Consider the following 72089-nt stretch of genomic DNA (forward strand, 5'->3'; position numbering starts at 1 on the left):
GGGCTTGAATGTTGGCCTGCCTTGCTAGGTTGGAGAAGTTCTCCTGGATAATATCCTGAAGAGTGTTTTCTATCCTGGATTCATTCTCTCCATCTCATTCAGGTACATCTATGAAACATAGATTAGGTCTTTTCACATAATCCCATATTTCTTGGTGGCTTCGTTCATTTCTTTTCACACTTGTTTATTCTTGCATTCTCGTTTTATTTTACTGAGTTGATCTTCAATCTCCGATATCCTTTCTTCTGCTTGGTCAATTCAGCTATTGAAACTTGCATGTGCTTCACGATGTTCTCGTGCTGTATTTTTCAGCTCCATCAAGTCATTTATATTCTTCTCTAAGCTGCTTATCCTAGTTAGCATCTCATCTAACCTCTTTTCTAGGTTCTTGGTTTCTTTGCATTTTGTTAGAACATGTTCTTTTAGCTCTGACAAGTTTGTTATTACCCACCTTCTGAAGCTGGTTTCTGTCAATTCATCAGATTCATTCTCCATCCATGTTTGATCCCTAGCTGGTGAGTAGTTATGATTCTTTGAAGAAGGAGAGGCATTCTTGTTTTTGGTGTTTTCCTCCTTTTTGCACTGGTTTCTTCCCATCTTACTGGTTTTATCTACCTGTGGTCTTTGTAGTTGGTGACTTTCAGATGGGATCTCTTAGTGGATGTCCTTTTTTGTTGTTGTTGTTGTTGAAGTTATTTCTTTCTGTGTCTTAGTTTTCCTTCTAAAAGTCAGGCTCCTTTGCTTCAGGACCACTGAAGGTCCACTCCAGACCCTGCTTGCCTAGGGATCACCCACAGGGATTGCAGAACAGCAAGGGTTGCTGCAGGTTTCTTCCTCTGTATCTTTGTCCCAGAAGGGTAACTGCCAGATGTCAGCCTGATCTCCCCATTATGAGGTGTCTCTTTGAGCATATGTGGGTTGGGGAGCTGCTTGAGGAGACAATCTGTCCCTTATAGAAGCTTAAGTGCTGTGCTGAGAGCTCTGCTGTTCCATGCAGAGCTGCTGTGCAGGTACCTTTAAGTCTGCTGCAGCTGAACTCATAACCACCTCTTTTCCCAGATGGTCTGTCCTCGGAATGTCGGCTTTATTTACAATTCCCTGTTGTGCTGCTGCCTTTGTTTTTATAGACACCCTGCCCAACATTGAGGAGGCTAGTCACAGTCTGCCAGCAGAGGTGTGGCTGAGCTGCTGTGGGTTCTGCTCTGCTGCTTTGTGAACTGCCTCTGTAGTGGGGGATGCCCTTCCTCGAACTGAGCTGGATAGTCCTGGGTCCAGCTGTGCTTGCTGAGAAACTCTCAGTCCAGAGCTTTTCAGATTGCTTGTTTTGTGGGATTGGTACCTGCCGAGCCAGATCCCCCGGCTTCCTTTCTTAGTCCCCTCCCTTTCAGTTGAATGAGTAGCTCTGCCTCCCAGACGTTCTGGGCACCAGCCAAAAAGGCGGCTCAGACTCATCTGGGTTTCTGAGCACTGATGTAGCACTGGCTGAAACCACCAGGCTGAAAACTCATGGTGCTCTTTGGCCCTGAAATCTCCTCGTCTGTGGGCAGTGAAAATTTGTTTGGAAATGCAGTGAGCACTCACCCTCTGCATTGCACTCACTGGGAACTGCACTCCAGAGCTGTTCCTATTTGGCCATCTTGGATCATTCAGGGTCCTTTCTTATAGGAAGAGGTGGCCAGGGGCAGACCTGTGTTCCATGGATCAAATCCAAACTAAGGTGCAGTAAAATAAAAGCAGAGCTCAAGCGGTAACAGGAGGCCTATACTAATGACCATCTGAGAGCACCCTATAACCACAGAACATTGCAGTGTGGTTGCAGAGAAGGAAAAACTGCTTCGATCCCACACCTCGTCCCCACATAGAGTTTGTGTGAGGGTCTCATAAAGAGGGCTTATGCAAAAGACTCTGGGAAGGAATGCAACCTTTACTCACTAGACTCAGGAGGGTCTTTGCAGAAAGATGCTTGTGAGGCCTGAAGGCCTGAAGGTCTTGCAGGGCAGACATCACTGGAACACCACAGGCTCTGCCTCATCCAGGTCTCTGTTTAGACATTGCATCCTCCTGGAAGCAGTTTTCCCACACTAATTATAGTAGACTGCATTTACCAGTTTTTCAGTCCTGTTGTGGAATATTTGATGTTTCACTTACTGAGGGCTAGGAGAGCCTCATACATAGTAACTGCCTAATACATGTTTGCTAAATAAACGTGGGGTCGACCATGAGATACCATCTTACTCCTGCAAGAACGGACATAATTAAAAAGTCAAAAAATAGTAGTTGTTGACATAGATATGGTGAAAAGAGAACACTTTTACACTGCTAGTGGTAAGAATATAAATTAGTACAACCACTTTGGAAAAAAAGTATGGAGATTCCTTAAAGATCTAAAACTAGATCTACCATTTGATCCAGCAATCCTACTACTGGGTATTTACCCAAAGTAACATAAGTAATTATATGGAAAAGACGCACACACATGCATATTTACAATTCACAGCACAATTCACAATTTCAAGGTTATGAAGCCAAGCTAAGTACCCATTGACCAGTGAGTGTATAAAAAAATGTGGTATAAATACATCATGGAATACTACTCAGCTGTAAAAAGGAATAAAATAATATATTATACAGCAACGTAGTTGGAACTGGAGATTATTATTAAAAGTGAAGTAAGTCAGGGATGGAAAAACCAAATACTGAATTTTCTCACATAAATGAGAGCTAAGCCATGAGGATGCAAAAACATACAAAATGACATAATGGACTGTGGGGACTTGTGGGGAGGTTGGGAAGAAGGTGAGGGATGAAAGACAATTTTGGGTACAGAGTACACTGCTCGGGTGATGGTGCACTAACATTTCAGAATTCACTACTAAAGAACTCACCCACATAACCAAAAACTACCTGTCCCCCAAAAGCTATTGAAATTTTAAAAAATTAATAAATACAGGGCTGATTTGTAATTCAATATTTAGTTTGAATGGCTAATACAAGATTTATTCTCTTCCAGTTCTGCAGGTGTGAAATCTAAAATGGGTCACTAAGGGCTAAAATCAATCTGTCATCAGAGCTACATTTCTTCTGAGGCTCTAAGGGAAAATTGTTTCCTCACCCTTTCTGGCTTCTTGGGGCTGCCTGCATTCTTTGCCTCTTGCTCTCTTCCTCCATCTTCCAAGTCAGCAGTCACATCACTTTGACCTCCAATTCAGTTGTCCCATCTCTAACTCCAATGCTGCTCTCTACTCCTTTCACATATAAGGACTGTTGTGATTGCATTGAAGCTGCCTAGACAATCCAGGATAATCTTCCCATCTCAGGAGCCTCGGCTTAATCACATCTGAAAAGTTCATTTTGCCCTATTAGGAGACATTTCTATAAGTTTCAGGACATAGACATATTTAGGAGACCATTATTCTGCCTGTCACATGATTTCACCAATATTTACTACCCCTGGTTTTCAAACATTAGTGTATGCTCTTATTTCTATATTAAACACTTTATTCCTGAAATACCACAATAAGTCTGTCTGATACAGAAAAACAGCTCACTACACCAAGAAGAGTCCAAGAAATTTCTGTCTATTGTCTCAAAGTCTCCCAATTGTACTGATTCTTCAATGTGCAAGGGCTGTAAATTAGTCAATAATCTTGCTGATGTGTTGGACAAAGAAGAATGGGAATGACTAGACAGCCCTCTGATTGTGTCCCATGTCCCTGATGGGTGGCCATTTGGGTTGTAAGCCAGTTTCCCTCCCACGTAGACCTGGTCATCGCTGACTCCCCAAGAGGTTTTCACAGTATTAAAGTCCACTTCATGCATCAGTCATCTTCTTGTCTTCTATCTCCACGTTTACATTTTTCTTTTCTTCTGCCTTGATTCTTCAGCCATTGCCTTCCTTTTACATGCATGTGCTTCAGCCAATTCTCTAGGAAGACATTCCAGACAGCTCTTTATCATTTGTTATTATGTTTATTTTTTTATTTGATTACAGAGTATCTTGCTTTTTTTTAATTTTAGTGTAAAAATAATTCATGCTCACAATAGGAAATGAAACAATCAAAATATGCATAAATATACTTTCAAATCTCTCCTGTCACTAAGGTAATTACGATTATATCAGCCTGCTCTCTGTATGTCTACTTTCTTCGCTTGCATGCAAACTATATTGGTAGCTTTTTTGAGCAAAAGACTGCACTCTTTACATGTAATTTAATCATTTGAGAACAACTTGAGATACGACTTAAATAGTATAAAATACACACATTGAAAATATACAATTCTGTGGTTTTTAGAATATTTACAGTTGTGCCCCCATTACCACAATCAATTACAGATCACTTTCATCTCCTCCCAGCCCTGCAGAAAAATCCATAACCAAACCCCTAGCCCTAAGAAGTTACCAACCTATGTTTTAGCTCTACAGATTTACCAGTTCTGAACATTTTATGTAATAAAGTTATACAATCTGTGGCCTTTTGTGTCTGTCTTATTTCACTTATCATAACATTTTCAAAGTTTGTGTGGGTTGTAGCTTGTATTAGTACTTTACATCTTTTTTATTGCTTAATCATATTTCACTCTATGAATGTATCACAATTTATTTAATAGTTGGTGACATTTTGGTCCTCATTTTGGATTATTACTGATAATCCTGCTATAAACGTGGTGTATACATTTTTATGTGAATTTGTGTTTTCATTTCTCTTGGGTATACTGTATACATGGGAGAGGATTGCTGGATCATATAATAACTTAATGTTCAAGATTTTGAGCAACTGCTAGCCTGCTTTCTAAAGGGGCTATGTCACTTAAATTCCCACCAGCAAAGTGTGAGCGTTCTAGTATCTTCACATTCTCACCAATACTAATTATTGTCTTTTCAAACATAGCCAAACTAGTGGGTGGAAAATGGTAACTCATTATTGGGTTGATGTATATTTCCCTGATGGTTGATGATGTTGAACATGTTTCTACATGCTTATAGGCCTTTTGTGCATTATTTGTCTTATTATTATTTTATTAATTATTTATTATTATTTCATTATTATTAATATTATATTGAGTTACAATCATTCTTTATATATTCTAGATACAAGTCCTTTCCTTACCAGATGTAAGACTTGCAAAACTTTTCTCCCTTTCAATGAGTTGCTTTTCACTTTCTTGGTGGTGTCCTTAGACACACACAATTTAAATTTTTATGATGTTCAATGCCTTTTATTTCCTTTTATTGCTTGTGCCTTTGCTATCATTTAAGATCAGATATTTTTACCTAATCCAAAGTCATAAAGATTGATGCCTATGATTTCTTCTAAGAGTTCTCTAGTGTTAAGTCTCATCTTTAGGTCTCTGATACACTTTGAGGTAATTTTTATATGTGGTGTGAAGTAGGGATCCAAGTTTATTTTTTTGCATATGGATAGCCTGTTGTCTCAGCGCCATTTGATGGAAAGAAAATTTCTTCCCCCGCTGAGTTATGTTAGCACGGTTTTCAAAAACCAATCAACCATAAAAGTGAAGAATATTGCTGGACTCTCAATTTTATTCCCATTTTATTTTTTTTAATGCTGTTGTAAGTTGGATTTTTTAATAACATTTTTATTTCTGAATTGATACTCTACAGAAACGCTCAATTTTTGTATTTTTATTTTGCATCCTATCAATGTGCTAAACTCATTTATTATTAGTAGTTTAGTAATTGTTAAACTCATTTTTAGTGAATTCTTTTGTATTTCTATATACAGATTTTATCATCTGCAATTGAGGTAGTTTTACCTCTTCCTTTTTAATCTAGATGACTTTTATTTCATCTTATTGTTCATTTTAGCCTTTTAAAAATTACATTATTGTATTCACAGTGCCCTTCCATTTGATATTTTTATTTCTATTTTATCACAAACATTTTTAAATTTCGCAGAAAAAAGGTTTAATCCATCATTTTATTGCTATTCTATAGTAGTATCTTATATGCACCTGCTCCCCTGGGGTAAGTATTTAGGTGGTTTTCTTATTTGTCACCCACTCTACAGACATCCTTATACACGTATCCTCACAGCCATCCCAGAGTTTTCTGATTTCTCACAGCATCAGTGGTTAAAGTAGTTATCTGTCTGACGTGGACACACTGACTAACAATTCCATTGCTGCTGTGTGTAATTTAATATCAACAACTACATTTGGAACTCAGATCGTCTAGGTCCCGCTACACTGAGTCTTTCCTAGTCTCAGAGATTCCTTCTCTGCCTGTTAATTTCTCTATCCCTGAAACTACCCTTCTACTCTAGCCCAAAAGTTTCCCTAGCCCAATAGTCCGGCGTCTACCACTTGCTAACTAGAAGGTGTCATCTCAGAAGGTAAGTCAGGAATTTATCTCCATTCACTTTCTATTTAGTTATCAAATCTCCATGTAGCTCAGGTAGACTGAGCTGAAAGCATTCCTGTGTTTAGTAATGTAGCCACTGAGTGCACCGTCATAGCTCTTTTCATACCTTAGTGCCACTCAAAGAATTGAGTGGCAGCTTCCCAGTTATGATTTTTAAAAATGTAAAACATTCTGAGAAACCTGTAAACTATAAAGCTAAAATACCAGCTTCTACATGCAACTCATATGTTAAATTCTATGTTTAATACTCTTCTCATTTTCAGAATTGGTTCTGAATACTTGAAGATTGAGCTTTTTATGAACTGATTGGTGTCGGTTTTACTTACAAGATTATTACCACTTGACTGAGAGGATGATGAAAGCAAGCACTCCTTCCTTTCAGAGGCTTTTAAAAATACTTATTATGGAGAATGTATTTCATAAGGCATTTGACTAATGAAACCACAGCCGTAACCACTGGCAAAAAAGCAAACAAACATTTCTTTAACTGCCCTGCACTTGGTACATTCTTTCCTTCCTGCTAAGGAAGCACCCTTCACTTCACAGACTGGAATTTTCTAAACTTTTGGTCTCAACAAAACAAACTATATTTTGTGTTGTAACTGAGCGAGCGCAAAATCACCACTGAGACAAACACTAGGCCAAATTACAGGGTCTTCATTGTCGGTGGCCATGGAGGACCCATGTCTATCTAACGCATGGCACCGAAAGGAGGGTGTCAAGACCTTTTATGCCTGTAAACCACCTCCTGAGTAGGGGTGAGGGTGAAGGGCGTTGGACATTCCGAGGGCCAGTGGACTTTGAACATTCCGATTGTTACTTAAGTGGTTCACAGAAGTCAAGATAAGCATTAGTTTACACATTTCTGGTAGGGTGGAAATTACAGACCTTAGTTACTTATTACAAGTCTTAGTTTTTCTTAAAATGGCACATGGGCTAAAATGGCATTGGTTTGGACTGCTTGCCTGTCATATTAGGGTTACAGAGAGCAATTTCAATGGAAAACCGAGGTATGGTCGAGGTATGCAGTTTATGGGGCAATTACCATGTCACATTTTGAAATTATTGTTTCCCAGAATACCCAGAGTATTACCAGGATGCCGGAAGATGTCTTCAACCAAGACTAATAATTTGACATGTAAGAAAGCTTCAGATAAGGTATTGGGAACTTCTGTAAAATTGTTGCTATTCTGCGATTAGAGAATTGTCTCAATATCAACAAATCTTACCAAAGAGATCCAAGATCCTGTATGGGAGGCTATAAAAAGTAAACATCCTGAATGTATTCTGTGGAAAATAATAACAACAATCATAGTAACAGGAATGGCTGCATTTAAAAGGCTCTTGCTGTATTTCAGGCACTGGCTTTAGTACCTACATGGGTTATTTTGTTCAATGTTTATCACATTGCGTATATGTTATTATCTACAATAAATAAATAAAATCTGTACACTGTAACTTATTCAAGAAAATTAGGTACAGAGATGTTAAGTCACTTGCCCAATGTTACATAAGTTTGAAGATGTGAGGCCAGAATTCACTTCCATACCATTTTATGTGGGTCAAGATGGCCAGGGGGAGACCTATGGTTATTCGATCTAAATAATTATAAGCTTGCTTGGCTTAGAGTACACTGAAGTTTGTACACCAAACTAAACTATATTATTAGTGGAGTTAATTAGAAATCAAGCGGCAACAGGAAGCCTAAGGTAAAGACCATCCAAGAGCTTAGTAACGCTGGGGAACACCTCAGGATGTTGCAGAGCAGGGAACACTGCTCTGGTCCCATGAATGCCTTCTCAACATGAAGACTGCATGAGGGCCTCATAAAAACGGCTTATGCCATGATCTCTAAGAATGGAGGTCACCTTTACTCCAGGTGACCACTAGTACTAAAGCCAGTGCCTGAAATACAGCAAGAGCCTTTTAAATGCAGCCCTTACTGTTACTATGATTGTTGTTATTATTTTCCACAGAATACATTCAGGATGTTTACTTTTTGTAGCCTCCCACACAGGATCTCTTTGGTAAGATTTGTTGATATTGTGACAATTCTCTAATCACAAGATCCAAGAGGGTCTTAGCAGATGGGAACTGGCAAGGAAGAGAAAAGCCTTGCAGGGCAGAGATCAAGGAACACCGCAGGCTCTGCTTAGGTTCTTGGAATATGGAGTGATTTTAATTTAGCTCTATGTCCTCAATGCTGGAAATAAAAGCCCCTTGATGCACTGGGTGTGGTCAGACCCCTTGGATCCTCATCTTCTATACTTCTGGTGGAGCTGTGAACTGATAACAACTGGTGATAAACTCAGAGTGCTAGTTGAGCATGTCTTAAAAGGATCTCAAGTGCTCTCCACCGGGCTATATTACCTAGTTCTTTAACCTCCCCTTCCACGCACATAAGATCAATGAGATTAAGCGCCTAATAAAAGTGTTTGGAGCCCAAAGCTCAGGGCCAATGCATTTCCCATGCTTGCATTGGTTCCCTGGATCTATGCTGTAAATTCTACTCTTGTGTCTCTGTTTTCATATCCTTTTCTCAATCCCTTGTCACTGCAGGAACTAAGGGCACCCACGTATGGGATTGGGGCTGGTATCCACCACTTTACACTATATCTACTGCTTTAGCCTACTGTATGATTTCAGCAAGACTCATCTAAAGCTACCTCCCCTGCCCCAACAGGTTCTCTTATGACAGTGATTATAAAATACAGGGCTGATAAAGTATTGAGTAAAGAGAGAGAATGGAAAGAATGCAGTATTTGAGACTATGCTTATAATGCTTAAAATCACAATCCCATGGCTAATTAGAGTTTATCTTAAACTTTCCTCCCTGGTATCCCATTGCATCCAGTTGAGACAGCACTCTACTCCCTACATCCCAGAACATGTAGATCTGTCCGTGGTTCTGAAAGACACACTGGTGGGCCCCACCAACGACATGAATGGCATTCATATTGTGGAAAACTGCCCACTAGTAAAAATATACAATTGAATTTGTACATTTATTACTTAGGGGGCTGGAGAAACTGATGTGCTGAACAATTCAACAATAACTTGGAAAGATGCCATAGAAAGATGATAGAATATTTTTATATTCATGATACCAAAATTCACAAAACCAGAATAGGACGTTATAAGTGAGAACTTTATCTTGAAATTTTAATCAGAATATGAAGAAAATAAATCCAGCATTAGACTTGGAAAAAGAGAAAATAATTTATATTTCAATTAACTATCGTTATAGATTCTCAGCATATACACTATCCTTTTAAACTTCAGTATAAATTTAACCACTCATTTACCTTTAATTTTTTTTTCTTTCACTCATACCTACTACTTGGGATATCTTTTTGTGCCTAAAGTACATTCTTTACAGCTTCTTGTACATTACTAGGTGTGTTTGTGTTAAATTGTCTTTGTCTGCAAAAATCCATTGAGATGTAATTTTTATTATTTTATTTTAATGCTTAAGTTTTATGTGTTGGTCTTTTCATTTTTTTCTGAAGATTATTTATAGTTTCTTATTCACTGAATATATTTAACAGTTTGTTCTGTAATCATAGGGAGTTCAGCAATTTTATATCTTATATGATTATTCTGGTTTCTCAGTTACATGATTGTATGATTCTGCTGTCTGTTGTATTTTCTTGCTCCTTCACAGCTTTTTGTCTCTTAGGAACATAGTTCTCTGTTGCTGTTTTTAACTGTTAAGTGCTCCTTTGCTGGTGTAATAATTTTTTGGAGTTTTCAGAGTGGCAATGGCAGTACAAATTTTCCAGAGAAGTTTTGCTTGATTTTCTCAGGTTCCTTGGAGTCTGCACTACTTTAAACAAAATTCATGTCTTGATGATCTTCAGGCCATCCAGGTAGTGTGAACTTGGGCTGCAAATCCACTTGTCTTTAATCTCAGGAGCAAGGTTTTTGGCTCACTCCACTCAACACCAACGTGACTGTCTGGGTAGACCTTCAAGCATGGGATGCTTTTCTTTCACTGAGGAACCGGCTTTTGGAATTCTAGTTAAATGGAAGAGAACACTATTAAATTTCCCACTTTGATCACCACCTGAACTTTGTCTTCTATTCCAAACACCTTAGGAGGCCATGAAAACTAAAGCTTGATTATCCTACATTAAGCAAATAAGCTCGGCCAGAAAGTAAATGCAGAGTTCCTTGATTTGGGATTCGACAATTTTTCTTAAAGGGTCAGCCTCTCAATGCTTCTACATTGTGTTTTATTTTTCCATCATCCATTTCTGTTAGCATGAGGGTAGGTATGTCTACCTAAGTGTGCCATATGAGAGGTTCACATCTACTGCCCAAAGCTCCTTATCACAAACCTTCCCATCTTATTCCTTTGAAGCCTGAGTATCTAAGGAAACTATTAGTGACTGCCCATGCATTGATTTGAAGTGGAAATTTTGCCCAGGATTTTGTCAGCATGTAGTCAGTGACTGTACCTGTTTTAAAACTGCCCCTATTTTGTTAGTAACTGCCTCTTTCTGCTTCTGTACCTCAGCTTATTGCTTACTAACTGGAAAGCCCTAAGGGAAACTGCCACGTCGTCTAAAACCTGCTGCATTGTCTAAAGTCCTGAGTTACTTCCCCTGCCCCTTTACCTATAAAAACTGTGTACTTTTCATAGCTGGGGTCTAGATTTTGGGTGTGAACCCTTCAGGGCCTGCCGGCATAATAAAGTGTGTTCCTCCCATCCCCTGAGTGCTGCTTGGGTTTCCTGTTGGGTAAGATTTTCCAGAAAAGATTAAATCCCAAAAGTAAGACATTTCTCCTTCTGGTAAACAGGACTTCCAGATGGTCTCATTGAACGTCTTCTCACTGGAAGTATTTTTATTACCATCAGTCTTGATGATGATTCCTGAAAGGGACTCTAATGCCATGAAGTTTGACTCTGGAATATCCAAGCATATTCAAATTTTTTTCTCTACAGCTAATTTTCCTTAGGGAAATCCTCAAGACCTCAGTAATGAGACAATGGAGAGTGGATTCTCCAGTAGTAATAAGGATACCAGGAGTGTCGTACAAATCATTAGGCAACTTACCTGGTCTTGTAGGACCTGCTAAAGTCTGATGCTGCATATACCACTTCCCTTGCGGACTGAGTGCTGGTGAGCATGACTGACCATATAAAACTCAGGTCATAATGGGCATCCCAAATCACTTGGTCATTTTCTGTATCACGGTTATAGCATTTAGAACCTACCAGGGCCCAGTAGTAAGCTAGAAGCTATTACTTAAATTGTGAAAAAGAATGGAACTTTTTCCCCAATCACTAAAACTTGGGCAATGAGTCCTATGACTGCCTCACACAAACATGACACACACACACACATACAAATACACATACATGACACACACACACACATACACATACACACACACACACACACACACACACACACACACACACACTCAACAATATCCAAATAAGCATGTAGGGGTGAATGGCAGATACACTTGACTTTGGCCTGGATCAAAATGACATTTCTATTTATTATGGAATGTTTCTGTGCTTGTACTAGCTAATAGAATGTTGGATCAGAGAAATCACCTTGCAGCATAAGAAGTCATAACATTTTATAGGTGAAATCATCTGTCCTCATTAGAGTTTGGTAATATCAGTGCAGTTCTTTCTCAAAGAGTTTGTATTCTCTAAAGTTGATAGAATTCCTCAAGTTAAAAGGACCAGGGCCTCAGTATGGGAGGACTCTTTGCCAATGGCTACAACCAGCTATAGTGTTTATTAAAAACACGTGTGAGGCCCTGGTTTGGGGAAAGAATCAAGGACAAAAGCAGTGCTTGCTTCGTACTTCACTGAACCCCTTCCATGGCCTCCATTCAACTTTAGCTGCAGTTTTGGTGACTTGATTCACAGACTGACAAAAAATTCTGAGCTATGGAATGTGCTCTCTCCAATACTGAAGAGGCCAGTCATGTGTAGGGTGTCCTTCTTTATCATTGTGAGTTGTATAAAGTCAGTAATTCCCATAGAAGCTTTGGGTCACAGACACCAGGCCTAATATTCTTTCATTATTCATTCAATCTCTGTTTTTTGAACATGGTCTCACTCTCTTGCCCAGGCTGGAGTCTAGTGGTATAAACACAGCTCACTGCATCCTCGACTGCCCCAGGCTCAGCTGATCCTTCCAAGTAGCTGGGACTACAGCTGTTTGCCACCACACCTGAGTAATTTTTGTGTTTTTTGTAGAGATGGGGTTTTGTCATGTTGCCCAGGCTTGTCTTAACCCCTGGGCTAAAGGAATCCATGCACCTTGGCCTCCCAAATTGCTGGGATTACAGATACAAGCCACTACAGCCAGTCCTAATCTAATTTTAATCTTAGAAATCTAATTTGAGAATTTCTGGTGCCTGGATCCATATTTTTCTCAGAAGATTGAACTGTGGCTGTAACCTTCTCTCCCAAAAGTCTATTTCAGGGTAAACTTCTGGTTATGGGAACATAAAGAGATAGACCAGCAAGTTTTTCTCCAATAGCAATATGTGATAAAAGTTTTGATGTTAAAAGACTCCTTCTGTATTAGGTAAGGACTGCAAGTTGGTGGCCTTTCTTTCTTACCTATGAGCACTCTCCAGTCTCCCAGTAGATAACTTCAGCCCTAGTGGCTCAATGCAGGCAGTTTATAGAGTTCAGAGCCCAAATCAAGTAGAAATTTAAATGAGAATTTTGAAGGAGAGCTGCAGAAGAGTTCAGATCAACAGTGTGGATGCAATTTATGCTCACATACATCCCTGGTTGAACACTAAACTCTGCATGGTTGTGGGCCATTTGGGACTCTCATGAAAAATCAGAAAGAAATTAGAGGGAGGTTTACCTTCCAAAGAGATAAATGATCCTGGTGAATCTGCAGGTCCACAGTACCACGGACTGAATGCATCTGCCAACCCGCAGAGACAGGTAGAAGAAAGCAAACATCTTACAGGCTTGAGGGCTGAAAGGGAAGGATGTGAGGCTAACAGAACAACTGGAAACTCAAAGAGAATTCCAGGAACAAAGAATCACAATATCTGAGTATAAATGATTCAAATACTTGGTCAATCTCTAAATTACACAGATGCAGGATGCACAACCAGAAATCGCTGCTGAAACTACTTAAGATACTAAGTGGAAATTCTCAAACAGAAAAAAAGAAAACAAAAGTATTTTGGATGAGGTCCGCAGAAGTTTTGAGATGGCAGAATAAAGGACAAGTTTGTGACTTTGAATAGAAATCTCTAGAACTTGCTGAATTCGAAAATACACACACAAAAAAAAGAAAGAAAAACATTTATTGTTCAAGTGGACCCTCAAAAGAAGATAGAGACACAGGACCAGAAAAAATATTTGCAAAAATAATATTTGAAAAGTTCCCAAATTTAATGGAGAACTTTGGCTCATATCTAAGATGTTCAACAAATGAAAGTAAAATAACCACATAGAAAATTACAAATAGGGTGTCCAAGGTTTTGAAAGATTTATCATAATTTACAAGTGAAATACATAATACATGTCAATCCATTAAAGACTAGTGGAAATGTATCAGACAGAATAGCAAGTAATTTTAAATATAAATCAGAGTATCTGTCATCTTGCAGCATTACCATGCTGTTGTAAGTTAAGTCTAAAATGATATTTTTAAAAAAAACACTTCTGTTAAACAGTGTGTTTGTCTTTGTATGTCTTACTATACACTATACACAGGTAACATCTAAATAAAATTATACTTTTAATCCTTACAAAAAAGGGATAAAAAGAGAAAATCACAGCAGAGAAATGGGAGCCAGCTGGCTGGACTCCTATATAACACTCCAAGCAACACCTGCAATTGGGGATTCCTCCTAGGGAGATGGCAGCCTGTCATCAGGGCTCAAGAGCTTGTGAGCAGCAGAACCCACAAGGGAAGGAGGCTGTGCTCATCAAGCCCACTCTTTCCCACAGAAGGTTTCAAGGTGTTCTCTGTCAATTGCCCTTCAAGCAAGGGTTTCTGGCATTTGTTAAAATGTCAGCTACCAGTAATGCAAGATGTAATATGATTTACAACAGTTCACAGGAACAAGACGATACCTTAGACCTTTATCAGTAAAGATGGCATAGGTGGATGCAGTGATGTAATAAGTATGCAGCAGTGGGGAGCTGTGGACTTGACCAAAGCAGACTGGAGCTCTGCAGTGATTACAGAGCTGGCCCCACGCTGCTGTCCTCCCGTGAGAGCTAAATGCCATCACTAACAATGACAGCGCTACCTGGTTAGTGAGTATGGGACAAAACAGCTTTTCCTTATTTTGGCTCAGGATTCAAGTGTGGGCCAACTTGTTCCTAACCACAGGGCCACTCTTCTGTTGTCTTGACCTTGGACTTCACAGGCTCTAGAATTGTGAGATTCTGTGGTTTATAAGCCACACAGACTATGGTATTCCATTACAACAGCCCAAATGCACTAAGATAGATGATCATAAAAATACCAAGTGTTTGGAAATTAAACATCAACATTCTAAATGAAAACTTTGTGAAACAAAAATCACAAGAGTAATTAGGAAGTCCTCTAAACTGAAGGATATGATAGTACAGGATCTATGGGATGAAAGAACAAGCTCATGTCCTCTGTCACAACATGGATGGAGCTAGAGGCCATCATCCTGAGAACTAACACAGGAACAGAAAACCAAACACCACGTGTTCTCGCTGATAAGTGGGAGCTCAACAGTGAGTACACATGGACTCAAAGAAGGAAACACTAGACTCAAAGGCCAACTTGAGGGTGGAGGATCAGAGAAGAGGGAGGATTTTAAAACTTCCTATCAAGTACCATGCCTGTAACCTGCATGGTGAAATAATCTGTACACCAAACCCCCATGATATGCAGTTTAAGTAGGTAAGAAGCCTTCACATGTACCACTGAACCTAAAGGTTAAAAAATAATAATAATAAATAGAATGCTACACTCATTTATGATTTTAAAAAAATTGTCAGTAAATAGGAATAGTATGCAAATTCTTCAATTTGATAAAACCTACTTCTCACATCACATGTTATGATGAAAATTGATTACTCTCTACTTAAGATCAGGAAAATGGCAAAGATATTGTCCTGGAGGTCCTGGCCAGAGCATTAAGCAAAGAAAAAGAAAGGAAAGACTTTTAAATGAAAAAAAGTAAAGTGTCACAATTTGCAGGTGATATAATGTAAGTGGAAAATCTTAAGGCAAATAAAACTCTAGAAGTAATAAGTAAATTTATCAAAATTGTAGGGTACAATTCACATACAAAATTAAAGTATCTATGAGTAATATAAAATCAGAATAATGAAAATTTTAAAAATACACTCATAAAACAATGATTAAAGTAATACCATGTTCAGGCATCAAATTTTTAATAGTGTGTATGATTTCTACACTAAGATCTACATGGCACACTGACAGGAAGTAAAGAAGATCAAAATAAACAGAGAAATAGAGTATTCAAGAACTTAAATGTCCAGTGTTATTAATTCTCCAAGATTGAGGTATTAAATTAAGTGCAATATCAATTAAAACACTAGCAAGCTTTAAAAGAACTGTTTAAAAAATTGACAAGCTGAATCTACCATTTCTATGGAAATACAAATAACTTAAAATAGTCAAAATAATTTTTAAAAAGAAAAATTTTGGTTGGTTCCAGGTCTTTGCTATTGTAAACAGTGCTGCAATGAACATTCGTATGCATGTGTCCCTATAGTAGAACGATTTCTAATCCTTTGGATATATATCCAGTAATGGGATTGCTGGGTCAAATAGAATTTCTATTTCTAGGTCCTTGAGGAATCTCCACACTGTCTTCCACAATGGTTGAACTAATTTACACTCCCACCAACAGTGTAAAAGTGTTCCTATTTCTCCACATCCTCTCCAGCATCTGTTGTCTCTGAATTTTTTAATGATCATGCCCATCAATGATAGACTGGACAGGGAAAATGTGGCACACATACACCAAGGAATATTATGCAGCCATCAAAAACGATGAGTTCGTGTCCTTTGTAGGGACATGGATGAACCTGGAAGCCATCCTTCTCAGCAAACTGACACAGGAGCAGAAAATCAAACACTGCATGTTCTCACTCATAGGTGGGTGTTGAACAATGAGAACACATGGACACAGGGAGGGGAGCACTACACACTGGGGTCTGTTGGGGGGAAATAGGGGAGGGACAGCAGGGGGCGAGGAGTTGCGGGGGGATGGCATGGGGAGAAATGCCAGATATAGGTGAGGGGGAGGAAGGCAGCAAATCACACTGCCACGTGTGTACCTATGCAACTATCTTGCATGTTCTTCACATGTACCCCAAAACCTAAAATGCAATAAAATAAAATTAAATAAAGAAAAATTTGGAGGATTTTTCTATGGGGTGATTTAAAGATTTAAAGATTTACTATAAACCTCTAGTGACAAAAAAAAAAGTAGTGTGACGTTGGCATTAAATAGTCATAAATCAATAGAGTAGAATAGAACCGCACTTATACGACCGATCCCAACTCTGACATAGAGTAGGCGCGCCCTCTTGTGTTCATATCCCTGTCCTGCTGCCGGGAGCCCAGGGAGACCCGGGGGAGGTCTTCGCTGAGCAGGTGAAATGGGAGCTCAAGGCCACCATTCTTACCCCAGTGGACACACGGGACCGCCACGCTGCTCTCAGATTCTCTGAGCAGAAGAGAGGAGTGGGCTGTAAGTCAGGCAGAGATGGCTGACCGAGGGCTGAGCATCAGTACTGGTGAAGGAACTTCTGAGCAGCAAGGAACCCTATATCGGTGGGATAGGAAAGCTCTGGAGACTTGTTTCTTCCCTGAGGTTTCTGTCTCCTCCCTGCAATTCCTCTCTCCAGCCCTTTATGACAACATTCTGGGAATTGAAAAGAAGAAACATTTTCTTTTACTTCTTTCTTTTCAGTGCTCCTTCTTCATGTAACAATTGCAAGGGCATAACTTCTTTCCAGGAAGAATGCATGAGACTTGACAACGTGCTCTTCTCTGTCAGAGGATCTGGAGTCTGGGGAGGGAGGAGAATTTCCCCTGCAGTACCTTTGGAATATTTTGAAGAATCTTTTCAAAACATGTTATGTGAAAAATCTCTCTCATTGGCAAGGCCCTGTCCAGTGACTGCCTCAATTTACCCAGATGCGGCTATGCAATGGGGCCTGGCTGAGGCCCTCCATGGCGTCGTTCATCCAGCACACCCGGGTGTCCACGTGGTATCTCCCATCCCTCTGACCCCACCCTACCTTTTGTTCACAACCTTTTGCTAACATTTAAGAATTATTTACATATTTATTTGTTTTGAGAGACCTGGTTGTGCTGTCACCCAGGCTGGAGTGCAGGGATGCAATCTTGACTCACTGTAGCTTCAAAATTCTGGGGCTCAAGTGATCCTCCCACCTCAGCCTCCCAAGTAACTGAGGACCACAGGTGTGTGCCTCCACACTCAGCTAATTTTGTATTTCTTTTTGGTACAAATGGAGTCCTGCTGTTTCCCAGGTTGGTCTCAAACTCCTGGCCTGAAGGGGTCCTCCCGCTTCAGCCTCCCAAAATGCTGGAATTACAGGTATGGGCCACGGTGCCCAGCTATGAATGTATTTATTTTAATTGCTTATAGTTTTTCTCTCCTCTAGAATACAAGCTTTATGAGGACAAGGACAGTGATTTTGATTGTTCACAGATGTATTTTCCTTGCTTGAATCTAAGGATAACTCCTCTTTCTGGGAAGAACTGTTCTTTGATTACTTTTGTATTCACAACAGTTCTGAAATTGTAGAATAATGAGACTCAAGGCTGGCTAAAGTTTTTTGTTGTTGTTGTTTTGTTTTTCATTTTTTGTTTTTCCATAAACCATCTCTGACCAGGCACAGTAGTGCAGACCTCTAATCCCAGCACTTTGGGAGGGCAAGAAGGTCAGACCACAAAAGTTCTAGACCATCCTAGCCAATATGGTGAAAGCCCGTCTCTACTAAAAATACAAAAATTAGCTGGGCGTGGTGGCCTACAACACACCTGTAATCTCAGCTACTTAAGAGGCTGAGGCAGGAGAATCACTGTTGCAGTGAGCCAGTAATGCACCACTGCACTCCAGCCTGGCCAACAGAGTGAGACTCCACCTCAAAAACATAAGTAAATAAATAAAACTATCTCCAAGATTTGTCAATCTTTTGAATTTTGTGTGTATCTCAATTTCTTCAGAACTTAACACATTCTTAACACTTCACAGTCTACTTTCGGTTAATATTGTACTAGTGCCCATAAATACATAAATGTTGCAACCATTTATCCTCTATAAAATGTCCATATCTTATGGTATAGATATTACATGTAATGTATCTATGTAGGTTATAAGCCCCACAAGAAAAAAAGACTTTTTCTTATCTTTAAACAGTTCTATGTATACAGAGTGAGAGTAAATGAGGGGAGCAAGATAGCCTCTTGCACGCACTGTGGAATTTTCCCTTCTCATCTCCCGAATCTGGGCGTTGTAGTATAGGAGGTCCTGGTTTTCTTTCTTTTTTTTTTTTTAAGATGGGGTTTCACCATGTTGGTCAGGCTGGTCTTGAACTCCCGACCTCAGGTGATCTGCCCGCCTTGGCCTCCAAAGTGCTCGGATTACAGGCATGAGCCACCGCGCCCGGCCCAAGGTCCTAGTTTTCAAAAGGAAGGCGCTCGGACAAGGGGACAAACAAGAGCTCCTTAAACTACACATTGCAGTTGCCTCCAGGGAAGTCTGCACAGTACGCGCCCAGAGACAAGCAGCGGGGCAGAGCACTCCCCTCCCCTCCAGGCAGGGGTGATGGACCCTGATCCCCAGGAGGAGGATACGGGGCTGCTGCTACACAATAGGGGCAGGAGGAGTTGGTGTGGAACCCACAGATTCACTTGGGGGCCTCCTTGTTTCCCTTGTCCTTTTGTAAATGCGAACAGAATCATCCAGCGACACAGTCTGAGAGAGTTTGATTTCCAAAGGCCCAGACCCCTCCGGAGGAAGGTGTGAGCCACTCCCCAGGTAGTTTCCCAAGGCCTCGCTCTTGTGCTCTGACATCCTCAGCAGCATTGGTGCAGAGGCCCTGCTGCCCATGGGCTGTTCCCAGACACTGCCGGGTATTGCAGGGACTCTAAGGCAGGCCACTCCTGGGCAACAGGGGACTCCTCTGTTGGCCAACTGTGGCTGGAGGACTCCTCCATGGGGTTGCAAATCTCTCCTCAGATGGCCTGTGGTCTAGGATGCGAACAACAAACCTTCTCTCCTTTTCCCAGCACTGGAGTCAGCCTTGTCCCTGGGCCTGCCACCTTTCCCAGGGTTCTCAGGTTCCCTCCCCATATTCTCTGACGGCTGTGTCCCCCAGTAAACCCTGTGGGAGGCCCTGACCCAGAAGCACTCAAGGAAATCTCCCAGATTCCTGCCCACTGGAGACTGCGGGAGATGATGAGTGTTCGTTGTTTTGGGCTGCGAAGCTTTACTTGACTTATTATACAGCAATAGACAACTAATAGAGCTTCAAATGAGAGGAGGAATTATTGCACTTTAATTTTTATTTGCTGGAAATTAACTAAAAGATATTCAATGTCCTCTGGTTTTAAGATTTCAGAATTTCCATGTCTCAATAAGATATAGTTTATTACCACTCACAACAGTCCATTTATTTGAACTTCTGTTTCTTACTGTGACCCAATTAAACACAAAGGAAGATCATGGCTATACTAGGATGAGTCAGTGTTGGCCTCCAGATAACCACCCCCGGGTTATGCACCTTCTCCCAGTGACTCAGTCAACACTACTGTGGGTGCCGCTGTGAAGGGATCCTGCAGAGGTAAGTAAGGTCCCAAATCAGTTGACTTTAAGACCATGACTATCCAGGCTTGGCCTGTCCTAATCAGGTGAGTTCTTGAAACAACTTGGTTCTTCCTCAGCAAAGTGACTTACAGTGTGAGAGGGATTCAATGTGAGGGGTTTCCTCCACCGTGAGCTTTGAAAATGGAAGGGCCATGTGGCAAAGGATGCTGGTGGGCACCAGGAATCGGGAGCAGCTCCACCCCACCTCCACCTGACAGCTGCAAGGAGCAAAGGCTGCAATCCTACAACTGCCTGAAACTGAATTCTGCCACCAAGCTCTGTATAAGCCTGAAGGAGGAGCCCAGCCTCAAGATGAGGATGCAGCTTTGTGAAACCCTCAACAGAAAATCATTCACACCAGCCTGTGTCTCTCACTAGTCATGTACAAGGCTATCTAGATTCCCAGGAGTATGGAAACTTTCCAGAACCCTACTTCCCCAGAAAGCACGTCACTCCCAGCTTTCCCTTCCAGTCCTTTCTGCATGTCTATTACTGTCCACAATTGATATACAAATATTTTTTTTCTTTTTCTTTTTCTTTTTTTTTTTTTTTTTTTTTTTTTGTTGTTGTTGGTTGTTTTCTTTCTTGCCTTGGAGGTAGCTGCTGACTCATTGGCTTTTAAAGTTTTCTGGGTTTTTTTGTTTGTTTGTTTGTTTTTTTAATCAAATGCTCTGGCCAACAGGACAAAAAAAAAATTCTTTGAGAGCCAGATCTGCTCAGCTCCATCTAGCACCAGGAACCCACGCTGGGAGCCCAGGCTGCTGTCTTCAAGACCACTGCTGACCTGGAGGGAGAAATGGGCAAAGGGTAAGTTGTGATCCCACTAAACTCTGTACTGAGTCCAGTTGTTTTTGGTTTTGTTTTCTGCATTCACTTGGTTGCTATAAACTTTTGAATATTTTCAATACACTTGGTTGTTTCAATACACTTGATTGTTTGTCAACCCAATCAGAATATCTGTTGGTGCAGTCTAGGAATCCGTGTTTTAACAACTCTCCTCAAGATTGTGTGTGTGAGTGTGTATGTGCTGGTTTCACAAGCACATTGTATCTTGTGCCATCCTTCCTGTGTTGGGCTGGGCTCCTGGAGTTTCCTATGCCATCATGTTCTCTGATGTCACTCCCCTCAGCTGTTTTTGAACTGTGCTTATGCATCGCAATTCCTGACCTGTTAATTGTCTCCAGGAAATATTTTTACTTGGTAAACACTCATCAGACCCCTGCCTTATCCTGGGTACTGCACTCCATGGACTGGAGTCTCAGAAAAAGAATCAAACTTCCTCAGACCTCATGGATGGCACAGCCTGGGTAGGGATGGGAAGATGAATGAGGAAGTGATAACACACATATTAAGGGCTTTACATTATGTTTTCATTTTAACTCTACATGATTAACATTTTATAATGACACCATTGACTTACAACTACCTATGATTAGCCATTAAACTTTCTTTCCTTCTCTTTCTTCTTCTTTCTCTCTCCTTCCCTCCTTCCTTCATTCTTCCCTCCCTCGCTCCCTCCCTTCCTTTTCTTTCTTCTTTTCTTATATATTTTATGACATGAATATTTTTAGAGTAGGAATTTTGCCAACAGACCAAGGGTCCTATTTATATTGAAAAGTCCTTATTTTGCTCTTACTCTTGAAAGATGGATTTGCCAGTCACACATGTCTGCTTTGACATTGCTTTTCCCTGAGCTCTTCAGTGATGTTCTCCTCTGGTTGCTGTGGGTGATGAGGAGAAGTCAGCTACATTTTAATGCAGTTGCTTTTCAGATGATCTGTGTTTCTTCTGTGGCTACCTTTAAGACCACCATTTGTCTTTAGCATCTGACACTCCAGGGCGGTGTGAGTAGATGTTTTTCTCTTTCATTCACAGGGTTATGCATACATTTGCTTAATCTTTAATCATAATCATTTTATGGAATGCCTCCTTCCATTTACTCTCTGTCCATCTTCTAAAACTTTAACTAATGTTAAACTTTATTCAGCCACCATATTCACTGTGAAACCCAGACGAATAACCTCACAAATCTATCCAAACCCTGAGCCTCGGAACTTTTAAATATGTTACCTTACAGAACAAAAGGGACCTGCACAGATGATTAAGGGTTTGGACTTTGTGATGGGGAGATTATTTTGGATTATCTAGGCAGGCCCAATCTGATCACAACTTCTTTTTTACATTTTAATTTTTATTATAAGTTCTGGGATGCATGTGTAGGATGTGCAGGTTTGTCACATGGACAAATGTGTGCCCCTTTGTGCAGAGACTCCATGAGCAAGCCCTGTGTGGCTGAGTGGCATCGTCCGTGAAGCCATCTCCCCCACCTGATTACAGGGAGCCCCACCCTTTAAAAATCCTCTGGTAGATAAATACACCACTAAAGATATGGTGGCATCCACATACAACCACCATCTTCTCACACTCTGCCTACAGCAGGAGGTCTATGCGTATCTCTCTCCTCCACCTCCCAATTTTCCAACTCTATTTTCCCCATGTTCATGACTGGCCAGCCAAGCCATGAGCTACTGCCCATGACTCATTCATTCATGCACTTCCAGGGCATCATTTCACATCCTCCGCCTCCCATGGGCTTGTTTGGGTTTTGATTCTTAGTTCCTGGCTCGACAGCCGTTTCCAAAGCTGTCCTGGTGTCTGCTCCAGGGCCTACTGCTCTTGTTGTAGATTCTCTATATGTATTTATTTTCTGGAATTAAAAAATCATTGCACTAATTTTTTCAATGCGGCATTTCCAAGGATGTGCAGTAGGAGCGGTTCTTCTTACTGTAGATAGAATTGTTTCAAAACACCAGAAGTGTCTATTCGAGTAAAGGGCAACATGCATGGGGAAAGGAGCACAACCCACAGGCGGGCAGTGGATTTTCACAAAGAGAGAGCTCGGTAACACAACACCCACATCACAGCGCAGCAGTCACAGCCTCCCGGAAACACCTTTGGGTCCTTCTCAGTCATAAACCACCCTCCTCCATCCTAGAGTAGCCACTCTATTTCTAACTCAGATTAGTTCTGCCAGTTCTAGTTGAATGGCATTAGACAGTCGCCATCATGCCCCTGGGTCTCATCATCTCGCTGTGTGTGTTCGTAGCCTATTCACTCCCACAGCTGTCCAATGCTCCACTTTATAAATAGCTCCCACTTCTTGTCCCTTCACTGTCGATAGACAATTGTATTGTATTTAAATTTTACAAATCATGCTGCTATGAATAATATTTTCATATATTTTGGCACACACATACACGCATTTCTATTGGTTTATAAATAAGAGTGCAATTGCTGGGTCATAGGTGAGTGGATGCTTGTCTTAGTCTCTCAAAAAACAAGTTTCTAGTAGTAAACAAACAGAAAAGGAGGGTAAATCTCTAACTTTAGAAATTATTCAGATAATAAATGAGGAAGGAATTAACAGACTTAGCCATCCAACAGCAATGACAACTAACAACACAACAAAAGAAAAAAACTAATGTGAGTTTCTTCCTCTTGGTGGAAGAACACAATCCAGTACCATCAAAAAAGTCCAAGTGAAAAAGAAATCAAGCCTGAAGCTAAGCTAACCTCCATAGCCAATTACCAATTTAAAGGCAATACACGTAATAGAAATACATATTCAACTACGCCTTGGGAGCAATCAGCAAAATGCACACTATGGGAAGCTCTACCACACAATGTACATTTCAAAGAGAATCTAAAGAATAAAAGAGGGCAAAAGCATATTTGTAAAGGTGAAACTAAATTATAATTTTGGATGATAAAATATAAAATAGAACAAAGAAGTGATGATTATAAAAGTCAGGATGAGTTTTTATCTGGGGAGGAAAGAGTTTATTGCTGAGCTGGGACAAATGATGGGGCTTCTGGTTATTCTTGCAAACATCTGTCCCCGGTGGTTAATGGGTGTTTACTTTTCACATTAAAGGACACAAATTTTAGACAGTTTTTTTTTCCTTTTAAAATCCTCTATTTTATTTTATGACACAAAGGCTAATGAAAAATAATTGAGAGAGTATGATTACTGTTTTGCAAAAAGCCTCCTCCCCACCCTCCTCTCTGGACACTGAACACCCAGAACAACCAGCAGCCCCAGGAACCCCAGCAGAGGTGACCCCACTTCTAAGTGTGCATGCAGCTCACATCAATAGAGGCAATACGCAGGTCTACTACTTGACTCCTAGAGAACATTGTGGGAGGAAAGTCTCATATGTGCCGAAGCAGGAGACTGAAGCCTCAGGTATTTCCTGTTTAATACATAAAATATAGAAAGAAGAATCTGGTTGAAATATGTACCATGAGTAATTAGATATTAGTCTTAAAGAATATTAAGTATCATGAGTGGTTAAATATTAGTCTTAATGAATATTAAGCCTTAATTAAAGCCTTCTTGTGCTTTATTGGCATGATTATCTAGGAACTTCAGGTTGCTGTGGTCAGGGATTGATGGGGACATTATGGAATGTGGCCACGAGGCAAGGACATTGATACGTACTGGACATCAACTGGTGGCGACCAGCAGAGATAACCTGTTGAATGCCGAAACCAAGCCCTCTGTCACCCCTCGTAAGGGTTGCTGGAGGGCATCTAGAATCTCTGCAGTAGCACCAGTGCTTGGGGAAGCACCCGCTACTCAGCAGACCTTGGAAGGGAACATTCCGTGTCCTGGGATGAGTATGAGAACACTTCACTCCCCCTTGCTCTTGTGGAAGGACTGATGTCAGTCAGCCCAACCCCCAGCAACCCCGGGTCTTAGTTGTCTCTATGTGGTGCTGTGATATAGTAGCCACAGTATGTGTCTGCCTTCACCCCTACTTCTGCACCTGGTTCCTCTTTTGAAGATAGTGAGAAGTCGCATAATTCTTGAGGCCTTTGTTCTTACTTGAAAGGCATAACATAAAGTGCTGACGCATTTCTTTCCCCTGCTTTGGCTACTTGCAAGCCTTGGGCCCCTTGTTTGGCTACTTGAAAGACCTGGGCCCTTTGCTCCTTAGACACGTGACCCTACCCCCCTATTTTGTACCCAGTAAAGGCCAGAGTGTCCGGGCACTCGAGGCCACCACCAGACTCCATGAACTGGTGGTAGTGGACCCCTCAGTCCAACGTTTTTTTCTTTTTCTCGCTGTCTTGTGTCTTTATTTCTACAGTTTCTTGTCTCCGCACCCGTAGAGAGTACCCTCTAGACCCAGCAGGGCTGGACCCTACAAACCTGATAGGACACAGCTGAGGGGAAGCCTTCCCCGCCGTCTGCAGGCTCTTGGCCATCAGTGTAGAGGGAGCAGGTCCTCAACTCTCCACAGGCACCTTCACGGCCAGAGCTTCCTCTCTGCATGGGAAGTAAGGCCTGGCCCTTCCCCTGGACTCGGTGACAGGCATCTCGCCAAAGGTGGAGATGACACCATTCCTCCCCCAGCAAACTCACCCTTCTTTTGCTCCACAGAAAAGTTGATTCAGCAAGGTGTCCCGAGAAGAAATCCCAGGTGCATAGGAGAGGTGGATCTCAGGGCTGCGCGTGATCTGCAAAACGAAGCGAATGGACCACCAGGTGGCGCTGCTGCGCTGCTCCTGTTAAAGGCTGTGGAGGCTCAGGATGAACTTTAAAGTGGAGAGAGGGATGTCATTGCTCACTCTCCAGGTTCCAAGTACAAAGTTTCCTGCCCACCCCATCTTGTTCTCAATGCAAATAAGGACTGTCTCCTTCTCACCTCCCTGAACTGGGCTTTTGAACACTGGAAAGTGAATGTGATTTTTAGTTTCAGCGTGTCCTGGCTTATTGTGCGGTCAGTAAAGTAAAATCAAAATACACATTGAATAAATAACAAATAAAATAACCCAGAGTGGGCAAAAGTTTACAATGTTTGTTTTTTGTTTTTTTTTTTTAGTCAAGATCTCACTCTGTTGCCTGGGCTGGAGTCCAGTGGTGTGATCAAGGCTCACTGCAACCTTGAATTCATGAGCTCAAGGGATCTCCTCACCTCAGCCTCCCCAGTACCTGGCAATACAAGTGCCCACCACAATGCCCAGCTAAGGTTACTTATTTTTATTTATTTATTTATTTATTTATTTTAGAGACGAGGGTCTCACTGTGTTGTCCAAGCTGGACTCCAATTTCTGATCTCAAGCAATCGTCTTGCCTTAGCGTCCTGAATTGCTGGGATTACAGGCATGAGCTGTCATGCCCGGCTTGTAAGGTACTGACACCATCATGGTTTCCTTCTCCACGTGTGGACACAGCAGCAGACACCCCTTGTCTCTTGGGCCAGGACACTGGGTAGAGTGGAATAGCAAGGCAACAGAGTCACTGCAGAAAGTGCTCACGTGGAAGAGGTCCAGCAGGGAAGGTCAGCTGCCCCTGGGCCACCATATTTAGGAATAACTCCACTTTCTGCACAAAACTGTTCTTTGATTACTTTTGTGTTCACAATAGTTCTGAAATCTTTGGATGAACAGTCTCAAGACTGGCTAGGTTATTATTTTTTTTAAACCTCCAAGATTTGTTGATCTTTTGTATGGTTTTTTGTCTCAATTTCCTTCACAACTTAACTCATTCTTAACATTTCACAGTCCACCTTCAGTTAATAATGTACTAGTACATACAGAAATCTTGCAACCATTTATCCTCTACAAAATGTCCATCTTTTATGGTATAGACATTATATGTAATTTATCTATATAGGCTATAAGTCCCACAAGAAAAATCTTTTTCTTGTCTTTAAACAGTTCTACGTTTACAAAGTGAGAGTAAATGAGGGGAGCAAGATAGCCTTCTGCACTTAGCTCAATATTTACCACGATTGATCATCTTCGTCTTTTCTGATAATCTCAATTTCCACCTGGTAGCATTTGCCTCTACCTTGAAGAACTTTCTTTACCAGTTGATACTGTGAAGATCTGCTGGTGACAAATTCTCTTAATTCTCTTTTACCTGAAGTATCTCCTTATTTTGCCTGTCCTTGAAGAACATCTGGGCTGGATATAGAATTCTTAGTTGACCTTATTTTCTTCCTGTGCTTTAAAGATGTTATTCTACTTTTTGTTTGCTTGTTTGTTTCTATGGTTTTTAATAAGAAGACATTGGCCGGAACAAGAGGAACAGAGACACTAACATTGGGAAAATAATGTGATAGACCTAAAAACCTATCATATTTTTTTTTATTCAGTCCCCTTAGAAACTGCCAAAAATTGCCAACGCTGACTATATTTCAAGTCATCATGGCGAGTATTAGGAAAAGTTTTCAATTAGCAATAATTGTGCCTCGGATGAACCTCACTGGTTATGATACTGCCACTGCAAAAAGCTTCTATCACATCAATAATGACAGAAACCTACATAAATCCACACTCTAATGAAGGGCAGAGATTGTGTGACTTGGTTTTAAAAAAAAAAAAAACACACACACAGAACCAACCATATGATCTTTCCAGACATACACTTTCTTTTTTCTTTCTTTCTTTTTTTTTTCCAATTTAATGTTTATTTTTAGTTAAGGGGTACATGTGCAGGTTTGTTAAATAGGTAAACTTGTGTCATGGGGTTTTGTTGTACAGATTATTTCTGTGCCCATTAGTACCCACCCAAGTATTAAGTCTTAGTACCCATTAGCTCTTTTCCTCATCCTCTCCCTCCTCCCACCCTCCACCCTCAAGCACACCCCAGTGTGTGTTGTTCCCTTCTAAGCGTCCATGTTTTCTCATCATTTAGCTCCCACCTATAAGTGAGAACATGTGGTATTTGGTTTTCTGTTCCTGCATTAGTTTGCTAAGGATAATGGCCTCCAAGTCCATCCATTGACTCAAGTCTTTGTTATTGTGAGTAGTGCTGCAGTGAACATATGGGTACGTGTAAGTCAGGCACTTTCTTTTTTTATTTAATTTATTTTATTTTACTTTAAGTTCCAGGATACATGTGCAGAACGTGCAGGTTTGTTACACACATAGAGTCTGCCATGGCAGTTTCCTGCACCCATTGACCTGTCCTCTGAGTTCCCTCACCTGCCCCCTACTCCCCAGCAGGCCCTGGTGTGTGTCGTTCCCCTGCCTCTGTCCATGTGTTCTCATTGTTCAACTCCCACTTAGGAGTGAGAACGTGCAGCCTTTGGTTTTCTGTTCTCGTGTTAGTTTGCTGAAGATGATGGCTTCCAGCTGCATCCATGTCCCTTCAAAGAACATGAACTCAGTCCTTTTTATGGCTGTGCAGTATTCCATGGTGTATATGTACCATATTTTCTTTGTCCAATCTATCATTGGCAGGAATTTGGATTGGTTCCGTGTCTTTGCTATTGTAAATAGTGCAGCAATAAACATACATGTCCATATGTCTTTATAGCAATATGATTTCTAGCCACTTGGGTATATATCCAGGAATGGGATTGCTAGGACAAATAGTATTTCACGTTCTAGATCTTTGAGGAAGGGCCACACTGTCCTCCACGATGGCTGAACCAGTTTACATTCCCACCAACAGTGTGAAAGTGTTCCCATTTCTCCACGGCCTTGCCAGCATCTATTGTCTACTCACTTTTTAATAATTGCCATCCTGACTGGAGAAAGATGGTATCTCGTTGTGGTTTTGATTTGCATTTCTCTAATGATCAGTGATATTGAGCTTTTTTCATATGTTTCCTGGCCATGTAAATGTCTTCTTCGAAGTGTCTGTTCATATTCTTTGCCCACTTTTTAATGGGGCTGTTTTCTTTTTCTTGTAAATTTTTTTAAGTTCCTTGTAAATGAAGATATGAGCTCTCATCATTCTTGTGAGATGTAACAGGCATCCTAACACGGCAAGAAAATGAAATAAAAGACCAACAGAAGGACCAGGCCTGGTGGCTCCTGCCTGTAATCCCTGCATTTTGGGAGACTGAGCTGGGAGGATCACTTGAGTTCAGGAGTTTGAGAGAAGCCTGGTAATGAGACCTCATTTCCACCAAATAAAAATAATTTTAAAAGAAAGATGATTAATAGATAGGAAATAAAGAAATAAAAGTCTTTCTTTGTCACCTACTTCATTGCACATGTAGGAAACACTCAGACGTTCTGAAAAGCTTCTAAAATTAATCATTCAATTTGCTAAATAGTTCATAAAATATATGTAGTAAGTCAAGACAGTTAGATGAACCTGAGAAGGCAGCAAACCATACCAGTCATCAAAGAAGTACAAGTTAAAACCACAATGAGAAACCACCACACATCCCCTAGAATAGGTAAGTTAAAAAGACATATGATAAATCCAAATACTGGCAAGAAAATGAAAAAAAAAGGAATGTCTGATATTGCTGGTAGAAATGCAAAAAATGTGGCAGCCAATTTGTAAAGCAGTTTGGCAATTTCTTATACAGCTGCCCATCCATTACCACGTGACCCAGCAATCCCACAAATATGCATTTATCCAAAAGAAATAAAAATGTAAGGCCACACTTGTGAACAGTTATTTATAGTGGCTTCATTAGTAACACACCATAACTGGAGTAATCCACATGTTTATCAAATGGAGAATAGAGAAACCAATGAGCAAACTGGGATTCCAGCAATACTCAGCAGCTGCTCAGCAACAAAAATGAATGGATGGCCTCATCTCAAACATTGTTATGCTGAGTGAGAGACCATACAAAGGACTACACAACAGATGATCGCATGTCCATGAAATTCTAGAAATTTCACTACTGCAGTGACAGAAAGCAGAGCAGTGGTTGAGTGAAGGGAAGGGGTGAGGGTAGGAGCCAGGGATTAAATAGAAAGGGACAGAAAGAAAGTTTTTAGGAAAAAGAAACTGTTCTCTACAGTATCACAATTTGAGAGTCACTAGGTGGTGGGAACTGAGGGGAGAGGAGGGTGTGAGGGATGAGGGGCAGAGAGAAGGGCTGGGGAAGCAGGAGGTGAGGAAAAGGAGCAGGGGAAAGGACTCCAAAGCAGTGGAGGAGCCTAGCAGGGGGTTCTTTGCATGTGATGTTTCTCTACTGACCAGTGTGGCAGTTACACGACTACAAAAAATTACCAATATTCACCAAAAAGCGCAGCTAAACCTGGTAAATTTTATTATACATAAATGTCCTAATAAGTAAATAAATAAATAAATAAATAAATAAATAAAAGGGGGGGCTGGTGGGGGCAAGAAGGCAAAAATAAAGACATTTTTAGATCATCAAAACGACATATTTCATTTCCTAGGCATCCTGTACTACATGTAATTTTAAAGGAAGTCCTTCAGGCTGAAGGGAAATTATACTAGACGGTGACCGACATCCACAGAAAGGAACAATTAACAACAGAAATGCTGCACACGCCCATATCACATACACACTCATTTTCTTAATTTCCTGAAGACATATGGCTGCTTGAGTTTCTAATGTATATTGATGTAATATATACAACAACAACAGCATAATGATAGGTTAAATGACACTATACCATTTCAAGTGTCCTTTATTTTGCCGGATGCACCTTAATATTACCTGAACTTCACTGTGAAAAGTCAAGGAATCGAGTTTCCATTCTTACAACGATAAAAAATTAGTGTAAAGAAATATAGCTAAAAGCCACTAGGATAATTAAAACCATAAACTAAAAAATGTTTACACATAAGAAAGTCAAAGGAGGAAAAGAAACAAAAAAGATATGAGACAAATTGAAAACATGTAGCAAAATGGTAGACCACAACCCAACCACTGCAAGTGGAGAAATGACACAACCGAGTCACATTAGCAGGACTGCTGAGCACTGTGGGGAGAACAGACGTGGGCAGGAAGTGAGGGACAGTGTCAGTGCCACAATTGAGGAGTGACAGGGTGGCGGGGACTAAGGGGAGGGGAGGATGTGAGGGTTGACAGGGGCAGAGAGAAAGACTGGAGAAGCAGGAGGTGAGGAAAAGGAGCAGAGGAAAGAGTGTTAAAGCCTTGGAAGAGCCTAGCAGGGGTTTCTTTGCACTTGGTATTTAGTACCTGTTGTGTGGGACTGCCTAAAAACTAATGGCTTCCTCATGATTTAAAAAAAAAAAAAGTTATAGAAATATCAAGTGTCCGAATAAAATACGCACACTGCTTAGATGTGTGCATATATGGAGCCTCGGTGAAGAGCATTGGGACTGCATGGAGCACTTGCGACTATGAGGTGGTGACTACAGGATCCCGGTTCAATACACAGTATCAAACCCTGCTTCTTTGTATTCAGGAGATGTTCTGGACTCACACAGGGAAACTCCAGCAAGGGAATGAAGATAATTTTAAATGCAACAACCAGAGTCACAGATCCATAGTCTGGCAAAGTAAAACTTAGGAGCTTTGAGAGTTTAATTGTAATGCTGTTTTGAAGCAGGTCTTTGACAGATTGGAATCCTAATCATTCAGCGATTACCAATATTGTGCTATCTATTGTATTAATAAACAAAAAGGAAACTGGTCTCTATGAGAATCTCCATCTGGTGCCTTCAGACAAAACTTCACCAGGTTTAAAGAGAAAACCCCTGTCTACACCTCCATTCCCAAGGCGAGCTCACTCTCTGGCATCAAGTTCCCCGCGGTGAGTTTCCTTGTACAAGAGTCCGAGGGGAGAGGCAAGGAGTGGGAGGCGGGGAGTCCAGTTCAGGGTCGGGGATTCCACGACGAGAAGTGAAGGGGAAGGGGCTGGCCGCAGCCTGGGGGTCTCTCCCTGTTTTCCACAGACAGATCCTAGGCCAGGACTCTGGCAGACAGTGTGACAAAGAGGCTTGGTGTAGGAGAAAAGGGATCAGGACAAAGTCCCAGGTCCCTGGCTTGGCTCTCAGGGTCTCTGGCACAGGCACGGAGGGCCTTGTCTGCACTGGGTAAAAAGCAGCGCTGGGGATTCCCCACTCACCCGACTTTCTCTTCCTCTCCCAACCTGTGTCGGGTCCTTACTCCTGGATACTAATGACGCCTCCCCAGTTCCCACTCCCATTGGGTGCCGGGTTTCTAGAGAAGCCAATCAGCGTCGCCGCGGTCCCGGTTCTAAAGTCCCCAGTCACCCGCCCGGACTCAGAGTCTCCCCAGACACTGAGGATGGCGGTCATGGCGCCCCGAACCCTCCTCCTGCTGCTCTCGGGGGCCCTGGCCCTGACCCAGACCCGGGCGGGTGAGTGCGGGGTCGGGAGGGAAACGGCCTCTGCGGGGAGGAGCGAGGGGCCGCCCGGCGGGGGCGAAGGACCCGGGAAGCCGCGCCGGGAAGAGGGTCGGCGGGTCTCAGCCCCTCCTCGCCCCCAGGCTCCCACTCCCTGAGGTATTTCCGCACCGCTGTGTCCCGGCCCGGCCGCGGGGAGCCCCGTTTCATCACCGTGGGCTACGTGGACGACACGCAGTTCGTGCGGTTCGACAGCGACGCCGCGATTCCGAGAAAGGAGCCGCTGGCGCCGTGGATGGAGCAGGAGGGGCCGGAGTATTGGGCCCGGGAGACGCGGATCTCCAAGGCCAACGCGCAGATTTACCGAGTGAGCCTGCGGAACCTGCGCGGCTACTACAACCAGAGCGAGGCCGGTGAGTGACCCCGGCCCGGGGCGCAGGTCACGACCCCTCTCCATCCCGCACAGGCCGCCTGGGTCTCCCCGAGTCTCCGGGTCCGGGGTCCACCCCGAGGCTGTGGGACCCGCCCAGACCCTCGACCTGGGAGAGCCCCAGGCGCCTTTACCCAGTTTAATTTTCAGTTTAGGCCAAAATCCCGGCGGGATGGTCGGGGCGGGGGCGGGGCTCGGTGGGCGGGGCTGACCGCGGGGCGGGGCTCGGTGGGCGGGGCTGGCCGCGGGGCCGGGCTCGGTGGGCGGGGCTGACCGCGGGGGCGGGGCCAGGGTCTCACACCATCCAGACAATGTATGGCTGCGACCTGGGGCCCGACGGGCGCCTCCTCCGCGGGTATTACCAGCACGCCTACGACGGCAAGGACTACCTCGCCCTGAACGAGGACCTGCGCTCCTGGACCGCCGCGGACATGGCGGCTCAGATCACCCAGCGCAAGTGGGAGGCGGCCAATGAGGCGGAGCGAACCAGAGCCTACCTGGAGGGCACATGCCTGGAGTCGCTCCACAGATACCTGGAGAACGGGAAGGAGACGCTGCTGCGCGCGGGTACCAGGGGCAGTGGGGAGCCTTCGCCATCTGTAGATCTCCCGGGATGGCCTCTCACGAGGAGGGGAGGAAGTGGGATCAAAGCTAGAATATCACCGTCCCTTGAATGGAGAATGGAATGAGTTTTCCTGAGTTTCCTCTGAGGCCCCCTCTGCTCTCTAGGACAATTAAAGGATGACGTCTCTGAGGAAATGGAGGGGAAGAAAGTCCCTGGAATACTGATCAGGGGTCCCCTTTGACCCCTGCAGCCGCCTTGGGCACTGTGACATTTTCTCTCAGGCCTTGTCCTCTGCCTCACATTCAAATGTTTGAAGGTCTGATTCCAGCTTTTCTGAGTCCTGCCTCCACTCAGGTCAGGACCGGAAGTCATTGTTCCTCCCTCAGAGACTAGAACTGCACAGAATAGGAGAATATCCCAGGTGCCTGTGTCCAGGCTGGTGTCTGGGTTCTGTGCTCCCTTCCCCACCCCAGGTGTCCTGTTCATTCTCAGATGGTCACATGGGTGCTGCTGGGGTGTCCCATGAGACATACAAAGTGCCTTAATTTTCTGACTCTTCCTGTCAGATCCCCCAAACACACAGGTGACCCACCACCACATCTCTGACCATGAGGCCACCCTGAGGTGCTGGGCCCTGGGCTTCTACCCTGCGGAGATCACACTGACCTGGCAGCGGGATGGGGAGGACCAAACTCAGGACATGGAGTTTGTGGAGACCAGGCCCGCAGGGGATGGAACCTTTCAGAAGTGGGCAGCTGTGGTGGTGCCTTCTGGAGAAGAGCAGAAATACACGTGCCATGTGCAGCACGAGGGGCTACCGGAGCCCCTCATCCTGAGATGGGTAAGGAGGGGGATTGGGGGGGGTCATGTTTCTTCTCAGAGAAAGCAAGAGCCCTTCTGGAGCCTTCAGCAGTATCAGAACCCCTCACTTTCCCCTCCTTTCCCAGAGCCGTCTTCCCAGCTCACCATCCCTATCATGGGCATCGTTATTGTGGCAGTCCTTGGAGCTGTGGTTATCGAAGCTGTGATCACTGCTGTGATGTGGAGGAGAAAGAGCTCAGGTAGGGAAAGGGTGAGGGGTGGGGTCTGAGTTTTCTTGTCCCACTGGAGGCTTCAAGCCCCGGGTAGAAGTGTGTCCTGCCTCGTTGCTGGGAATCACTATCCACACATGGACCATGTGCACACAGCCTGGGGCCCTGTGTGGCAACACTTACTCTTTTGTGAAACAGATATGACAATGAAGGACAGATGTATCACCGTGATGATTGTGGTGTTGGGGTCCTGATTCTAGTAGTCACAAGTCAGGGGAAGGTCCCTGCTAAGGACAGACCTTAGAAGGGTGGTTGGTCCAGGACCCACACCTGCTTTCCTCATGTTTCCTGATCCTTCCTGGGTCCGTAGTCATAGGTCTGGAAACTGCTCTTGGGTCCAAGACTAGGAGCTTCCTCTAAAGTCACATGGCCCTGCCTCCTCCCTGTCCCCTCACAGGACATTTTCTTCCCACAGGTGGAAAAGGAGGGAGCTACTCTCAGGCTGTGTGTAAGTGGTGGGGGCGGGAGTGTGGAGGAGTCACCCACCCCGTAATTCCTCCTGGCCCACATCTCCTGCGGGCTCTGACCAGGTCCTGTTTTTGTTCTACCCCAGGCAGTGACAGTGCCCAGGGCTCTGATGTGTTGCTCACGGCTTGTAAAGGTGAGACCCTGGGGGGTACCTGAAGTAGGCAGGGGTTGGGGCAGAAGGGAAAAGCCTGGGTTATGGGGATTCTTTGATCGGGACGTTTTGAGTGTGTAGTCGGCTGTTCAGAGTGTCATCACTTACCATGACTGACATGAATTTCTTCATGATTATTGTTTTCTGTAGCCTGAGACAGCTGCCTTGTGTGGGACTGAGATGTGCGATTCCTTCACGCCTCCCCTTTGTGACTTCAAGAGCCTCTGGGATCTCTTTCTGCAAAGGCATCTGAATATGTCTGTGTCCCTGTTAGCATAATGTGAGAACGTGGAGAGAGAGCCCACCCCTGTGTCCACCATGACCCTTGTCCCCACACTGACCTGTGTTCCCTCCCCAGTCATCTTTCCTGTTCCAGAGAGTTGGGTCCCCATCTCTGTCTCAGTTTCATGGTGCACTGAGCTGCAACCTCTTACTTTCTTATTGAAAATAAGAATCTGAAAATAAATGTGTTTTCTCAAATATTTGCCATGCAAGGTTGATGGATTAATAAGTCAATTCCTAAAATTTGAGAGAGGAAATAAAGACCTGAGAACCTTCCAGAATCCACATGTTCTCTATGCTGAGCCTGTTGCAGGTGGGGATGGAGAAGGCTGTGAGGAGCCGAGTGTGGACGGGGCCTGTGCCCAGTTGCTGTTGAGTCCATCATGGGCTTTATGTGGTCAGTCCTCAGCTTGGTCAGCTTCACTGCTCCATTGTCCTTGTCCTGTCAGTGGAAACTCGTCCAGCGAAAGCTGTGACTACAGAGGCTCATACATCACCAAGGGCAGCCCCTGCACACGGGAGTCTCTGTTTCTGAGACAAATTTTCAGACCCATTCAGCTCCTGGCCTCCCTCTAGGGCTCCTCTTCTGCTCTGCTCTCCTGCCCTCTCTCCCTGCCCTGGTTCCAGTAATCTTGGTGCTGGCTCCAATCCCAACTCATGAATCTAAAGCAGAGTCTAATTGAGATTCCTACTTGTTTGCAAAATTGGGTCCATAGTCAAGAATTGTTCTTCCCTTAAGAGAGAAACGTGATTGTGTGCTGCAGTGCGTGTGAGGAGGAGGGGGCGGTTGGGGTGAGAAGAGGGATGGGGAGGGAGGACCACAAGCAGCACTGCTGAGAAACTCAATGCCAGTGTGAGGGGACCTTGTGCTGTAGCTGCCACAAAACAGCATTTGGCCTGAGACTATGTTAGAAAAAGATACTGCCTAGAACAGGGAGGTGCTCTACAGTGATCATTCAACTGACCTTTGGTGTTGGCCAGACATAGGACGGAATGGTTCTGCATCTGGTGAACATCACTGAAGTAAAATCAGAAAAATGTCTAGCCTTTTGGAGCATGTGTTCCAGTGTGAAGAGGCAGATGCACTGTCCAGAGGACAGACAGACTATAACCAGAGTGAGGAAGGAAAGTGCTAGAAGGTGGGACGTGCTGTGAGGCAGATGATCCAGGGTGTGGGCAGTGGGGACAGAGAAGGTGGCTGTTGTGCCGGGTAGTCTGTGTGCCTTGTTGCAAAGGTGACCTTTGAGGAAAGATTTGAGGGACATGAGGAGTGTCCATGAGGATGTCTGGGGACGTTCTTTCCAGGCAGGGGACCCTCCAGGGCAAATGTACTAGGGCAGGAAGGGGTCTGTGTTCCCAGGAGAGCAAGGAGGCCAGGAGGGCTGGACAGAGAAACTAGATGAGGTCAGAGGTGTGGTCAGAGCAGGTGGGCTTTAAGGGGGGATGCAGTGGGATCTGAACCTTGCTCTGAGTGACATGGGAATTACAGGACACTTTTCAGCAGAAAAGGGGCATGATATGACTTCTCTTTTAAAAGGATGTCACTGATTGCTAATGCCGAGAACAGAACTGAGAGGCCAGGGATGAGGGAGGCGGAGGGGGAAATAGTGGGAAGCAAGTGCCATATTCCAGGCTGGAGATGTCGTTACCTTGACTGGGGTGTGAGCAGCAGAAATAGTGGCATATGAGGGGATTCTGGATGCATTTTAAGATAGACTCACAGCATTTGCCCATGGATTGTATCTGTGGTGCGAGAAAAAAGAATCAAGGACACCCATGGTGTTAAAATGAGTGAGTAGAAGGGTGGAGCTGCTATCAGTGGAGATGGAGGGACTCTGGCAGGAGTATACTGAGGAGGGGGCATCCCAGGCACTCATTGGAGGAGGTGTCTACTAGGAATGCAGGTGAGGGAGCCGGGGTGGCAGTTGGACAGACAACTCCAGAGTATAGGAGAAAGGACTGGGCTGGAGAATAGATTTAGGAGATCACACCACATAAACAATACTTAAAACCTCAAGCATGGATGAGGGCGCCAAGGCAGTGACTGTGGAAAAGAATGAGCGCAGGGACTGAACCCTGGACCTCCAGTTCTAAGGGATCTGATCAGACCACACCCAGAGCAGATGGCACAGTTCTGACCCCAGGCCAAGCAAGAGACTCTGGATTTATGACAAGGCTGGAGCTCCTGCTGCTGGTCTCCAGATCACACTTGGAATAGAAAAAAACATGTGGATCCCACATGTCTGTGCATCAACCTCGCCTGTAGGGCTTGTTATATAAATGATTCCTCGGTCTTGTGCATAATACTGTGGGACATGGGTTCTAGAGAGTGGCTTGAGGATTTCTAATGCACCACCAGCAACCCTGTTGCTCAGCCAGATTGGGAACCACTGAGATCAGAGATCAGAGAGTGCCCAGGGTGGGTGGGTTCGGTGGGTTTTCAAACCTTGGTTAAAAGAGGATTTTTCTCACAACAAGGAAAGGCAGGATGTACATCACAAATTATGAGATGTGATATTCCCTGTTGATCCCTCCACCATGGCATAGAGGCCAGGTAGACAATTCAGGATGTGGCTCTCACACAAAGAACACGTCTGAATGCTGCTCTCTGACACTGCTCCACACACTGATTTTTCACTCACTTCTTGGAGCAAACTATGGAAAACAAATTTCTCTAATGTACACATAAAGTAATATATCTGGTATTGGGGGCTAATTTTATTGTGAGGAAGGCCACAGAACCAGGATGGAAACCACACATTTAGGAAGAGAACCCACAGCCCACCCTGGATCAGGTCCCTGCTAGGAACAACTGCCCCTGCTACTGACCACAGATGCCACTGCCCACACCTCTGACACCCTGGTGCCGGACACTGGACCCTAAGACTAGGACAGATGTCACTGCTGCACCTGGAAACTGGACATCACCACTGCCACTCAGCCACCTTTACTAAAATGCATTCTGCACAGTCCCAGCCTCTCTGTGTCGCCTCATTCTGGCTCAGAGTCTGGTAGTGATATAGGAGTTAAGAAGAAATTATTTAGGCAGAGAATGAGGATATGGAAGTCCTCAGTAAGCTTTTCCTTTTAACGAAAAGCAACCCCCAAATCGTTTTCTTTTCTAACAAAGAGCAGCCTGTAAAATCAAGCTTCAGGCACAGACAAGCCAGCTGGGAGCTCTCACGGGTGAATGTGGCAGCTGTGACAATAGGAAAAGGACACCTGGGACTAGGCATGTTCGCATGGCGGCTCCATCTTCCCTTCACTTCACCAGCCACGTGTACAGTAAGGAGCAGACAACATGGCACATACCTAGTGGAAAACCTATTTGCATAATAGGATTAGGGTGGGGAACAGCTTTCCCATGCACCGTGTATATGTCACACCTAGTCCAACCAACCTGTGGGCCCTACATAAAGCAGACACCATCTCCTCAAGCCCCCCTATAAAATCTGATGCACTCCCATTGCAGGCCAAAATTCCCTTTTGGTAGCTCCTCTCTCTGGCAAGAGACAGAGCTGTTCCCCATTGTCTTTCTTTTGCCTATTAAATCTCTGCTCCTAAATTCACTCCTCATGTGTCAGTGTCCTTCATCTTCTTGGCCCAAGACCATGAAACCTGAGTATTTACCCGAGACAATGGCGCTACTTCAGCAGGCGCTCATCTGACTGGTGGAGCCTAAGACTCATGTCCGTGGTCAACCGCAGGGGTGACTGGAGGGTTATACTCTTCTAGAAAGGGTGTTGTAGGCTGAGCACAGTAGCTTATGTCCATAGTCCCAGTACTTTTGGAGGCCAAGGCAGGTGGATCACCTGAAGTCAGGAGTTTGAGACCAGCCTGGCCAACATAGTGAAACCCCATCTCTACTAATAATACAAAATTAGCCAGGCATAGTGGCAAATGCCTGTAATCCCAGCTACTCAGATGGGTGAGGCAGGAGAATCACTTCAGCCTGAGAGGCCAACATTCCAGTGAGCTGAGATCATACCATTGCACTCCAGCCTGGGCAATAAGAGTGAAACTCCACCATACACACACACATTTACATGTTGTAAACCAAAAATGAACTTCAAAGCCACCCCTCCCAACCATCTTAATGGACACCCTCCTCAGCCAGGGCACTCAACAGTTCACCTGGAAGACTGGCTCAGACCACCATGGGAAGCAGGTGTCGAACATGCCTCATTATGCCCTCTTCCCTTTTGGATTTCAGGAACAGCTGACCAGCATTCAACATCAACATAGATCTTAAGTCTGATCAGAAACATTTCCAATCTATTCTCTCTGAAGCCTGTCACCTGGAGGCCTCATCTGCATGGTAAAATTTTGGTCTCCACAACCATAACCCAGACATTCCTTTCTATTTCCAATCAGAACATTTTCAAATCTACCTATAAGCCAGAAGCACTAACCCCCAACCCCTGCTTGCTTCAAGTTGTCCTGCCTTTCTGGACCAAACCAAGGTATATCTTAAACGTATTTGATTGATGTCTCACATCTTCCCAAAATGTGTAAAACCAACCTGCACCCCAAACACCTTTAACACGTGTTCTCAGGACCTCCTGAGAGCTGTGTCATGGGCTGTGGTCACTCATATTTGGCTCAGAATAAATCTCCTCAAATATTTTACAAAGTTTGAGTCTTTTCATCCACAGTGTGGAATGCTGATGTAATAAGAGGGTTCAAGTGCTGAGTGTGAGAGGTGGGAAAAGAATGACAAATTTTAATTATTGGCACAGTGATCCAAGACAAGAACTTTATCTGGTACCTGGTAGGCACTCAGAGTGTCTGAATGAACCAGTGACGAATAAATAACATCTTTTCACCCATTCCCTTGAAAGTAAGTTATTACCTCAAGCATTTTCTATCCCAATTCATACTCTAGATTATTGGAGTGGCATTGCGTAATGGTGAAATGATTATTCACATATCTTCTCTCTACATTGTCTGTTACTAGGATTTAAAAACCCAGGTTTGTAAGATCTCAGAGGATCTGGGTGCATACTAATGTTTTATATTTTTATTTATATTTTTTTGTGTGTGGAAATATTTCTGGGGAAAGAGTCTCTAACATTTATTAGGTTTTTTTTTTTTTTTTGCTTGCTTGCTTGTTTTGAGACAGTCTCGCTCTGTCACTGGGCTGGAGTGCAGTGGTGCAATCTTGGCTCACTGTAATTTCGGCCGCCCAGGTTCAAGTCATTCTCCTTCCTCAGTCTCTGGAGTAGCTGGGATTACAGGCGTGTGCCACCACACCCAGCTAATTTTTGTATTTTAAGTAGAGACGTGGTTTCACCATGTTGGCCAGGATGGCCTCAACCTTCTGACTTCATGATTTGCCTGCCTCAGCATCCCAAAGTGCTGCGATTACAGGTGTGAGCCGCCATGCCTGGTCACATTTATTAGTTTTTATGTGACCTCTCAGAGACCTAAAAGAAAATCCTAACTTCTAGGTTAGAGGTAGGGCCATTCCACGTCTGGACAAAGAACAGCTGGTAGCAACCTGACTTTAGCCCTTAGGACATGAAATAAATGCTTACATTTTGTTTATCTTTTCCTCTGGGACTGAACAAAGTAGAGGTTTACTTGCTTACTCTTAGTATAAGTTTCTCTCTGTGGGATAGTGATGGGGTTTTCCTCCACCCAAATAACTTTCTGATTCTCCAACAGCAGCTGGGAGTCCTAGAATTCGACTCAATTCTGACATTAACTACCTGGAGTTCACCTCAAACTTCACAGGTTTAAGGGCTCAATTCCACAAGACTGTCCTCACTTCAGACGCAAGTCGCAAGCATCGGGTCCCAGGTTAGCTGCACTTCTGTCTAACATGGCTGCAGAGTCAGGGGTTTCTCACCTCGCAAGGTTTGGGAATTCTGGAACTAACTCAAAGAACTCAGGAAGTTGCTATTGTTGAGCAAACCAAAAAACGTCTGAGACAGTTCTCAATCAGTTTACAAGTTTATTTTCCCAAGCTGAAGATGCACCTTGGAAAAAGACACACAAATCATTGTAGCATCTGTGGCCCATGCTTTTTCCTAAGAGGGTTTTGAGGGCTGCAATATTTACAGGGGAAAAGCAGGCAGGAGAGGAAAAAGGAACGGTCAACTATGCTTCCATTTCGTGTTTAGCAAACCTGCATTTTAAGTAAGATAAAGTAAACATTGGGTAGAGAAGTCAAATATGCGTTAGTCTCCAGGTGGGTGGAGGGATGATTCCTAGTCTTGTCTTTGTCCTAAACCTGTGAAGACAAACTGTTAATTTACATTGTCGGGGGAAATTGAACAAAACTCTGTTTCAGAGTAAAGATGTTGGGGCCCACAAGGAAATTATCCTGTGAGCAATTTGTGAGGGAGGCCACCTGGGGAGATATGTGGTCTTCTATCTGTGCAGGTATTTGTTTAGGCACAAACCAAAGGCAGTTTTTTCATCACTCAGTTTCCAAACTTAACTTTTTCCTTTGTTAGAGTGAGTTTGAAGTTCTGAAATTTTAGTTTCCTTTCACACTCAGTATTGCAGTTTATTATTGTGATAGATTAAATCAGCTGTCCCCACATTTTTGGCACCAGGGACCAGTTTCATGAAAGACAATTTTTCCACAGACCAGCAGAGGTGGCACGGGGTGGAGGGGAATGGTCTCAGGGTGAAACTGTTCCACCTCAGATGATCAGGCATTAGTGTTTCATAAGGAGCATGCAACCTACAGCCCTCCCATGCAGAGTTCACAATAGGGTTCATGCTTCTATGAGAATCAAATTCCGCCACTCATCTGACAGCAGGCAGAGCTCCTGTGGTCATGCTCCTGCTCTCTTGCCCACCAATCACCTCCTGCTGTGTGATCTGGTTCCTACCAGGCCAGGAATCTGTTCCAGTCCACAGCCTGAGGGTTAGGGACCCTTGGCTTAAATTATGTGACTATAGCAGAACACCTGAGACTGGATAACTTAAAACAAACAGAAATTTATTTGATTATTCTTCTGAGAAGTGTCTGTTCATATCCTTTGTCCACATTTTGAAGGGGCTGGTTTTTTTTCTTTTTTCTGTAAATTTGTTTAAGTTTCCTTGTAAACAAAAATGTGAGCTCTCATTCTTGTTTAAACACCTAACAGGCATCCTAACCAGTGCAACATGGAAGAACATAAAATAAAAGACCAGTAGAAGGACCTGTCATGATGGCTCATGCTTGTAATCCCCGGATTTTGGGAGGCTGAGGTGGGAGAATCACTTGAGTTTAGGAGTTTGAGACCAGCCTAATAGTGAGACCTCATCTCTACCAAAGAAAAATAATTGTAAAAGAAAAAAGATCAAAAGATAAAAAAAGAAAGAAATGAAATCCTTCTTTGTCACCAGCTTCATTGCATATGCAGAAAACACTAGGGAATTCTGAAAAGGTCTCTGGAATTAATCACTGAGTTTTAAAAAATAGTTCATAAAATATATGTGATAAGTCACTGAGATGAACATGAAAAGATAGCAAATACCAGTCATCAAAGAAGTGCAACTGAAAACCACAGTGAGAAACCATCACACATCACCTGGAACAGGTAAAGTTAAAAAGACATATGATAAGTCTAAATACTGGCAAGAAGATGGAACAAATAGGAAGGTCTGATATTTCTGATAGGAATGCAAAGAATGTTGCCGCCAAATTATAAAGCAATTTGGCAGTTTCTTATACGGTTACCCATTCATTACCACATGACCCAGCAATCCCACAAATATGTGTTTATCCAAAAGAAATCAAAATGTAAACCACACTTGTGAGCAGTTATTTATAGTGGCTTAATTAATAACACATCCTAATTGGAGTAATCCCCATGTCTATCAACTGGAGAACAGAGAAACCAATGAGTAAACTGCAATTCTAGCAATACTCAGCAGCTGCTCAGCAACAAAAATGAATGAACGGCATCATCTCAAACATTGTTATGCTAAGGGAGAAACCAAACAAGGGACTACATAACATGTGATCGCATGTCCATAAAATTCTAGAAATTTCATTAATGCGGTGACAGAAAGTAGAGCAGTGGTTGAGTGAGGGGAACGGGTGAGGGTAGGAGCCAGGGATTAAATAGAAAGGGGCTTAGAGAAAGTTTTTAGGGAAAACAAATTGTTCTCTACAGTGCCACAATTCAGGAGTGACTGGGCAGTGGGAACTGAGGGGAGAGGAGGGTGTGAGGGATGAGGGGCAGAGAGAAGGGCTGGGGAAGCAGAAGGTGAGGAAAAGGAGCAAGGGAAAGGACTCTAAGGCAGTGGTTCAGCCTAGCAGGGGGTTCTTGGCATGTGGTGTTTCTCTGCTGGGAAGTGTGGTAGTTACTCGACTACAAATAATTACCAACATTCACCAAAAAGCACAACTAAAAGCGGTAAATTTTATTACAAGCAAATGCCCTAAGCAGAAAGAAAAAGGGGGGGGGAGAAGACAAAAATAAAGACATGTTTAGATCATCAAAACCATAAAATTCACTTCCCATGGGTCCTGTACTACATGTAATTTTAAAGGAGGTTCTTCAGATTCAAAGGAAATGATACTAGATGGTGACCCAGATACACAGAAAGGAACAATTAACAACAGAAGTGACACACACACACACACATATCACATACACACTCATTTTCTTAATTTCGTGAAGACATATGGCTGCTTGTCTAAAACAAAAAGTATTACACTGTATTGTTGCGTTTATAATGTATATTGATGTAATATATACAATAATAGCATGATGGTAGGTTAAATGAAACTATACCATTTGAAATGTCTTTTATTTTGCTGGATGTAGTTTGATTTTACCTGAACTTACTGTGAAAAGTCAAGGAATCAGGCTTCCATTCTTAAGACAAAAAGTAAGTGTAAAGAAATGTAGCTAAAAGCCACTAGGAGAATTAAAACCATAAACAAAAATATGTTTCCTTGACACATAAGAAAGTAGCAAAGGAGGAACAGAAACAATGAGATATGAGACAAAGTGAAAATGTACAGCAAAATGGTAGACCGCAATCCAACCATTGTAAGGGAAGAAATGACATGACCTGAGTCACATTAGCAGGACTGCTGAGCACTGTGGGGAGAACAGACATGGGCAGAAAGTGAGGGACGGTGTTAGTGCCACAACTCAGGAGTGACAGGGTGGTGGGGACTAAGGGAAAGGGAGAGTGTGAGGGATGACAGGGGCAGAGAGAAGGGCTGGAGAAGCAGGAGGTGAGGAAAAAGAGCAGGGGAAAGAATTCTAAAGCAGTGGAAGAGCCTAGCTCGGGGTCCTTTGCATTTGGTATTTAGTACATTTTGTGGGACTTCCTAAAAATGAATAGCCTTCTCATGATTTTTTTAAAAAGTTACAAAAATACGAAGTGTTGGAATAAAATATGCACACTGCTTAGATGTGCATAGCTCACGAAAGCAGGCAGTGCTTCAGCGCTGGTGAAGAGCATTGGGACTACATGGAGCACTCGCAACTCAGTGATGACTACAGGCTCTCGGTTCAATACACAGTAACAAATCTGCTTCTTTGTATTCAGGAGATGTTCTGTACTCATATAGGGCAACTCCCACTAGGAAATGAGATAATTTTAAATGCAACAATCCAGAGTCACACATCTATAGTCCAGGAAAGTAAAACTTAGGAGCTTTAGAGTTTAACTGTAATGCTGTTTTGACGCAGGTCTTTTACAGATTGGAATCCTAATCATTCAGACATTACCAGTATTGTGCTACCTAGTATATTAATAAAAAGGAAACTGGTCTCTATGAGAATCTCTGTCTGGTGCCTTCAGACAAAACTTCATCAGGTTTAAAGAGAAAATCCCTGTCTCTACACCTCCACTCCCAGGGCGAGCTCAGTCTCTGGCATCAAGTTCCCCGCGGTGAGTTTCTTTGCTGGGCACAGCCTTGGGGTCTCTCTCTGGTTTCCACAGACAGATCCTCGGCCAGGACTCAGGCAGACAGTGTGACAAAGAGGCTGGTGTAGAAGAAGAGGGATCAGGACAAAGTCCGAGGTCCCAGGCCTGGGTCTCAGCGTGTCAGGCTCTCCAGGTCACCGTCTGCGCTGGGGAGGCGCAATGTTGATTCCTCTCTCCCCTGAGTTTCGCTTCTTCTTTCAACCTGTGTGGGGTACTGTATAATCCTGACGTGTCTCCAGTTCCCACTCCCACAGATTTCTAGAGAAGCCAATCAGCGTCGCCGCGGTCCCGGTTCCAAAGTCCCCAGTCACCCACTCGGACTCAGATTCTCCCCAGACACCGAGGATGCGGTCATGGCGCCCCGAACCCTCCTTCTGCTGTTCTCGGGGGCCCTGGCCCTGACCCAGACCCGGGCGGGTGAGTGCGGGGTCGGGAGGGAAACGGCCTCTGCGGGGAGGAGCGAGGGGCCGCCCGGCGGGGGCGCAGGACCCGGGGAGCCGCGGCGGGAGGAGGGTGGGCGGGTCTCAGCCACTCCTCGCCCCCAGGCTCCCACTCCATGAGGTATTTCTACACCGCCGTGTCCCGGCCCGGCCGCGGGGAGCCCCGGTACATCTCCGTGGGCTACGTGGACGACACGCAGTTCGTGCGGTTCGACAGCGATGCCGCGATTCCGAGGATGGAGCCGCGGGCGGCGTGGATGGAGAAGGTGGGGCCGGAGTATTGGGAGGAGCAGACACGGAGAGCCAGGGCGAGGCACAGATTCACGGAGTGAGCCTGCGGATCCGGATCCTGCTCCGCTACTACAACCAGAGCGAGGCCGGTGAGTGACCCTGCCGGGCGCAGATCGCCACGCCTCCCCACCCCACATGGACGTCCGGGTCGCCCTGAGTCTCCGGGTTCGAAATCCACCTAAGGGTGGGAGACTCGCTCAGACCCTTGATCGGGTAGATCCCTAGACGCAGGGGTCCCCAAGCTTTTTACACAGGGGGCCAGTTCACTGTCCCTCAGACCATTGGAGGGCTCCACTATCCCAGGCAGCGGTACACAGTGTCACAGGCCCGGCACCGCCTCCAGTGCTGTAGACAGGGATGGCGGCGATCAGCCTGTGACACTGTGTGCACAGAGTCCTGGACATCTGCCGCAGCGGTGGGCCTCTTCTGTGGGAAGCCCACTGCTGCATGTTTCCCCTATTATAAGACACCTACTAAAAATAAGACAGCCCTGTCTTTTGGGGGTAAAATTAACATAAGACAGGGTCTTATAATAGGGGAAACATGGTGTGTAGTCATGTGGGGGGAGACTTTTGGGCAAAAGGCGGTTATAAGGGCTATTATGTTGTACATTTGGGGGAGTATGGGGGCCACTGTACTGTGTAGAATGGTTATAGTGCTTTGCCTTTCTTCCTACTTCTGCTGTTATTTCACACTGCTTCCGGTGATGTGGGGCGCCCAGCCGCAGACCGGATGTGTGTCATATGACGCTTCCAGAGCAGTGACGCCTCCGGCATCACCGGAAGTAGTACTGTACATGAGGGACGCTGTGCTTTGCGGTGCCGCCACATACAGTACTCCAGGAGCACAGGATGCAGATGCATCCTGTGCTCTTCTCACTGACCACCAATGAAAGAGGTGTCCCTTCCTGAAGTGTGGCAGGGGCTGGATAAATGGCCTCAGGGGGCCCACAGGCCAAAATTTGGGGACCACTGCCTAGACGCCTTTACCGTTTTCACTTTCAGTTTAGACCAAAATCCCCGCGGGTTGGAGGAGGCGGGGCTTGGTGGGCGGAGCTGACCGCGGGGGCGGGGCCAGGGTCTCACACCCTCCAGGAGTTGTATGGCTGCGACCTGGGGTCCAATGGGCACCTCCTTCGGTGGTATGACCAGCACTCCTACAACGGCAAGGATTACATGGCCCTGAACGAGGACCTGTGCTCCTGGATAGCTGCAGAAAGGGCAGCTCAGATCACCAAACGCAAAGTGGGAGGCGGCCGTAGAAAGGAGAGGACAAGAGCCTACCTGGAGGGTGGATGCCTGGAGTCGCTCCGCAGACACCTGGAAAACAGGAAGGAAGGAGACGCTGCAGCACGTGGGTACCAGGGGCAGTGGGGAGCCTTCCCCATCTCCTATAGATCTCCCGGGCTGGCATCCCACTAGGAGAGGAGGAAAATGGGATCAGCGCTAGAATATACCCTTCCCTTGAATAAAGAATAGGATGAGTTTTCCTGAGGTTCCTAAGAAAGCCACCTCTGATCTGTAGGACAGTTAAGGGATGATGTCTCTGAGGGAATGGAGGAAAGACAGTCCCTAGAATGCTGATCAGGGAGAAGTCCCCTTCAAGCCCTGCAGCCGCCTTGGGCACCGTGACTTTTTCTCTCAGATCTTTTTCTCTGCCTCACAATCAATGTGTGTGTGGGCCTGATTCTAGCTTTTCTGAAACTGTCGGCCTCCACTTAGGTCAGGACCAGAAGTCGCAGTTCCTCCTTCCTAAGAGATTAAACTTTCCAAGGAATAGGTGATTATCCCAGGTGCCTGTGTCCAGGCTGGTGTCTGGGTTCTGTGCTCCCATCCCCACCCCAGGTGTCCTGTCCATTCTCAGGATGGTCACATGGGTCCTGCTGGGGTGTCCCAGGAGAGACAAAAAGTGCCTGCATTTTCTGACTCTTCCCATCAGACCCACCAAAGACACATGTGACCCATCACCCTGTCTCTGACCATGAGGCCACCCTGAGGTACTGGGCCCTGGGCTTTTACCCTGCTGAGATCACACTGACTTGGCAGCGGGATGGGGAAGAGCAGACTCAGGACACTGAGCTTGTGGAGGCCAGGCCAGCAGGGGATGGAACCTTCCAGAAGTGGGCAGCTGTGCTGGTGCCTTCTGGAGAAGAGCAGAGATACACATGCCATGTGCAGCACAAGGGGCTGCCCGAACCCCTCACCCTGAGATGGAGTAAGGAGGGGAATGAAGTAAGGAGGGCATGGGGATGTCATGTCTCTTCTCAGGGAAAGCAGGAGCCCTTCTGGAGCCTTCAGCAGGGTCAGGTCTGAGACCCGGGGTCACAGCCCCTCACCTTCCCCTCCTTTCGCAGAGCCACCTTTGCAGCCCACCATCCCCATCGTGGGCGTCGTTGCTGGCCTGGCTGTCCTAGGAGCCATGGTCGCTGGAGCTGTGGTCACTGCTGTGATGTGGAAGAGGAAAAGCCCAGGTGTGGAAGGGAGGAGGGACGAGATCTGGGTATTCTTGTCCCACTAGGGGTTTCAAGCCCCAATAGAAGTGTTCTATTATTGGGAAGCACCATCCACACATGGGCCAACCCAGCCTGGGGCCCTGTGTGCCAGCACTTATTCTTTCGTGAAGCACATGTGACAATGAAGGACAGATGTATCACCTTGATGACTGTAGTGTTGGGGTCCTGATCCCAACATTCACAAGTCAGGGGAAGGTCTCTGCTAAGGACAGACCTTAGGAGGGCAGTTGGTCCCAGACCCACACCTGCTGTCCTCGTGTTTCCTGATCCTGCCCTGGGTCTGTGGTCATAGTTCTGAAAACTTCTTTTGGGTCCAAGACTAGGAAGTTCATCTAAGATCTCATGGCTGTGTCTCCTTCCTGTCGCCTCACAGGACATTTTCTTCCCACAGGTGGAAAAAGTGGGAGCTACTCTCAGGCTGCATATAAGTGGTGTGGGCAGGAGTGTGGCACTCACCCACCCCATAATTCCTCCTGGCCCACATCTCCTGCGGGCTCTGACCAGGTCCTGTTTCTGTTCTACCCCAGGCAGTGACAGTGCCCAGGGCTCTAATGTGTCTCTCACGGCTTATAAAGGTGAGACCCTGGGAGGCCTGAAGTGAGTGGGTGTGGAGCAGAGGAGACAGGACTGGGTTATGGGTATTCTTTAATTGGGACCTTTCATGTGTGGTGGGCTGATCAGAGTGTCATCACTTACCATGACTGACCTGAATTTGTTCATGATTATTGTTTTCTGTAGCCTGAGACAGCTGCCTTGTGTGGGACTGAGATGCAGGATTTCCTCACACCTCCCCTTTGTGACTTCAAGAGCCTCTGGCATCTCTTTCTGCAAAGGCATCTGAATGTGTCTGTGTCCCTGTTAGCATAATGTGAGGAGGTGGAGAGACAGCCCACCCCGTATCCACCATGACCCCTGTCCCCACGCTGACCTGTGTTCCCTCCCCAGTCATCTTTCCTATTCCAGAAAGGTGGGGCTTGTGTCTCCATCTCTGTCTCAACTTCATGGTGCACTGAGGTGCAACCTCTTACTTCCCTACTGAAAATAAGAATCTGAATATAAATTTGTTTCCTCAAATACTTGCATGAGAGGTTGATGGGTTAATTAAGTCAATTCCTAAAATTTGAGAGAGGAAATAAAAACCCAAGAACCTTCCAGAATCCTCATCTTCGCTGTGCTGAGTCTGTTGCAGGTAGGAATGAAGAAGGCTGTGAGGAGCCAAGTGTGGGCGGGGCCTGTGCCCATTTGCTGTTGAGTCCATCATGGGCTTTATGTGGTCAGTCCTCAGCTGGGTCAGCTTCACTGCTCCATTGTCTTTGTCTCTTCAGTAGAAATTTGTCCAGTGACAGCTGTTACCACAGAGAGTTACACATCACCCATGGTGGCCCCTGCACACAGGAGTCTCTGTTTTTCTGAGACAAACTTTCAGACCCATTCAGCCCCTGGCCTCCTTCTAGGGCTCCTCTTCTGCTCTGCTCTCCTGCCCTCTCTCCCTGCCCTGATTCCAGTGATCTTGGTGCTGGCTCCAACCCCAACTCATGAATCTAAAGCAGAGTCTAATTGAGATTCATATTTGTTTTTTAAATTGGGTCCATAGTCTAGAATTGTTCTTTCCTGAAGAAAGAAACCTGGCTGTGTTCTGCAGTGTGCATGGGGGTTGGTGTGGGAGGAGGGTGGGGGAGGGAGGACATACAAGCAGCGCTAGTGAGAAAAGCACAGGCGGCCTGGATGTCAGTGTGAGGGGACCTTGTGCTGTAGCTGCCACAAAACAGCACTTGGCCTGAGGCTGTGTTAGTAAAGATCCTGTCTAGAATAGGAGGTGCTCTACAGTGATCATTCATTCACCTGCATTTGAATCGTTCTGCATCTGGGGAACATCACTGAAGTAAATTCAGAAAAGTGTCTAGCCTTTTGGAGCATATGTTCCAGTGGGAAGAGGCAGACGATAGATACGCTATAACCAGAGTAAGGAAGGAAAGTGCTAGAAGGTGGTAAGTGCAGGGAGGCAGGCAATCCAAGGTGTGAAGAATGGGGACAGGGAAGGTGGCTGTTGTGCTGGGTGGTCAGTGTGCACCATGTTGCAAAGGTGACCTTCGAGGAAAGAACTGAGGGACATGTGAGTGTCCATGAAGATGTCTGGGGAAGTTCTTTCCAGGTAGGGGAACTTCAGTGCAAATGCACTAGAGCAGGACGGGGTCTGTGTTCCCAGGAGAGCAGAACAAGCCTGAAAACTAAACATCCAGGAACAGAATACACAGCCCACCCTGGATCTGGTCCTTCCTAGGAACAACTGCCCCTGCTGCTGAGCACAGACCCACTGCTCACACCTCTGACACCCTGGTGCTAGACACTGGACCCTGAGGCTAGAACAGATGTCACTGATGCACCTGGAAACTGGACATCACCACTGCCACTCAGCCACCTTTACTAAAATGCATTCTGCATAGTCCCAGCCTCTCTGTGTCACCTCATTCTGGCTCAGAGTCTGGCAGTGATATAGGAGTTAAGAAGAATTTATTTAGGCAGAGAGCAAGGGTACAGAAGCCCTCAGTAAGGTTTTCCTTTTAATGAAAGAAGGCTCCCAAATCATTTTCCTTTCTTACAAACAGCAGCCGTAAAATCAAGCTTCAGACACAGATAAGAAACCTGGAAACTCGCACAGGTGAATGCAGCAGCTGTGCCACTAGGAAAAAGACACCTGGGACAAGGCATGGTCACCATGGCGGTGCCATCCTCCCTTCTCTTTACCAGCCACATGTACAGTAAAGGGCAGACAATATGGGACCAGCCAAATGGAAAGCCCATTTGCATAAGAGGATTAGGGTGGGATGAACAGCCTTCTCCACAAACTGTGTAAATGTCACACCTGTTCCAACCAACCTGTGGGCCCTACATAAATCAGACACCATCTCCTCAAGCCTGCCTATACAATCAGATGCATTCCCATTCCAGGCTGGAATTCCCTTTCAGGAGCTCTCTGTCTTGCAAGAGAGAGAGCTGTTTCACTTTGTCTCTCTTTTGCCTATTAAATCTCTGCTCCTAAACTTACTCCTCATGTGTCAGTGTCCTTAATCTTCTTGGTACAAGACAATGAACCCTGAGTATTTACTGGAGAAAATGATGCTGCTTCAGCAAGTGGTCTTCTGACTGTTGCAGCCTAAGACTCATGTCCATGATCAACTGCAGGGGTGACTGGAGTGTTGTGCTCTTCTAGAGAGGGAGGTGGTTTCTGTCTCCTCTCAAAACGTTATATGTTGCAGGCCAGGCATTGTGACTTATGCCTGTAATCCCAGTATTTTGGGAGGCTGAGGTGGGTGGATCACCTGAGGCCAGGAGTTTGAGAGCAGCCTGGCCAACATAGTGAAACCCCATCTCTACTAATAATACAAAATTAGCCAAGCATGGTGGTACCTACCTGTAATCCCAGCTACTTGGGAGGGTGAGGCAGAATTACTTCAACCTGGAAGGTGGAAACTGCAGTAAGCTAAGATTGCACCATTGCCCTCCAGCCTGGGCAATAAGAGTGAAACTCCACACACACAAACACACACACACACACACACACACACACACACACACACACTTTACATGTTGTAAACCAAAAATAAACTTCAAAACCACCCCTCCCAACCATCTTAATGGACACCCTCCTCAGCCAGGACACTCAAAAGTTAACCTGGAATACTGGCTTAGGCCATCATGGGAAGCAGGTGTTGAACATGCCTCGTTATGTGCTCTTCCCTTTTGGAATTCAGGAAAAGCTGACCAGCATTTAGCATCAACACGGACCTTAAGACTGATCAGAAACATTTCCAATCTATTCTCTCTCAAGCCTGACACATGTAGGCTTCGTCTGCATGATAAAATTTTCGTCTCCACAACCTCTTAGCATAACCCAGACATTCTTTGCTGTTGATAATAACTCAACCAATTACCAACCAGAACATTTTTAAATCTATATATAAGCCAGAAGCACTACGCCTCACCCATGCTTGCTTCAAATTGTTCTGCCTTTCTGGACTGAACCAATGTATATCTTAAATGTATTTGATTGATGTTTCATATCTTCCTAAAATCTATAAAACCACCAAGGTGGTTGGTAGGTTTTATACATTTTAGGAAGATGTGAGACATCAGTATCTTCCTAAAATGTTTATGTGCACCCCAACCACCTTGAACACATGTTCTTAGGGTCTCCTAAGGGCTGTGTCGTGGACTGCGGTCACTCATATATGGATCAGAATAAATCTCTTCAAATACGTTACAGAGTTTGACTCCTTTCATTGACAGTGTGGAATTCTGATGTTGTAAGAGGGTTCAAGTGCTGGGTGTGAGGGTTGGGGAAAAAATGACAAATTTTAATTCTTGGAGCAATGATCCAAGACAAGAACTGTATCTGGTACCTGGTAGGCACTCGGAGTGTCTGAATGAACCAGTGACTAATGAGTAACATCCTTCCACCCATTCCCTTGAAAATAAGTTATTAAATCAAGTTTTTGTCTATCCCAGCTTAGACTCTAGATTATTGGAGTGGCACTGTGTGGTGGTGAAATGATTATTCACACATCTTCCCTCAGCATTGTCTCTTACTAGGATTTTAAAACCCAGGTTTGTCAGATCTCGAAGGATCTGGGTACACACTAATGTTTTATATTAATATCTATATTTTCTTGTGTGTGGAAATATTTCTGGGGAAAGAATCTGTAACATTTATTAGTTTTTATTTGACCCCCTCAGAGAAAGAAAATTCTAACTTCTAGGTTAGAGGTAGGACCACTCCATGTGTGGACAATAAACAGCTGGTAGCAACCTGTGTTTAGCAGATTAGGGTCATGAAATAAATGCTCACATTTTTTATCTTTTCTTCTGGGGCTGAAGAAGGTAGAGGTTTACTTGCTTACTCTGACTGCACTTTTCCTTCTGTGGGATGGTGATGGGGTTTTCTCCACCCAAATAATTTTCTGAATCTCCAACAGCAGTTGAGAGTCCTAGAATTTGACACAATCTGACACTAACTACCTGAAGTTCGCCTCAGACTCCACAGGTTTAAGGGCTCAGTCGATGAGCCTGTCCTCACTTCAGATGCAAGTCACAAGTCACACCTGGTCCAACCAACCTTTGGGCCCTATATAAATCAGACACCATCTCCTCAAGCCTGCTTACAAAATCTGGAGCACTCTTATTCTTGGCTGGAATTGCCTTTCAGGTGCTCCTCTCTTGCACAAGAGAAAGACATGTTCCCCTTTGTCTTTCTTTTGCCTATTAAACCTCTGCTCCTAAACTCACTCCTCGTGTGTTGTTGTCCTTAATCTTCTTGGTGCAAGATGATGAACCCTGAAAATTTACCCAAGACAACAACGCAGCTTCAGCAGGTGTTCATCTGACTGCTTTCATGAAAACTGACCCAAGAAGAAATAGAAAATGTGGCCAGCCATATATACATTGCGGAAAATTAATTTATAATTGAAATTCTTTCCATAGAGGAAACTCCAGGTCCAGAAGGCTCCACTGATGAATTGTATGGAACATATAACTGAGAAATTGCATCAATTTTACACACTGTCTTTTTAGAAATTAAAGCAGGCAACCACTTTCAACTCAATTTATGAAGCCAACATTACTAAGGTTAAAATAAAACAAACAAAACCCAGACAACAAAATCACATTAAAAAAGAACCACAAACAACTATTTCTCTTGAACCGAAACCCAAAATTCTATTCAAAAAGTTATTACATTCAAATAAACATAAAAAGAACAATATGTCAGGCCAGATTGGCTTTTTATGGAGAAGTAAGTTTGGTTTAACACCTGCAAATTAAATAACACAACTCACTCAATTAATATAATAAAAAGCAGGCTGTGTGCAGTGGCTCACACCTGTAATCCCAGCACTTCAGGTGGCCAGGTGGGCAGATTACTTGACATCAGGAGTTTGGGACCATCCTGGCCAACATGGTGAAAACTTGTCTCTACTAAAAATACAAAATTGGCTGTCTTGGTGTTGGGCACCTGTCATCCCAGCTACTCAGGAGTCTGAGGCAGGAGAATCTTATGAACCTAGGAGACTGAGGTTGCAGTGAGCCAAGACTGGGCCACTGCACTCCAGCCTGGTTGACAGAGTGAGACCCTATCTCAAAAAAAAAAAAAAAGAAAGAAAGAAAGAAAGAAAGAAAAAAGACAGGGTCTCACTCTGTCACCAAGGCAGAATGCAATCACATGACCATAGCTAACTACAGCCACAACCTCCCAGGTTCAATCGATCTTTCTGGTTGTTGCAGCTGCCTGCATGAGTGTGAGGACAGACACCAGCAACTCCATCCCTGCCACCGCCACCACTGCTGATGCGAGCATTGCACAGGAACACCACAGCCTTACTCCTGACCATACCCACACCAACCCATGCACCTGCACCCCACTGTGCTGCCTCAGCTGCTGGCACATACCCCAAAACTAAAATTAAAGGTTAAAAAAATAACATTTTAAAAGCAGTTTTAAAAGTATCAAACAAAGACACCAAAAGTCAAGTGCAACAAAAACAAAAATTGACAAATGGAACCTAATTAAAGAGCTTCTGCACAGCAAAATAAACTATCAACAGAACAAACAGCCTACAGAATGGGAGAAAATATGAGAAACTATGCATCTGACAAAGGACTAATATCCAGAATCTATGAGGAATTTAAACAAATTAACAAGCAGAAAACAACCCCATTGAAAAGTCGGCAAAGGACATGAACAGACATTTTTCAAAAGAAGTAAGACACCCAGTCAACAAGAATATGAAAACATGATTGACATCACTCATCATTAGAGAAATATAAATCCAAACCACAATGAGATACTGTTTCACACCAGTCAGAATGGCTATTATTAAAAAGACAAAAATTACAGATGCTGGTGGGAATGTAGATTAATTAGTTCAGCCATCACGGAAAGCACTTTGGCAATTTTTCAAAGAACTGAGAACTACCATTTGATCAGCAATCTCTTTATTAGGTACATTCCCAAAGGAATATAAATCATTCTACGATAAAAACACATCCATGTGTATGTTCATTGCAGAGCTATTCAGAATAGCAAAGAAATGGAATCAACCTAAATGCCCATCAATGGTAGACTGGATAAAAAAAAATGTGGCACATCTACAATGTAGAATACTACACAGACACAAAAAAAGAACAAAGCCATATCCTTTGCAGCAATATGGATGGAGCTAGAGGCCATTATCCTGAGAACTAACACAGGAACAGGAAACCAAATGCCACGTGTTCTGGCTGATAAGTGGGAGCTCAACAGTGAGTACACATGGACTCAAAGACGAAAACACTAGACACCAAGGCCTACTCAAGGGTGGTGGATGGGAGAAAAGTGAGGATTTTAAAACTTCCTATTAAGCTTATAACCTGCATGATGAAATATTCTGTACACCAAATCCCCATCACACGCAATTTAAATAGATAATAAGTCTGCATATGTACCACTGAACCTTAAAGTTAAAAAAAAAAATTAACAAAAAACAGAACGCAAGAAGGGAATCCAAGATGGCCGAGTAGGAGCAGCTCTGGATTGCAATTCCCAGTGAGTAGGTGGAGAGTGAGTGGTCACTGCATTTCCAGACAGATTTTTATTGCCCACAGATCAGGAGATTCCTGCACAGAGGAGTGCCACGCGTTTCCAGCACAGCCGTTTTGGCCAGCAGGGAGACTCTTGGTTCAAAAACCTCACACGGCTCCTCACACAGCTGGAAGGGCACCCAGCTGGCAACTGGATTGCCTGGGAGACAGAGTCGCCCATTCAACTGATTAAAAAGGGACTGAAATGGGGAGCCAGGCCAGGAGATTTCCAGGTGAAAAAGCGCCACAAGTCTCCAGTGTGGCTGTTTCAGCTGGCGCAGGGGGTCTCCACACAAAATCTCACCCAAATTTGGGTGCCATCTCAACTGGTGACTGGGATGCCTGGGAGATGGAGTAGCCCACTCAACTGAAAAAAAAGGGGTCTGAGGCAGAGAGCCAGATGATCAGGCATGGCCCATCCCACTGCCACAAATACCAGCAATCTAAAATGCTCTGGATTGAGAGTTTCACAGCAAGCACAACTGAACCCGGGATGGTAAAGCTCTCTGGGGGAGGGGCATCCACCAATACCGAGACAGTCCACCACTATGAAAGTAATCCACCATTACTGAGGTAGCATGCCATTGCCAAGGCACTCTGCCAACACAGAGAGAGTCCACCATTACAGAGGTGGGCTGCCATTGCCAAGGCAGTTCTAACTATACCCCTATAAACAGGACTGCAGGAAAGTACACATGGTACCTGGGTGGAGCCCACAGTAGATCAGCAACACATCTGCTGGCAGACTGTGACTAGGCTGCCTCCTCACTGTTCAGAGCAGCTCTGAAAAAAGGCAGCAGCATAACAGAAACTTATAAATAAAGCCCTACCTTCCTGGGACAGAGCACCTGGGGGAAAAAAAAGAAGCTGCAGCAGACTTAAACGTACCTGCCCAGTAGCTCTGCATGGAACAACAGAGCTCACAGCTCAGCACTTGAACTCCTATAAAGAACAGACTGTCTCCTCAAACAGCTCCCCAACCCTGGTATACCCAAAGAGTCACCTCATAAAAGAGAGCTCAGACTGACATCTTGCAGGTATCTTTCTGGGACAAAGATAGCAAAAAAAGAAACTAGCAGCAATCCTCACTGTTCTGCAGATGCTGCAGGTGAGACCCAGGTAAATAGGGTCTGGCGTGTACCTCCAGCAGTCCTAGAGCAGAGGGGCCTGACTGTTAGAAGGAAAACTAAGAAACAGAAAGAAATAACTTCATCATCAATAAACAGGACATCCACTCAGAGACCCCTCCTGAAAGTCACCAACTATAAAGACCACCAGTAAATAAATCCACAAAGACAGGAAGAAATCAGTGCAAAAAGGATGAAAACACTCAAAACCAAAATGCCTCTCCTCCTCCAAGAGATCACAACTCCTCACCAGCAAGTGAACAAGGCCAGATGGAGAATGAGTCTGATGAATTGACAGAAACAGGCTTCAGAAAATGGGTAATAAGAAATTTCTCTGAGCTAAAAGAACATGTTCTAACCCGATACAAAGAGGCTAAGAAGTTAGAAAAAAGGTTAGACAAAATGCTAATGAGAATGAACAACTTAGAGAGGAACATAAATAAATTGATGAAGCTGAAAAACACAACACGAGAACTTTGTGAAGCATACACAAGTTTCAATAGCCCAATTGACCAAGCAGAAGAAAGGATATCAGAGGTCAAAGATCAACTCAATGAAATAAAAGGAGAAGGCAAGATTAGAGAAAAAAGAGTAAAAAAAGCAAACCAAAAAAAAAGCCTCCAAGAAATATGGGATTAAGTGAAAAGACCTAATCTACGTTTGATAGGTGTACCTGAATGTGACAGAGAGAATGAATCCAAGCTGGAAAACTCTTCAGGATATTATCCAGGAAAACTACCCAACCTAGCAAGGCAGGCCAATATTCAAATCCAGGAAATACGGTGAACACCACAAAGATATTCCTCAAGAAGAGCAAACCCAAGCACATAATCATTAGACTCACCAGGGTTGAAATGAAGGAAAAAATGCTAAGGGCAGCCAGAGACAAAGGTCGGGTCACCCAAAAGGGAAGGCCATCAGACTGACAGCAGATCTCTCAGCAGAAACTCTACAAGCCAGAAAAGAGTGTGGGCCAATATTCAACATCCTTAAAGAAAAGAACTTTCAGCCTAGGATCTCATATCCAGCCAAACTAAGTTTTCTAAGTGAAGGAGAAATAAAATCCTTTATGAACAAGCAATTACTCAGAGATTTCATCACCACCAGGCCTGCTTTACAAGAGCACCTGAAAGAAGCACTAAACATAGAAAGGAACAACCAGTACCAGCCACTCCAAAAATGTACCAAATGGTAAAGAACATCCACACAATAAAGAAACTGCATCAACTAACAGGCAAAATAACCAGCTAGCATCAAAATGGCAGGATCAAATTCACACATAACAATATTAACTCTAAATTTAAACAGGCTAAACGCCCCAATCAAAAGAAACAGACTGGCAAATTGGATAAAAAGCCAAAACCCATTGGTGTGCTGTATCCAGAAAACCAATCTCACATGCAAAGATACACATAGGCTCAAAATAAAGGGATGGAGGAAGATTTACCAAGCAAACAGAGAGCAAAAAAAAAGCAGGAGTTGCAATTATCATCTCTGATAAAATAGACTTTAAAGCAACAAAGATCAAAAGAGAAAAAGAAGGACATTACATAATGGTAAAAGGATCAATGAAACAAGAAGAGCTAACGATCCTAAATATATATGCACCCAATACAGGAACAAGCAGATACATAAAGCAAGTTCTTAATGAATTAAAAAGAGACTTAGACTCCCACACAGTAGGAGTGGCAGATTTAACACTCCACTGTCAATATTAAACAGATCAATGAGACAGAAAATTAACAAGGATATCCAGGACTTGAACTCAGACCTGGAACATTTACAGAACTCTCCATCCCAAATCCACAGAATCTCAGCACCACATCACACCTTCTCTAAAATTGACCACATAATTGGAAGTAAATCACTCCTCAGCAAATGCAAAAGAACGGAAATTATAACAGTCTCTCAGACCACAGTACAATCAAGTTAGAACTCAGAATTCAGAAACTAACTCAGAACCACACAGCTTCATGGAAACTGAACAACTAGCTCTTGAATGTTGACTGAATAAACAATGAAATGAATGCAGAAAAAAAGATGTTCTTCGAAACCAGTGAGAACGAAGACACAACATACCAGAATCTCTGTGACACATTTAAAGCAGTGTCTAGAGGAAAATATATAGCAATAAATGCCCACATGAGAAGTGAGGAAAGATCCAAAATCGACACCCTATTATCAAAATTCAAAGATCTATCCGGGCGCGGTGGCTCACACCTGTAATCCCAGCACTTTGGGAGGCCGAGGCAGGTGGATCACAAGGTCAAGAGATCGAGACCATTCTGGTCAACATGGTGAAAGCCCGTCTCTACTAAAAATACAAAAATTAGCTGGGCATGGTGATGCGTGCCTGTAATCCCAGCTACTTGGGGGGGCTGAGGCATGAGAATTGCTTGAACCCAGGAGGCAGAGGTTGCAGTGAGCCAAGATCGTGCCATTGCACTCCAGCCTGGGTAACAAGAGCGAAACTCCATCTCAAAAAAAAAAAAAAAAAAAAAAAAAAAAAAAAAAAAAAAAAAAAATTCAGAGATCTAGAGGAGCAAGATCAAAAAAACTCAAAAGCTAGCCAAAGACAAGAAATAACTAAGATCAGAGAGGAACTGAAGGAGATAGACACACACACGCAGACACAAACTTTAAAAAATCAATAATCCAGGAACTGGTTTTTTGAAAAAATCAACAAAATATACAGATGACTAGCCAGATTAATAAAAAAAAGAAAAGAGAGGAAATTCAAAAGGATGCAATAGAAAATGATAAAGGGGATATCACCACAGATTACACAGAAATACAAACCACCATGAGAGATTACTACAAACAACTCAATGTTCATAAACCAGTAAACTTGGAAGAAATGGATAAATTCCTGGACACTTGCATCCTCCCAAGCCTAAACCAGGAAGAAGTCAAAACCCTGAATAGATCAATAACAAGCACTGAAGTTGAGGCAGCAATTAATAACCTATCACCCATAAAAAGCCCAGATCCAGATGGGTTCACAGCCGAATTCTACCAGACATACAAAGAGGAGCTCGTACCACTCCTCCTGAAACTATCCCAAACAATCCAAAAAGAGGGAAGCCTTCCCAAATCATTTTATGAGACCAACATCATCCTGATACCATAACCCGGCAGAGACTCAACAAGAAAAGAAAACTTCAGGCCAATATCCATGATGAACTTAGATGCAAAAAATCTTCAATAAAATACTGGCAAACCATTGCAACAGCACATCAAAAAGCTTACCCGCCATGATCAAGTAGGTTTCATCCCAGGAATGCAAGTCTGGTTCAACATATGCAAGTCTATAAACATAATTCACCACATAAGCAGAACCAAAGACAAAAACCACATGATTATTTCAATAGATGCAGAGAAGGCCTTAGACAAAATTCAACAGCCCTTTATGCTAAAAATTCTCAATAAACTAGGTATTGATGAAATGTATCTCAAAATAATAAAAGCTATTTATGACAAACCCACAGCCAATATCATACTGAATGGGCAAAAACTGGAAGCATTTCCTTTGAAATCTGGCACTAGACAAGGATGCCCTCTCTCACCACTCCTATTCAATATAGTATTGGAAGTTCTAGCCAGAGCAATCAGGCAAGAAAAAGAAATAAAGGTATCCACTTAGGAAAGGAGGAAGTCAAATTGTCTCTATTTGCAGACAACATGGTTGTATATTTAGAAGACCCCATCATCTCAGTCCAAAATCTGCTGAAACTAATAAGCAACTTCAGCAAAGTTTCAGGATGCAAAATCAATGTGCAAAAATTACATGCATTCCTATACGCCAAAAGCAGACTTAAAGAGAGCCAAATCAAGAATGAACTGCCATTTACAATTGCTACAAAGAGAATAAAATACCTAGGAATACAACTAACAAAGAATGTAAAGCACCTCTTCAAGGAGGACTACAAACTGCTGCTCAATGACATAAGAGAGGACATGAATAGATGGAGAAAGATTCCATGCTCATGGTTAGGAAGAATCAATATCATGAATATAGCTATACTGCCCAAAGTAATTTACAGATTCAACACTATCCCCATCAAGCTACCAATGACCTTCTTCACAGAACTGCAAAAAAAACAACTTAAACTTCATATGGAACCAAAAGAGAGCCTGCATAGCCAAGTCAATTCTCAGCAAAAAGAACAAAGCTGGAGGCGTCACACTACCAGACTTCAAACTGTACTACAAGCTACAGTAATCAAAACAGCATGGTACTGGTACCAAAACAGAGATATAGACCAATGGAACAGAACAGAGGCCTCAGAGGCAATGCCACACATCTACCACCATCTGGTCTTTGACAAACCTGACAAAAACAAGCAATGGGGAAAGGAGTCCCTGTTTAATAAATGGCATTGGGAAAACTGGCTAGCCATGTGCAGAAAGCAGAAACTGGATGCCTTCCTGACACCTTACACTAAAATTAACTCCAGGTGGATTAAAGACTTAAACATAAGACCTAACACCATAAAAAACCCTAAAAGAAAATCTAGGCAAAACCATCCAGGACATAGGCATAGGCAAGGACTTCATGACCAAAACACCAAAAGCATTGGCAACAAAAGCCAAAATAGACAAATGGGACCTAATTAAACTCCAGAGCTTCTGCACGACAAAAGAAACAGTCATTAGAGTGAATTGGCAACCAACAGAATGGGAAAAATTTTTGCAATCTACCCATCTGATATAGGGCTAATATCCAGAATCTACAGATAACTAAAACAGATTTAGAAGAAAAAAACAAACAAGCACATTCAAAAGTGAACAAAGGATAAGAACAAACACTTTACAAAAGAAGACATATATGAGGCCAACAAACTTATGAAAAAATGCTCATCATCACTGGTCATTAGAGAAATGCAAATCAAAACTACATTGAGATACCAACTCACGCCAGTTAGAATGGTGATCGTTAAAAAATCTGGAGACAACAAATGCTAGAGAGGATGCGGAGAAGTAGAAACACTTTTACACTGTTTGTGGGAGTGTAAATTAGTTCAACCATTGTGGAAGACAGTGTGGCAATTCCTCGAGGACCTAGAAATTGAAATTCCATTTGATCCAGCAATCCCATTATGGGGTATATATTCAAAGGATTATAAATCATTCTATTATAACAACACATGCACACAAATGTTCATTGCAGCACTGTTTACAACAGCAAAGACTTGGAGTCAACCCAAATGCCCATCAATGATAGACTGGACAGGGAAAATGTGTCACATATACACGATGGAATACTATACAGCCATAAAAATTGATGAGCTCGTGTCCTTTGCAGGGACATGCATTAACCTGGAAACCATCATTCTTAGCAAACTGATGCAAGAACAGATAAATAAAACACTGCATGTTCTCACTCATAGGTGGGTGTTGAACAATGAGAACACATGGACACAGGGGGAGGAGCATCACATACTGGAGTCTGTGGGGGGAAAATGGAGGAGGGATCAGGAAGTGGGGAGTTGGGGAGGGATAACATGAGGAGAAATGTCAGATGTGGGTGACGGGGAGGAAGGCAGCATACCACATTGCCATGTGTGTATCTATGCAACAATCTTGCATTTTCTTCACATGTACCCCCAAACCTAAAATGCAATCACACACACACACACACACACACACACACACACAGAGAGAGAGAGAGAGAGAGAGAGAGAGAGAGAGAGAACATAACACTCATTTGTGAAAAAAATTATCATTAAATAGGAATAGTAGGCAAATTCTTCAATTTGGCAAATGGCTTCTATGTGAAACCTACCACTCATATCATATTATATTATGAAAATTGATGACTCTCTACCTAAGAACAGGAAAACTGCAAAGATATTGTCTGGAGGTCCTGGACAGAGCATTAAGCCAAGAAAAATGAATGAAAACAATGAAATGAAATTCATTATTATAAATGAAAGAGAAGTAAAGTGTCCTAGTTTGCAGGTGACAATATTATGTAAGTGGAAAATCTTAAGGCAAATAAAAGTTCTAGAACTAATAAGTGAATTTATCAAAATTATAGGGTACAACTCTTGTACAAAAGTGAAGTAGCTATCTAAAATCAGAATGATGAAAATTTAAAAATCCACTTGTAAAACAATTATTAAAGTAATACGATGTTTTTAATAGTGTGTGTCATATGCACACTAAGATCTGCACGGCACCACCGACAGAAAGTAAAGAAAAGAGAAATAAACAGAGGAATAGTGTATTCAAGAACTGGAATCTCAAATTCTCCAAAATTGAGCTATTAAATTAAGTGCAATATCAATTAAAACACTGATGAGGTTTACAAGAAATGTTTAAAGAAATTGGCAAGCCGAATTTACCATTTCTATGGAAATACAAATAACTTTGAATAGTCAAAATAATTTTAAAAAAGAAGAAATTTGGAGGATGCATATAGGGTAGTTTCAAAATTTACTATAAACCACTAGTAATAAAAAGTAGTGTGACGTTGGCATAAAATAGTCATAAATCAATGGACTAGAATGTAGAGTACATGAATAGAACCACAGTCACGTCTGATCCCAACCCTGACATACCGTAGGGCGCCCTCTTGTGTTCAGAGCCCTGTCCTGCTGCCTGGAGCCCGGGAAGACCCAGGGGAGGTCCTGGCTGAGCAGGTGTGATGGGAGCTCAGGGCCACCGTCCTTAGCCCTGTGGCCACACGGAGGGCCACCGCGCTGCTCTCAGATTCTCTGAGCAGAAGAAAGGAATGCGCTGTAAGTCAGGCAGAGATGGCTGACCCGGGGCCGAGCATCGGTGCGGGCGAAGAAGTCTCTGAGCAGCAAGGGACCCCACAGCGGTGGGAGGAGGGGAAAGCTCTGGAGCCTTGTGCCGTCCCTTGGGTTTCTGTCTCCTCCCTGCAACTCCTCTCTCCAGCCCTTCACGGCAACACTCTGGAAAACTGAAAAGAAGAAACATTTTCTTCTACTCCTTCTTTCTTGTCAGTGCTCCTTCTTCATGTAACAACAGTAACACGCGCATAACTTCTTTCCAGGAAGGATGAAGGATGCATGAGACTTGACAACGTGCTCATTTCTGGCAGAGGACCTGGGGTCTGGGGAGGGAGGAAAACTTCCCCTGTAATACCTTTGGAATGTTTTGAAGAATCTTTTGAAAATATGTTATGTGAAAATCCCTCTTATTGGCAAGGCCCTCTCCAGTGACCGCCTCAGTCTACCCAGATGTGGCTGTGCAAGGGGGCCCGACTGAGGCCCTCCACGGCGTCGTTCATCCAGCACGCCCAGGTGTCCACACCTCAGAGCCTGGGCACAGCTGCTCCCCTGCCTGGAAGCTCATTTCCAGGCTCCCTCCCACCCTGACATTCTCCTCATGATCACCAGAGCCCGTCCCTGCACTGCCCACTTCATGTGGCATCTCCCATCCGCTCTGACTCCAACCTGCTTTGTGTTTGTTCACAACCCTTTTACTAACATTTAAGAGTCATTTACGTATCTATTTATTTTGAGAGACCAAGTTGTGCTCTCTGTCACGCAGGCTGGAGTGCAGTGGTGCAGTCTTGGCCCACTGTAGCCTCGAACTCCAGGGCTCAAATGAGCCTTCCACCTCAGCCTCCCAAGTAGCTGGGGACTACAGGTGTGTGCCCCCACACTCAGCTACTGCTGTAATTTTTTCTTTCTTTCTTTCTTTTTTTTTTTTTTTTTTGGTACAAATAGAGTCTTGCTGTGTTTCCCAGGCTGGTCTCAAACTCCTGGCCTCAAGAGGTCTTCCTGCTTCAGCCTCCCAAAGTGCTTGGATTACATACATTCGTGCCAACCTATGAATGTATTTATTTTAATTGCTTATACTCTTTCTCTCCTCTAGAATACACGTTTTATAAGGACACGGACAGTAATTTTGATTGCTCACAGCTGTATTTCTCCTGCCTTGAATTGTTACTTTAAATGTACTTGTTGAGTGAAATGAATGAATAAATGAATTAGTGCACACATAGACTCACACCAACACACAGAGGTGCAAGACGCTGTCACACATATTGACAGACATTCTTATACGGATACTCTCCACACAACAACACAATCACACACAAAATACAACTAACACCTTCTCATGCACATTTGCTTGAATGCTGTTAAATGCTTAATATTCTTTTTTTTTCTTATCTCTATCTTTTTTTCTTATTTTGAGACAAGGTCTCACTTTGTCACTGATGCTAAATTGCGGTGGCTTGATCACAGCTCACTATAACCTTGAACTCCCAGGCTTGAGCAATCCCCCCACCTCAGCTTCCCAAGTAGCTAGAACCACCTGCCACCAGCCCCAATTAATTGTTTAATATTTTGTTGAGATGGGGTCTTGTTATGGTGCCCAGGCTGCTCTCAAACTCCTGGCCAAAAGTGATCCTCACACCTCAGCCTCTCCAAGCTCTGGGTCAGGTATGAGCCACCTCATCTGATCTTAAAGTTTAATTTTTCATTCAACTTGATGTTGTGAACATTTCCCACCTGATTTTTTATTATTCCCTTTAAATTTTCTCCAAATTATTGTAAAAAAATTCAAAGAATCCAAAAGTTTGAAAGAACACAATGGTCACCATAGATCTAGTTATTTCCTTTGTGTGTGTAATAAATTATATTTCTACAATTTTTGCTGAAACATTTGACAATCACCTGCCAACATCATGACCCTCATTCCTAAATACTTCAGTACTCATCTCTTAAAAAATCACATTTTCCAACAATAATATTATTACACTGAAGAGAGTTACCATAATTCCCTAATATTACAAAATTTCAAAGTAGTGTAAAATTGTCTTAACAATTTCCCAAATGTCTGCCTTGTGGAGGTGAGCAGCGCTCAGGAGCTCCAGCCCTCTCTGAGGTTTCTGTTCTCCCTGCCCCTTCTCTCTCCAGCTCCTTCAGGGCAACACTCTGGGAAACAGAAAAGTAGAAACATTTTCTTCTACTCTCCATTGCTCAGTTTTTAAAGCTCCCGTTTACTCAGTTTTCTTTTATTTGGAAACAACATCTCCATGTCCACATAATATTCTAAGATGTGGACACAGGTATTGGCATTATCAAATCTGAGCACAGCTCCCCTGGGCCTCCATTCCCTCAGCAGGGCAGAAGAGGGCCCCTGTGCTGAAGTCACACATGCGACCCAGAAGTGGCACCCCCTGCAGAAGGTGTCAGGGTAGGCGTGAGACCTGGAATGAGCTCACTTCTTCTCCTCAGGGTCAAGAATCAATCCTCTAAGAATCCCCCTGCTTAAGTACTCCATTCTATCATTAGAGGGTCAAGAAAGGCCCAGATAGTGCTAAGACCCAACCACGCCACCATCCTCACCTCCATGGACAGAGCCCAGGTGAGAGCCACCTCTGCTCCTCCTCCCTCGTCTCCCACAGCCTCAGCACCACCAGGACTGAGCTCCTCATGACCTTTCCCTGTTTGTGTCAGTCACACTGGGTCTCCCAAACACCCTGCAGTCACATCCCCACAAGGCTCTGCACACCCCTATTCTGTCCCCCTCATCCTCCCACCCCAACTCCAGAAATCTTCCTACTGCATTCTCTGGAATTCTCAGCCCATGATCAGCAAAACCTCCACATCCTCTCTCAGGATATTCCTGCCCCTTGCAGCTCCAGCAGGAACCTGGGTTTCCCAGAAGACACAGACCCTTCAAAAGTTTTCCCACATGAAGAGTTTCCCCAGGGACTTGGACCTTTAGATTCACTTCTTACTGTGGTTTTGAGACCTTTCTGCCTCCTTCTTCCCTAACCTCCCTAAGCTGTCATCAGATTAGGGCCCCACTCCCCTCATGGTAGCCACTCCTTGTGGGCCCCAGGCCGTTCCTCTCAATCCTGACTCTTGTAGCTCCAGGTTCACTGGCTCACTCTCCAGAAGTGCTGTCTCCTTGATCTTGATGACTTCAACATACGCAGATGTGGTGAGCTAAGTGATGGCCCCCACATAAGTTCAGCTTCAGTCCTTAGAACCTGTGAACAGGCTGAATTACATGGCAAAAGGGACATTACTCACGTAATGAAGATTAAGGATCTTAAATAGGGAGCTGATCCTTGACCATTTGCATAGGCCCAGTCAACGACATGAGCCATTAGAAGCAGAGAGCCTGCTCTGGCTGGAGTCAGAGATGTCGCAGGAGAGGGAGGAAGAGAAGACACGGCAGAAGAAGCCAGAGATTTCAAGCGGGGAGACTGGATGTGCCAGAGGGCCATGTGTGAGGACCCAAAAGAAGGCTCTAGGAGCTTTGCATGGCTCCCAAATGACAGCCAGAAAAGAAACAGGGACCTCAGTCCTATCTACAAGGAAGTGAATTCAGACAAGACCCTGAATGAACTTGGGAGCGGATTTTTCCCGAGTCTCCAGGAAGGAACACAGACCTACCCTTTCTTGATCTTAGCCCCATCAGACTGGGGGACTTGCAGCCCACACGACTGTGACATGATAAAAAGGGGCTGTTTAAAGCCACTTGGCTTGTGGTAATTTATTTGATGGCAATAGACACCCATACAGCAGAGGGGATGGCCTCACTCCCTGGTTTCTGAGATCCTAGAACTCCTCTCCTCTGTGACCTTCTCCTCTGCTGGGCCTGGGACCTGTGTCCTCATCATCTAGGCCTCATTTTGGCCAAGAACCCCAGCCCTGAAATACTCTCAATCTCACACTTCCCTCTCTCTGACCATCTTCCCACTCATCCCCTTGCAGGGTGGCCACAGGCTCTGAGGACACAGATATTATCATGTTATCATATGCTGTAATTTGATATCAGAAAATAATTCATTCTGTATGTACCTGTACTTCACACTTGGTGTCCACCTTGTAGTACATCAATTCTAGCAATCCTTTGACACACCCCACCCCCAGGATTCCAAATCTAGTGATCCTGCCATCTCCCCACTGTCCCTCAGCCCTGGGTGTCCTCTACTCCCTCCTCCCCGATTTTGGATTCCATGGTAAATAATTTCCATCCCTCCCTTCCCTCTCCCTTGTGTTATCACACTTACTTGGCAAAACTACACAGCTGGTGGATTCCACCTCTGCCTACGCTGCACCCCCATGAGCTGCAGGAGGCTGGAGAGCAGTACACAACATGCTGACTGCTCTAACTTCATGACCCAAACCTCATGGGGAGCCCCTACCACGGCCAGCAATCACCCTCTCCCCGCATGGCCCACCCTCAGCCTTTTCCTGGCCTGGGGGACTCTTACACACCTTCTCTCTGTGCCCACACATCCAACCCTCCTTCCCCATTCTTAGTTCAGCTGATGACCTTGCTTCCTACTTTACTGAGAAAACTCAACACATTAGAAGACAATTTCACAGATTCCTCCACCCTCTGCTCATGCATTTACAGCTGCGCCACTTGATGGGCCTTCCACCACAGAGACAGTGGTTGTCGGTTAACCTACTCCCAGACAGAGCCAGCGCCTCCGCCGGTGCTCCAAACCTCATCCTATCTCATCTACTTAAAGATAATCCATCAGTCCATTGCTTTTTTCTCTTTTTTTAATTATTTTTTAATTATCATCACTATTTCTCTCCCCACTGGACCATGCAGCAATCACAAGAATGCACATCTGAGGCTAGAGGACTGATGGCTGATGATGGTCCCAGCTGTTCTAGCCTGAAGTCAATCACCACATTTGCTCTGAAACCATGCTCTAATGGGCTTCTTCCAGCTAATGGTAGAGAATAGCAGGGAAATTAAGGCAAGACCTTTCCTCCAGTGAAGGCTGACTGAGATCCAGGGCTCTCTGATCCCATTACTGAACTTCCCTTAGCCTGCACTGGGTCTAGGATGCTTCCAGCTGACCTTCCCTCCCTCTCTCCTTCACTGCGGTTTAGACTTGCATCACCATCTGATGGCTTTCCCAGCTTTTTCTGTCTTCCTCCCCAATTTCTCTCACAAGAATTTCTCCTAATAAATTCTTGCACATTTAATACCATATTGGTGTCTTCTCCTCAGGGGACCCTAACTAACAAGAGTGGTATCGGGAGTGTTCCAAGGACACAGGCATAAGCAAGAGGATTTGGGATGAGCTCACCCACTTCCTGGCCGGCCGAGAGAATGCCATCCCAGTGAGTGGAGGACACAGAAAGTGCACAGCACAAGGTGCAGCCGAGCAACTGTGGATCTGCCCAGTGCTGACCTGAGAAGACACCCTGGTTAGGGGATGCTATGGCAGGTGTGATGAGAGAAGCCTCTGCACAATAATGACAGGGTGAGAGGGAAACCTGCAAAGACAGTGGAGTTGACTGGTGACTGCTCGGCTGTGTTGACGGTCTATGAAAGCATAATGAGGATCTGAGGATTGTTAACAGCAGTCATTGGCTATGTGTGCAAGCCTCTGCAGTGTCTTATGGACAGTCCTTTATCTCCTGTAGAGGAAGGGCAGACAGCATGGAGTAGCAGCTTCAGATATCATTGTGAGGGTCACAGCACTCCAGAGATGTCTGACACTCAGCCAAGGCACGACTGTTGTAGGAAAGTCAGGGCCCCAGTGGGGAAACGAGATTCTGCAAACCGGAACAGGGTTATCCGATGGGTGCCCTCCTGGTCCCTCTGAGAATGCAGAGGAGGCCCATCCTTCTTCACAGAACTGGAAAAAAAAAAAACACTTTAAAAGTCATATGGAACCAAAAGAGAGACTACGTAGCCAAGTCAATTCTAAACAAAAAGAACAAAGCTGGAGGCATCACACTACCAGACTTCAAACTACTACAAGGCTACAGTAATCAAAACAGCATGGCACTGGTACCAAAACAGAGATATAGACCAATGGAACAGAACAGAGGCCTCGGAGGCAACATAGCACATCTACAACCATCTGATCTTTGACAAACCTGACAAAAACAAGCAATGGGGAAAGATTCCCTGTTTAATAAATAGTGTTGGGAAAACTGGCTAGCCATGTGCAGAAAGCAGAAACTGGACCCCTTCCTGACACCTTACACTAAAATTAACTCCAGATGGATTAAAGACTTAAACATAAGACCTAACACCATAAAAACCCTAGAAGAAAATCTAGGCAAAACCATTCCGGACATAGGTGTAGGCAAGGACTTCATGACCAAAACACGAAAAGCATTGGCAACAAAAGCCAAAATAGACAAATGGGACCTAATCAAACTCCAGAGCTTCTGCACGGCAAAAGAAACAATCATTAGAGTGAATCAGCAACCAATAGAATGGGAAAAATTTTTTGCAATCTACCCCCATCTGACAAAGGGCTGATACCCAGAATTTACAAAAAACTAAAACAGATTTACAAGAAAAAAACAAACAAGCCCATTCAAAAGTAGGCAAAGGACATGAACAGACACTTTACAAAAGAAGACATACGTGAAGCCAACAAACATATGAAAAAATGCTCATCATTACTGGTCATTAGAGAAATGCAAATCAAAACTACATTGAGATATCATCTAATGCCAGTTAGAATGGTGATCATTAAAAATCTGGAGACAACAGATGCTGGAGAGGATGTGAAGAAATAGGAACACTTTTACACTGTTGGTGGGAGTGTAAATTAGTTCAACCATTGTGGAAGACAGTGTGGCCATTCCTCAAGGTCCTAGAAATAGAAACTCCATTTGACCCAGCAATCCCACTACTGGGTATATATCCAAAGGATTATAAATCATTCTACTATAAGGACACATACACATGAATGTTCACTGCAGCACAGTTTACAATAGCAAAGACCTGGAACCAACCCAAATGCCCATCAATGATAGACTGGACAGGGAAAATGTGGTACATATACACCATGGAATATTATCCAGCGATCAAAAATGATGAGTTCGTGTTCTTTGTAGGGACATGAATGAACCTGGAAAACATCATTCTTAACAAACTGACACAAGAACAGAAAATCAAACACCACATGTTCTCACTCATAGGCGGGTGTTGAACAATGAGAACACATGGACACAGGGAGGGAAGCATCACACACTGGGGTGTTTTGGGGGGAAATAGGGGAGGGACAGAGGGGAGTGGGGAGTTGGGGAGACAGAGCATGGGGAGAAATGCCAATATAGGTGAAGGGGAGGAAGGCAGCAAATCACACTGGCATGTGTGTACCTATGCAACAATCTTGCATGTTCTTCACATGTACCCCAAAACCTAAAATGCAATAAAAAAAGAAAGTGGATATAAAGTTTTTTTTACATTCACACCACATTTATTTTCCTGAGAGCTATTGTAACTCTCATGCCATCTATAACATAGTCTTAAGAGATCCCCAACATTGCAGAATATAAATCTGTTCATTTCATTGGCAACATCATAGATTGGGATGGATGAGAAAGAAGGTGGAAAGTACACTGGAGGCCTTGGTAAAACACAAGGATACATCTCACAGAACTTCAGGGATGGCCACTGTAGTGAAATTTTATGGGTCCGGTTGCTAGGGGCATGGAGGGATATTTCTTCCATGAAATTTTCCAAAACAAAAACTTCCATGAGAGTTTCCAAAACAAAAAACTCATTCCATCTTTCATCCTCACTGGAAAAAAAAAAAAAAAAAAAAAAAAAGCACACAGTCTGATGAAACACTTATGGTCCTGACAATACCACATTCCATATGTAGGTCTATCATTTGGATCATTTGGGCCCACATTTTGGGTGACATAGGAGGAGGCCAGCTTCAAGTGGAGCCTACACAGGACAGGACCCTGCAGCAGATCCAGGCTGGGGTCCAGTCAGCCCCATCCCTCAGACCTCCTGGTGCTGGAGGTGGCAGGGGTGGGGAAAGATGCAGGATGGAGCTGAACCAGGTATCAGTGGAGAGTCACAGTGGAGGGCCTGGGATCTGGAGTAAGATCATGTCATCCACAGCAGAGACATATGCCCCCTTCTAGAAGCAACTTTTATCTGATTTACTGATCAGTTAGAATTCTTGACCATGAG

General features: G+C 44.0%; 1 protein-coding gene, 1 non-coding gene and 1 pseudogene across 3 annotated transcripts; 2 read left to right on the top strand and 1 right to left on the bottom strand.

Moving 5' to 3' along the window:
* Positions 1–27408: 27408 nt before the first annotated feature.
* On the bottom strand, positions 27409–27548 carry LOC120363013 (U4 spliceosomal RNA). Its single transcript, XR_005578744.2, has one exon. It is a non-coding gene; the product is annotated as a U4 spliceosomal RNA (small nuclear RNA).
* A 4658-nt stretch (positions 27549–32206) lies between these two features.
* LOC101042893 (saoe class I histocompatibility antigen, A alpha chain-like) lies at positions 32207–35582 on the top strand. Of its 2 annotated transcripts, XM_074398300.1 has the most exons (8): positions 32207–32329; positions 32458–32727; positions 33036–33311; positions 33876–34150; positions 34259–34370; positions 34816–34848; positions 34954–35013; positions 35184–35582. In XM_074398300.1, the coding sequence occupies exons 1-8, from the start codon at positions 32257–32259 to the stop codon at positions 35270–35272; spliced, it is 1188 nt and encodes a 395-aa protein (XP_074254401.1). In that variant the 5' UTR covers positions 32207–32256; the 3' UTR covers positions 35273–35582. The 2 variants fall into 2 exon arrangements, with proteins under 2 accessions (XP_074254401.1, XP_074254400.1); XM_074398299.1 differs by lacking the exons at positions 34954–35013; positions 35184–35582 and having other exon boundaries at positions 32209–32329; positions 34257–34370; positions 34816–34842.
* A 9895-nt stretch (positions 35583–45477) lies between these two features.
* LOC104650386 (class I histocompatibility antigen, Gogo-B*0101 alpha chain-like) lies at positions 45478–49592 on the top strand (annotated as a pseudogene).
* Positions 49593–72089: the final 22497 nt, after the last annotated feature.

This window comes from Saimiri boliviensis, chromosome 4, assembly GCF_048565385.1.
Source record: "Saimiri boliviensis isolate mSaiBol1 chromosome 4, mSaiBol1.pri, whole genome shotgun sequence".
Lineage (NCBI taxonomy): Eukaryota > Metazoa > Chordata > Mammalia > Primates > Cebidae > Saimiri > Saimiri boliviensis.

What these genes read in the sequence shown, in the direction of transcription:
- LOC101042893 (XM_074398300.1), top strand. Translation starts at nt 32,257, where the DNA reads ATGGCGGTCATGGCGCCCCGAACCCTCCTCCTGCTGCTCTCGGGGGCC. An exon ending in AGCCCCTCATCCTGAGATGG is followed by an intron (nt 34,151 to 34,258) that starts GTAAGGAGGGGG and finishes CCTTTCCCAGAG; the next exon opens with CCGTCTTCCCAGCTCACCAT. An exon ending in GTGGAGGAGAAAGAGCTCAG is followed by an intron (nt 34,371 to 34,815) that starts GTAGGGAAAGGG and finishes TTCTTCCCACAG; the next exon opens with GTGGAAAAGGAGGGAGCTAC.